This window comes from Mustela erminea, chromosome 3, assembly GCF_009829155.1.
Source record: "Mustela erminea isolate mMusErm1 chromosome 3, mMusErm1.Pri, whole genome shotgun sequence".
Taxonomy (NCBI): Eukaryota; Metazoa; Chordata; class Mammalia; order Carnivora; family Mustelidae; genus Mustela; species Mustela erminea.
The window spans coordinates 127,255,197-127,327,285 of NC_045616.1; positions in this window are offsets into that span (position 1 = coordinate 127,255,197).

A 72,089-nucleotide genomic window follows, 5' to 3' on the forward strand; every position below is an offset into this window, starting at 1 on the left:
TGTTCCATTTCTTTGAAAAAGATGGATGGTACTTTGATAGGAATTGCATTAAATGTGTAGATTGCTCTAGGTAGCATAGACATTTTCACAATATTTATTCTTCCAATCCAGGAGCATGGAACATTTTTCCATTTCTTTGTGTCTTCCTCAATTTCTTTCATGAGTACTTTATAGTTTTCTGAGTATAGATTCTGTGCCTCTTTGGTTAGGTTTATTCCTAGGTATCTTATGGTTTGGGGTGCAATTGTAAATGGGATTGACTCCTTAATTTCTCTTTCTTCTGTCTTGCTGTTGGTGTAGAGAAATGCAACTGATTTTTGTGCATTGATTTTATATCCTGACACTTTACTGAATTCCTGTACAAGTTCTAGCAGTTTTGGAGTGGAGTCTTTTGGGTTTTCCACATATAGTATCATATCATCTGCGAAGAGTGATAATTTGACTTCTTCTTTGCCGATTCGGATGCCTTTAATTTCCTTTTGTTGTCTGATTGCTGAGGCTAGGACCTCTAGTACTATGTTGAATAGCAGTGGTGATAATGAACATCCCTGCCGTGTTCCTGACCTTAGCAGAAAAGCTTTCAGTTTTTCTCCATTGAGAATGATATTTGCGGTGGGTTTTTCATAGATGGCTTTGATGATATTGAGCTATGTGCCCTCTATCCCTACACTTTGAAGAGTTTTGATCAGGAAGGGATGCTGTACTTTGTCAAATGATTTTTCAGCATCTATTGAGAGTATCATATGGTTCTTGTTCTTTCTTTTATTGATGTGTTGTATCACATTGACTGATTTGCGGATGTTGAACCAACCTTGCAGCCCTGGGATAAATCCCACTTGGTCGTGGTGAATAATCCTTTTAATGTACTGTTGAATCCTATTGGCTAGTATTTTGTTGAGTATTTTCGCATCTGTGTTCATCAAGGATATTGGTCTATAGCTCTCTTTTTTGATGGGATCCTTGTCTGGTTTTGGGATCAAGGTGATGCTGGCCTCATAAAATGAGTTTGGAAGTTTTCCTTCCATTTCTATTTTTTGGAACAGTTTCAGGAGAATAGGAATTAGTTCTTCTTTAAATGTTTGGTAGAATTCCCCCGGGAAGCCGTCGGGCCCTGGGCTTTTGTTTGTTTGGAGATTTTTAATGACTGTTTCAATCTCCTTACTGGTTATGGGTCTGTTTGGGCTTTCTATTTCTTCCTGGTTCAGTGGTGGTAGTTTGTATGTTTCTAGGAATGCATCCATTTCTTCCAGATTGTCAAATTTATTGGCATAGAGTTGCTCATAGTATGTTCTTATAATAGTTTGTATTTCTTTGGTGTTAGTTGTGATCTCTCCTCTTTCATTCATGATTTTATTTATTGGGGTCCTTTCTCTTTTCTTTTTGATAAGTCGGGCCAGGGGTTTGTCAATTTTATTAATTCTTTCAAAGAACCAGCTGCTAGTTTCGTTGATTTGTTCTATTGTTTTTTTGGTTTCTATTTCATTGATTTCTGCTCTGATCTTTATGATTTCTCTTCTCCTGCTGGGCTTAGGGTTTCTTTCTTGTTCTTTCTCCAGCTCCTAGGTGTAGGGTTAGGTTGTGTACCTGAGACCTTTCTTGTTTCTTGAGAAAGGCTTGTACCGCTATATATTTTCCTCTCAGGACTGCCTTTGTTGTGTCCCACAGATTTTGAACCGTTGTATTTTCATTATCATTTGTTTCCATGATTTTTTTCAATTCTTCTTTAATTTCCCGGTTGACCCATTCATTCTTTAGAAGGATGCTGTTTAGTCTCCATGTATTTGGGTTCTTTCCAAACTTCCTTTTGTGGTTGAGTTCTAGCTTTAGAGCATTGTGGTCTGAAAATATGCAGGGAATGATCCCAATCTTTTGATACCGGTTGAGTCCTGATTTAGGACCGAGGATGTGATCTATTCTGCAGAATGTTCCATGTGCACTAGAGAAGAATGTGTATTCTGTTGCTTTGGGATGAAATGTTCTGAATATATCTGTGATGTCCATCTGGTCCAGTGTGTCGTTTAAGGCCTTTATTTCCTTGCTGATCTTTTGCTTGGATGATCTGTCCATTTCAGTGAGGGGAGTGTTAAAGTCCCCTACTATTATTGTATTATGGTTTATGTGTTTCTTTGATTTTGTTATTAATTGGTTATATAGTTGGCTGCTCCCACGTTGGGGGCATAGATATTTAAAATTGTTAAATCTTCTTGTTGGACAGACCCTTTGAGTATGATATAGTGTCCTTCCTCATCTCTTATTATAGTCTTTGGCTTAAAATCTAATTGATCTGATATAAGGATTGCCACTCCTGCTTTCTTCTGATGTCCATTAGCATGGTAAATTCTTTTCCACCCCCTCACTTTAAATCTGGAGGTGTCTTCGGGTCTAAAATGAGTTTCTTGGAGGCAACATATAGATGGGTTTTGTTTTTTTAATCCATTCTGATACCCTGTGTCTTTTGACAGGGGCATTTAGCCCATTAACATTCAGGGTAACTATTGAGAGATATGAATTTAGTGCCATTATATTGCCTGTAAGGTGAGTGTTACTGTATATGGTCTCTGTTCCTTTCTGATCTACCACTTGTAGGCTCTCTCTTTGCTTAGAGGATCCCTTTCAATATTTCCTGTAGAGCTGGTTTGGTGTTTGCAAATTCTTTCAGTTTTTGTTTGTCCTGGAAGCTTTTAATCTCTCCTATTTTCAATGATAGCCTGGCTGGATATAGTATTCTTGGCTGCATGTTTTTCTTGTTTAGTGCTCTGAAAATATCATGCCAGCTCTTTCTGGCCTTCCAGGTCTCTGTGGATAAGTCAGCTGCCAATCTAATATTTTTACCATTGTATGTTACAGACTTCTTTTCCCGGGCTGCTTTCAGGATTTTCTCTTTGTCACTGAGACTTGTAAATTTTACTATTAGGTGACGGGGTGTGGGCCTATTCTTATTGATTTTGAGGGGCGTTCTCTGAACCTCCTAAATTTTGATGCTCGTTCCCTTTGCCATATTGGGGAAATTCTCCCCAATAATTCTCTCCAGTATACCTTCTGCTACCCTCTCTCTTTCTTCTTCTTCTGGAATCCCAATTATTCTAATGTTGTTTCGTCTTATGGTGTCACTTATCTCTCGAATTCTCCCCTCGTGGTCCAGTAGCGGTTTGTCCCTCTTTTGCTCAGCTTCTTTATTCTCTATCATTTGGTCTTCTATATCACTAATTCTTTCTTCTGCCTCATTTATCCTAGCAGTGAGAGCCTCCATTTTTGATTGCACCTCATTAATAGCTTTTTTGATTTCAACTTGGTTAGATTTTAGTTCTTTTATTTCTCCAGAAAGGGCTTTTATATCTCTCGAGAGGGTTTCTCTAATATCTTCCATGCCTTTTTCGAGCCCGGCTAGAACCTTAAGAATTGTCATTCTGAACTCTAGATCTGACATATTACCAATGTCTGTATTGATTAGGTCCCTAGCCTTCGGTACTGCCTCTTGTTCTTTTTTTTGTGTTGAATTTTTCCGTCTTGTCATTTTGTCCAGATAAGAGTATATGAAGGAGCAAGTAAAATACTATAAGGGTGGCAACAACCCCAGGAAAATATGCTTTAACCAAATTAGAAGAGATCCCAAATCGTGAGGGGGGAGAAAGGGGATAAAAAGAGGTTCAAAAAGGAAGAAAGAAAAAAAAAAAAGAAAAAAGAAAAAAAAAGAAAAGAAAAGAATTTAAAAAAAAGAAAACAAATAAGAAAAATATAAAAAAGAAAAAATATATATGTTAGATAAACTGGTTAAAAAACGTTAAAAAAGAAAAAGGTAAAAGTTAAAAAAAAAATTTAACCAGAAGGCAAGAAAAAAAACAAAAAATGAAAAATAAAAAAGTTAAATTAACTGCAAGACTAAAAAAAAATCACATGGAAAAAGCCATGACTTCTGTGCTTTGCTTTCTTCTCCTCTGGAATTCTGCTGCTCTCCTTGATATTGAAACCGCACTCCTTGGTAGGTGAACTTGGTCTTGGCTGGATTTCTTGTTGATCTTCTGGGAGAGGGGCCTGTTGTAGTGATTCTCAAGTGTCTTTGCCCCAGGCCGAATTGCACCGCCCTTATCAGGGGCCGGGGTGAGTAATCCGCTCGGGTTTGCTTTCAGGAGCTTTTGTTCCCTGAGCGCTTGCCGTAGAGTTCCGGAGGACGGGAATACAAATGGCAGCCTCCTGGTCTCCAGCCCAGAGGAGCCGAGAGCCCGGGGCCCCACTCGTCCGTGCGCCCTCAGAGAACAGCGCCCAGTTAGTCCCGTCTGCCTGACCTCCAGCCGCGCTCCAAGCTCACCGAGCCTGCGACCGGTTCAAGGTAACCCCGAGCTGCGAGCTTACTGTCGGCTCTGTCTCTGTAGCCGGCTTTCCCGTTCCAATACCTGCAAGCTCTGCTACACTCAGACACCCCCGATCCTTCTGTGACCCTGCGGGACCTGAGGCCACGCTGACCCTGCGTGGGCTTCGCCCCGGTTTAGCCTCTGGAGCAATGTCCCTCAGTGGAACAGACTTTTAAAAGTCCTGATTTTGTGCTCCGTTGCTCCGCCGCTTGCCGGGAGCCAGCCCCTCCCCCGGGGGTCTATCTTCCCGTCGCTTTGGATTCACTTCTCCGTCGGTCCTACCTTTCAGAAAGTGGTTGTTTTTCTGTTTCCAGAATTGCTGTTCTTCTTCTCTTCGATCTGCCGATGGATTTTCAGGTGTTTGCAATCTTTAGATAAGCTATCTAGCTGATCTCCGGCTAGCTGAAGTAGTCTCAGCCTGCTACTTCTCCGCCATCTTGATTCCTCCCCTTCTTCTTTCTTTTTATTGTGTCTATAGGAGAAGGCAGATATTGGTTGACCAAACTGTGGTAATCATTTCACAGTATATGTAAATCAAACGATCACACTATATGCTTTCACCTTGCACAGTGATGTATGTCAATTATTTCTCAATAAACCAAGGGGAAAAAAAGAAAATTCATTGTAATTGTCTCATAAGACTGTTGCTATGTGATAGGTGTCTACTCAAAATATGAAAACACATTCTACCTTTTGATATCTAGCCAAGGTACAGTTATAAGGTTTAGAACATTTGGTAAATAATATGTAATCCTTTGTAAGTTAACTGAATACGTTGACCAAAAAGACATGTATAGTTTTCTGATAATGTGCATTGTTATTTATCTCCTTAAATATATAAATGCCAGTTTAGGACAGTTATAAAGACTGCTCTGATCATATAATTTAGAGGAAGCAGAGAGCCAGGAAAGGATGGATTCTAGCTTTTGGACATCTGTCAGTGCTCCACATAATTCTGTCTTAGTGGTTAGATGAATGACCTTCTGATATTTGTGACAGTTTTTCTGATAGGAAACCAGCATGATTTTTAATCTTATCTGACTAATACAAGGTAGTTCTCCTATTATTCATTTCCTCTTATACCATTTTTCCTAGAATAAAATATTTCTGTGTAAACCATATCCGAACATCAATATGAATGTAGCCTGATCTAAGACTTATCTTTTTTTTTTTTTTAAGTAGAAGAGATTCAGTGGTTGCCTAGGATCATTAGTAAATGTGGCATATTGAATGGCACCAACCAATCAAAAAGGACAGGAATGGATTATGTCAGTGAAAACAACACAAACTGGGAGGTTTAGTGGCCTTTTGACAGGAATGCCAAAGGAAGCTTCTGACCACTTACAATAGAATGTTAATAGCTCATGCCTCTTCAACACTGACAGCTCTGAAGTGAGAGGCCACTAATCTCTGTTTGTAATATCCACAGTTGAAGGAAAAAATAAGTATTTCTTCTTAAGCATGGGATAAGCATTAACTGTCTAAAAATTTCGGGAATGTTCTACATGTCTGAAATTCAGAGAAAAAAGAAGACAGCCATGGACAAGGAATCAGGTTTTTTCACTCCTGAACCAAATTATATGATTAAAATGGAATGTAGTTTTCAAAGCCAATCAATTCACCCAGTCAGTTCTTATTGAGAATAGCTGTATATGTACAAAGATCAATTTACATATAAATTTTGATAAAAATTTAGCACCTATATGTAGACAGGGGTTGGGCTAAGAACAGTCTCTAAATTTTAATTAAAAAAAAAAAAAAGACAAATCATGAAAGAATCTCTGCTAGGGAGCTGATACTTCAAATCTGAAATTGAATCTGTTGATTAGCTCTACATTATTCAGGACTACAAAAAGGAGACATTTTAACAATCCTGGGCTCAATTAGGCATCAACTGCTATCCTGGCAGAAACCTGGCATGCATCTTGTTCTTAGGAAGTTTGGATGGCGTTATTTACAATTTGTTCCTCAGGGAATGTCCTGAAAAAAAGAAGTCTGCTTGCCATCATAACTTATATACTAACCTCATAATTCTCTACCTGACAGCTCAATTGTACATCCTTCATTTAATCAGATGGCAATACACTAGCACTCAAAAGGCAGCTACTCATCTCTCAATTTTCAAGAATCAAGAAATAGAGTGTATATTTATGAAATTATAATACCTAAGCGTCAACTTTTCTTTCAAGTACTTTAACCCAAAGGTGAGCATTGAAGAAGTCAGAGTCAACAGCATAATTACATTAAAAATTGATTTAAACTTGAAATCTTCCAAACATCTGTTCAATATACGGTTCAATCCAACTGAAATTATTACATTATTCTTTATGTTATTAACCATTATTTTTTTTTTCTTGGAATCTATCCTCTTGCTGCAACAAATCTAATGATCCAACTTGCCTTTTGAGGCATATAAAATGTCTTTCTTTAGGGTTAAGTTGAGGTTTTTAAAAAAGTTGAGGTTTTTTAAAAAAAAGAGGTTTTTAAATCTCACATAAATGCAAAATAATAAGAAAATAAACTGCCAGTTGTGTTTGACAATGGATATCTTAGAAATTGACTAAGAATGCATTTCCTGTATTACATTTTTAAGTCGGAGTCATCTACAGGGTTAAATTTTAGAAACTAGTTAAATTCTTTTTATTTGTGCAGATTTTACTTATTGTTCCTTTTTCCTTCCTTTTAGTCTTACTTTAGTTCATTAGATGCAGTAATATCTCCCTTGTCTGTGACAATTTCCATTAATATCTCAAAGGCAGCTATTAAGCCTCATTACAAGAAAAGATTATAGAAGGATACTGCACACAATAACCGTGAAGATAAAGACAATAGTCACATTTTCATTTGTTTCTTTGTTCTTAAGATGCAAATCAAATGTGAAGCTCTTTTTAGCCTGCTTTTCTCAGTTTATACTTTCAGAAATTTTGGAATAGGAAAAACCTCCACAGCTAAATAAATTCTAGTATTTGGATTATTCCTTTCTCAAAATGCAACAAAGACATGTACCTGCTGCCAGAAATTTGCCACACTTATTACTCTCAAAATCTCATTGTCAGGGAATTCAGAAAAAAAACTACTAGAGTTTCATCATTTACATAAGTTATTCGCAGGAATTAACTGTGGGCTATAATGAAGCTGATTAGTGGTTGTTGCAGAGACACCGTATAAAGTATTCATTATTACCAACAATAGTCCATCATTCCATCAAAATACATAAAACATCAATTCTTAGACAATTATCCAAACATATCCATGGAAAATCATGTCTGAGGAAAATTCAGTCAAGCCCCAAGAAATAGAATGTTTATGGATTTTTAATCTAAATTGATTCCTTTAAAATAAATGTATTGTGGCTCATATAAGACATTTGAAACCCAGGTTTTGTGACAATTTTTCTTTTCTATTTGAAAAATATTGAAATATTGGTAATAATTATAAAATATCAACACCAAGTGAAATAATTTCTACTTACATAACTAAAGAGTTGGCAGAATGAGGAGTATATATAGGCCAGGGACTTAACTCTGATTGTCCAATGACAAAGTGGATTTATCCTTCTGTATTTCTTAATTATCTGAAATATCTTAATTTCCTTTGAATTTCATTCTAGACCATACACTCAGTAATGATAAGGATATAATCAATCACTATGTATCTCTCACCCCTCAATAAATAAATGTTGGATTCTACTATTAAAATTAATAAATGATGAAAAGAGAATTTCAAGTTAAATATTATGCTTCAAAGTCAACATTAATGATAAGAAATTCTGCAGTAGGTGGAATTTTTACCTGTGGAATTAAATGTTTATGAGCATCTCAGCTCAGAATTGACAAAGGGGAGTAAGACTAACCTGAAGCACCTCAACCTCTATTTCTACCTTTTGTCTTACCAGAGTATGTGGCTCTCCTGCATCCTATGGTCCACTTTGGCTTCTGTCTCCACTTCAGTTTCCTTCCATTTCCTCCTCCCTTTGGGGTGCATTCTCCTAATTTCCAGCAATGCTCACAAAGTCCCCATCCCTCTTTGCTATCGTATTAAGAATATAATTTCACCTAAGAGTTAGCATTTGTTGCTTTTTTTCTAACCACACATTCACACCTCCACTATTTGCTGCCCAGACTGTTTTCATCATTTGTCCAAAAGGGCTCACTTGTAGGTCAGTATTGGCATTCTCAATCCAAATTCAAGAGCATTAGTTCCATATGTTCCTGCTTCACCCACTAGGGCACACAATTAGGTTTCCCTCTCCTTGCCAGACACAAATGCACTCTTCTAATTCTACTTTTCAACTTCTTTGACTGCTCCTCTTGTCTTTATGCAGAAAGTTTGCTTGCAGTTATGCTCTACTTTTAAACTTTTTTCTCCAAGAATTCAATCCAGGCTCCTCACTGATTTCAAAATCCCCAGATATACTTTCCAACCGCTGATCAGATATTTCTATTTGACTATGTCCCATCACAGCATTATTCATAGAGCCCTTTCTTGCATAAGATGTTACTAGATATTTCAAGTTTATGAATATATATATGTATAATGTATAGCTAGAGAAATATATATTATATTGTTATATACTTTATGTACAAATATATACAGAGAAAAAGAGAAAGACATCTCTTGGTCTATGGTCAAGGAAAACCTAGCATTCTCTTAGGTCGGGATGAACAGAGGTCTTACATAAACAAAACCAATAAAACTTACTTCATCCACATTTTCTAAAATTCACTGACTCATAGAATGAGTCCTTGTTTTTGTTTTTTGAACATCTTCTCATATCTTGTGGATCACAGTATTCCGTGCAGCACAGTTCATTTACATGTTAGTCCTTCAAAATCTGTTCTCTATTCACTCATAGTTCTTTACCCAATTGTAAATCATCTTCTGCTGGGAATGTTTTCCAAGAAATAGTTATGAAAGTCATATTTGCAATAATGGATACATTCCTTCAAATATTTTAAGTGATATTTGTAGGTATCTTCTTCCATCCAAATTCTTTAAATTTCCATTGACTTGGTTTCCCAAAAGGACTTATCTTTATTAGAAATATTCGATCCTGGGGCACCTGGGTGGTGTAGTCAGTTAAACTTCGGACTTCTGGTTTTGGCTTGGGTGGTGATCTCAGGTTTATGAAATTGAGCCCTTTATCAGGCTCTGTACCCAGCACGCAGTTTGCTTAAGATTCCCTCTTCTTCTGCCCCTCCCCTCAAACACACAGTGCCCTCTTTCTGTCTCTCTCAAATAAATAAATAAATCTAAAAAAAAAAAAAAGAATAATCAATCCTGATCCTAAGAAAAGAACTGAATACCTTCATCTTCAAATATTTTTCTCACAATGAAAAAATTCTAAATATAGAATATACTTAATTTTGAAGTATGTGACAATTGGGTAGATAAAACACTAATGAATGAAATCAAGTTTATCTAAGATTTCTCATTCTGTTGTCTTTTTTTCTTTCTTATTATTTCTTTTCCTACCACTGTCACCCAGTTGTCTAAAAGCCACAAAAATACTGCCTTTTTCACTGATTGCCTTCTAGTAGTGGACACTAGGAAAAAAGAAGTAATGAGCATGAACATATGTAAGCACATAGTTAGCATTTTTGAGTGAAAAATAATAAAACTCTTACGAAACATCTGGAACTAAGACATCTTTTGCATAAAACCAAGATCACTTGGCACAATAAGTCTGATCTCAGCATCCTCAAAAAGGGCAAATTCTCAAGAGAGCAGGCCAACATGGATTACTTCAGAAATAGGGAGTCAGATGAATGGCTGAAGGATTAGTGCTTTCTGTAATATGATAAGAGCGTGACAGTGTCAGAACTCTGTTTAATATGGCATGATCTCTCCCCAGAAGAAAGCAAAGAAAGATTGTATTCCATCAAGGGGAATTACAAAGCTGTAAATTACATTGTGACACAGCCGTGGTATTAAATACCAAGTTCTTAATTGGGAGTCTTAATTTTATTTTGTTATTAAGATACACCTCTACAATACTCAGAGGTATTTTTTGGTGAAAACATATCTATTAAATCATAAAGTCAAGAAAGAAAGACCCAGGTACCACAAATACGTTATATGATTTGCCAGTGAACAAAAATTGTCAGTAAGATAAACGTATTTTTTATTTATAGTATACCTGTTTCTAATATATCATGTTAAACCTAAAAATAATAGTAAACTAAAATGTTTCCAACTCGAAAGATTTTTTTTCCAGGGGTGCCTGGGTGGCTCAGTTGGTTAAGCAGCCTTCGGCTCAGGTTGTGTTCCCAGTGTCCTGGAATCAAGCCCTGCATCAGGCTCCCTGTTCAGCAGATGCCCTGCTTCTCCTTCTCCCTCTGTTGCTCCTTCTGCTTGTGCTCTCACTCTCTGTCAAATAAATAAATAAATAAAATCATTTTTTAAATTATTTTTCCCAGAAACGTTAAATAAATCATTAAGAAAATATGATCCAGTGATTGTCTATTATAAGAACACGTGACTACTTATATGTATATTCTCAGCCTCTTGACTGTTAAAATATTCTTAGGTTTTTTACATTTATTTAAATGGAGGAATCAATTGTCTTGAAATCATGGAATCAATCCCACTACTTGGTCACCAAAATAATTTCATTTCTTTGACCTTATGGTGCAAAAGTGACTTCATACCATTGACCTACATCCTTGTGACTCCCAAGCAGGGGGCTACAAAAAGACAAGTGGGAAACTGGATAAAAATCACATGACATAATCAAGGCATCTTCCAACAGAGCAAAGAATAAAGGCTTTGAACTGGACAGTCACATCCAAACCCAGGTTTGGCCACTAACCAGTTTTGAAAACCATTAGACAAGATTTCATATTTCATTCTTATTACTGAAATACATTCCAATATTGTCAAAAACTTATACATGGGGCACTTGGGTGGTTCACTTGGTTAAGCATCTGCCTTTGTCTTGGATCATGAGCGCAGGGTTTAGGGGTCAAAACCCACATTGGGCTCCCCGCTCAGCATGGAATCTGCTTCTCCTCCCCCCTCTGCTCCTCCCGTCTCCCCTGCTCATGATCACTCTAAATAAATAAATAAATAAATAAATAAATAAATAAATAAAAACTTTTAAAAAAATTTTATACATTAACTCTAACAGTGTGAAATTATTAAAAGAAACAGATTTTGCTTCTATTGTTTTTATTGTAAGATATCATAAATACAGAAAATAACTTAAACATATATGAGTGTTAAAATCTAACTTGAAAGTGAAAACCTATTTTATCACCATCCAATATAGACATAGACAATTTTGATTTTTCTAAAAACCTTAGTGTCCCTCACTTAATAGTATGCTGATAAACGTTTAACTAGTTCTCCATAGAAAAAAAAGACCCAAAAGCTCTGATATGTAGCATTTTCTGATTTCCATGGTGTAAATACTTTCATAATGAGAAATTTCAAGTTACCAATGGTTAGCGAATTCCTGAAAATTTAACAATCAGCTCTTGCTGGCTGAGAGGAGCCCCTTCAGCTCTCAAAAGCGGTGCTCCTAGTGATCCTGGGAAGATACTGTCACTTTGCCTGGTTTTGAACAAAACGTGAATAGTAGCATAGAATTTATTCATTTGTGCTTTGCTTCTTTACACAGTACGTTTGTGGAATTCATCTGTGTTGTGCATAGCTACAGATCCTTCGTTTCCACATTTAGCACATGCTGCATAGCATTCCTTCCTAGGAACGAACCACAAATTATGTTGTCCATTCTACTGTAGTTGACATTTCAGTTTTCTAGGTTGTGTCTGTAATGAACAATGGTACCATGAATAGTCTAGTGCTGGTACTAATTGCCAAGTTTCTATAAGATATAGAGCAAGGAATGAAATTATTAAATATTACCAAACTATTGGTTCAAAGAAGTTTACTTATGTACACTCCCACCAACAGTACAAGAATTGCTGTTGCACTATATCATCACCAATACTTGGTACACACAGATATTTAGTTTTTGGCAAAAGGAAGAATTTGTAATGGTATCTCACTGCGGTTTAAATTTCAATGTCTGGGGTGCCTGGGTGGCTCAGTTGGTTAAACAGCTGCCTTCAGCTCAGATCAAGATTCCAAGGTCCCGGGATTTCAATTTCCATGAAGATTGTCATTGAAGTTGATGTCTTCAAAGTTAACTGCTAACAGCCTACTGTTGACTAGATGCCTTACTGATAGCATAGTTGATTAACACATATTTCGTATGTCATATGTTTTATATACAATATTCTTAAAGTAAGCTAGGGAAAAGAAAATGTTATTAAGAAAATTATAAGAGAGAATACATTTACAATACAGTACTGTACTTATTGAAAAATATCCACATATAAGAGGTCTCACACAGTTCAAACCCACGTTGTTCAAGGGTCAACTGAACTACTACGTCATGGATTCAGTTTTATTTAGACTTATATCACTTATTTAGCTCTTTTATTCTTAGAATCATAGCTTGATTTGGATTCAAATTTCTCATGCCTGAAGTATATCCTTGAGAATTTCCTTCAGCTAGGTACATTTGTGTCTGATTTTTATTTCAACCTCATTCTTAAAAGATGATTTTGCTTATTGTGGGATTTGAGATTGATGTTTATTTTTAATTTGAGGTGCAGTGATGTTTACCTAACTCTTCTTTCTTTGAAGTTAATTTGTCTTCTCTGACTGCTTTCAACATGTCTGTCTTTCACAGTCTTCATTATGCCTCTTCATAACTAGTGTGGATTGATTTCTGTACTTCTTGCTTTGGATTTGTTGGATGTTTTAGTTTACACAGTATAAGATATCCTGAGTTATTATCTCTCCAGATTTAACTCTACCATCTCTTTAGTCTTTGGAATTCTGATTAAATAAGTGTTAGACTATCTCACTCTAGTCTCATCTGTTAACCTTGTTTATATTTGCCACCTGTACTTTTCTGTGCCGCATTCTAATGACTTCCTACTAACCCAGGACATGCTAGCTATACCTAAACACATCATCATTATGTTTTTTTCAATCAATTATCTCATTCTTACAAGTTTCTAAGCTGCTTTCCAAATGTTTTCCAAACTTCTCAATGATGATTTTAGTTTCCTGTTCCCTGGATGTATTTTTTAATTTATTTTTAAAATTTTTTAACAAAGTAAACATAGCTATTGTATAATCTGTGTAACTGTGTCTAATAATTCCCATACCTGAAGGTTGTGCAGCTTTGTTTATGGTGTTCTTGTTTCTACTGGATCTGAGTTTAGAATTTTCTTTGTTTCATTTTATTTTGTTTAGTGTTTGTTTATTTTTACTTTACTTTTTTTGTTGTTTATTTTTACTTTGTTTATTTTTACTTTATTTTTACTTTACTTTTATTTTACTACTTTACAAAACTATTTGGATCAAGGATAAAGTTTCTTTACTACAGAGGAAATTTGAGTTTGCTTACTATGGCCCTTAGAAACTCTGCTAGTCAGAGATCACTTTAAAAACTGTATGACTTGTAATATTTTTATACCATCAAGTGATAGAATTTTTTGCTGCACATCCTCAAAAAGACTGGCTAATCATTACAACACCGTGTGGTTTTTTCCTCCCTGCTATGCTCAGAATTAAAGCAAATTCCCTTGCATAATTTTGGGCCAGGGAGTAGAGAATTTTACCATCATTTCATGCTTTCACAAAGAAAGCCTTTGGAATCCTGCTTTAAGCAGATTCTTCCATTCTATTCCTCACCTTGAGTCAACCCAAGTATTTGCTTTTTGTCTTCCTTTCCCATAAGACCTTGGGAACTGAATCCTTATTCCCCCCACTCTCCAGAATACCCTGGAGACAGATGGAAATTCAGTATTTCTCTTACCTCTGGAATTCCCTCTTCCAAGTAGATTTTGGCTTTATCCTGTCTTATTGTTGTGTTTATTATTTAACACTCTTAAGAATACTTTCCAAATACACTATTGCCAGCAGCTTTAATGTTTTTTTGTGGAAGAGTGTTTTTCCAAATATCCATGTAGTTTAAAACACAAACTTAAAAACTAACCTTGGAGAAGAAAAGGATTTTCTGGGCATCTAGGTAGCTCAATTGGTTAAGCATCTGACTCCTGATTTAGGTTCAGGTCATGATCTCAGGGGGGTGAGATCGAGCTCTCTGTTGAGCCCTATGTCTGGCTCTGTGCTGGGTGTAGAGCCTACTTAAGATTCTCTCTCTCTCTTTCTTTCTCTCACTCTCTTAAAAAAAAAAAAAAAAAGAAAAAGAGAAAAAAGAAAAGGATTTAATAAGCCTGGACTGAAACTCAAATATCATAAATTAAAAGCCTGGTAAGTTTGACATACAAATTTTAGAACTGTGTACAACAAATAATTAAAAAGAGAAATTAATTATCTCCTCTTCCACTCTTTGATGGCTTATTATGTAGAAGTTTTCAACTTACATGAAGTTAAATACACAGACACACATATATGAGAGCACATGCAAGTTAATAAAGGCCTTATAGATAAAAAATATTTAGAGTTTTACAAAAGAAGGAAGGATGGAAGGAAGGGAGGAAAGAAGGGAAAAGGAAGGAAGGGAAAGGGTGAACAAATAACATATAAAATAAATGCTTAGCTTTGTTCATTATTAAAGAAGTGAGAAAAAAAGTTAAATAACATATATATCAGCAAAAAAAAAACACAAGAAATGGGGAAATAGATACTCTCAACTTTATTTCAGAGGTACAAATTGATAAAAAGTTTTAATAATGAAATTTGAAAATAACCATTAAGTTGCTAAATGCATTTGAATGTTTACCTAGCTCCTTATATTTTAGGAATTTTTCTTGCAGTTACCGGCACCCATGCTGAAAGATATATGAATCAAAATATTTTTGTAGTGTTGTTTAATAGAAAAAAAAAGGAAAGAACTTAAATGAGTACATGAGAAAAATAAGTATATTTTGGCTTTGTGGATACATAGAATAGGGTGAAAACATTACTAGAAATGAATAATCTCTTAATGTTCAAATATGGAAAGCCCTCAAGGTAGTGCAAAAAAAAATGTTTTAAAAAAAGATAAGATACCAAATGTGCAAAATAGTTTCATTTTAAAAAATATGAAAAGATTCATAAGAAACAGTTAATGGTAGATATATCTATAATTGAGATCAGGCATCTGCGAGAAGAAAATCCTTATTCATTTTAAACTTGTCTGTGCTGTGTGATTTTTTTTTTTAAACCAGGACCATGTATTACATTTGTAATTAAAATCCATTTAAAAAAAAACATAAATGTATGCAACAGTTTATGCACATGAATGATCACTATAGTTGTAAAGTAAAACACTGGCAGCCTAGTCTAAGTAATTATGATATTTAACCTATTGTAATATCATGCTATCTGCTTTATCATTAGTAATCTTGTTTTCAAGTAATATATGATAACATGGATGAAATGTGAAAAATTGTTACACACACACACACATATGCAGTGTGGTCTAAATATTACCAAAATAAGAGAGAAAATGCATATATATTTACCACTATTGAAAAAAATGTTTTGCAATGTTAACAATCTACCTGAATGGGAGCATTTGTTCATTTTGATTTCCTTAAACTTTTTTTTCTTTATTTTCAATGTTTTGCATAATGAAACATTTACTATTTCAATAATCTGTAGAAAACAAAACTACAGTAAATGTGAGGGACACATGGAGATTTAGAGACACAATAAAGGATGTGATAAAAAGTTGCCTTTTTTCTCCTAGGAAATATCGTGTTTTCTACTTTAACCTTTAAAAAAACTATATAAATAATAGTAGAACATAAGTAAAGTTCTGCAATAGGAGAGCCACATATGTAGAGCTCCAACTATGAAGATTTGTCTTGATTGAAAGGACTGACTAAGAACAGTAATGTTTATCTGCTAGGAATTATGGTTCACTTGCTCCTGTTATGGCAAAAGCATCCCAAGACTATCCAGTATTCCTAATGAACACACAGAGCAGGTGGTGCATATCTCTTTAAAAAAGAACAACATGTTCAAGTGTATGTGTAACTGTTTTCATCACTGCCAGAGAGAGGGAGTGGTGGATTTGAAAACTACTAATTTAGTACATTTGGGAGTTTCCCCCCCACATAAGTGTTATGAACTTTTCTATTTCCTATCAGTTATTAAGGAGGCATCTGGGTGGCTCAGTGGGTTAAGCCTCTGCTTTCAGCTCAGGCCATGGTCTCAGGATCCTGGGATTGAGCCCCGCGTTGGGCTCTCTGCTCAGGGGGGAGCCTGTTTCCCCACTCCCTCTGCCTGCCTCTCTGCCTACTTGTGATATCTCTCTCTGTGCCAAATAAATAAATAAGATCTTTAAAAAAAAAAAAAAAAGAAGGAGAAGAAGAAGAAGAAGAACAACAACAACAACAACAACAACAACAACAAAGGAGGGGGAGTCTGGGTGACTCAGTCAGTTAAGCTCTGACTCTTGGTTTTGGCCCAGGTCATGATGTCATGGGTCCTGAGATGGAGCCCCTCATGGAGCTCCTGACTCAGCAGGGAGTCTGCCTGAGGTTCTCTACCTCCGCTCTTCCCCTCCAGCTCCCCCAGCCAGTGCGTGCACACCCATACACACGCACTCTCTCTCTCAAATAAGTTAAGCAAATCTTTTTAAAAAATATAGAAGGAAAAGGAAAGAGAAAAAAAAATACAAAAAAATATTTTTGTTTCTGAAATTTGCATAGTAATCACAATTAGGGAAATAGCTAAAGGGTTCTAGAGTGCCGAAAATTAGCTTCACATGATATATTCTTTATGTTTGGAAACATCATGATTCTGGTTTCCTAGTTTGTACTTTTGTAATGTGTTCTCTAACTGAAAAAAAATAGCCATATCCTGACCTGATATGTTTCAATTCTCTCTCTCCCTGTCTTTGGTGACAGAAATCTCCTAAACGAAAATAAACTTCTTCATTCATTGTTTTCTTTACAATTTGTATTAAGTGGCAACATTAGATCTGTTAACCATTATTCAACAAGTTATCCAAGTATCTTTTTTAAATCCATGAGTATCTATAAGCATGTGTAATTTTTCAAGGGTTTAAGAAATAATGTTTTTTCTTTATATTTCTAATTATACCTTGTTATTTTTTTATGAATTTTTATGTAAAATATTACTAATCATAGCTTTCTTTTTTTTTTAAGATTTTATTTATTTATTTGACAGACAGAGATCACAAGTAGGCAGAGAGGCAGGCGGGGTAGAGTGGGGGAAGCAGGCTCCCCACTGAGCAGAGAGCCCGATATGGGGCTCAATCCCCAGGACCCTGGGATCATGACCTGAGCTGAAGGCAGAGGCTTAACCCATTGAGCCACCCAGGCACCCCACTGATCATAGTTTTCTTGATAGTGCAATTGCTTGCACACAGATAAACCCTTTAAAGCTTAATGTTTATATTTATTCTCTGCTTCAGAGAAGCTTTAAGAGAAAAAACACATTCCCACCTGAGAGGAAAAAGTCTGTCTTTAGTATGAAGAGAGCTCAAGGAGTATTTGAGGAAAGGGGGTCCTTTAGACAAGCAAAACTGAAAGCTTCCTGACTTCGGTTAAGATTTCAGAGATTGATTTCATTGCTTCTTGAGAAGGGAGTTCCCTTACTGTCTGCAAAGCCTGCATCCAAAATTCACATTCCACAGATAGAAAAATGAAGCTTTTATAAGCTTCTTAATAATATGGCATAACTGATATTTATTATGTATTCTTTATTCCATTCATTATAATAGGTCCATAGATTTTGAACAGACAATCTCTAGAGTTGAAATTACTATTCAATCCACCTTTTTGCATTATCTGCTTTCTTCTACTCTCAAATATTTGGAATAATCTAATATTTTACACATTCATTTCTCATCCAATTCATTATTTTATTTATCAATACAATTCCCATTGCTTCAAATACTCAAAAGTTTGAGTGATAAATGAATTTATGAATAAATAAAAGTTTGTAAGATGAACAAATTAATAAAAGAAGGAATGGAGATGTTGAGATAATAGAAGACAGACTATTACCTTCCATCAGAGGCTTTACCATTTAAAAAAAAATTACTTTAGTATTTGAGAAGAAAATACATATTTTTTCCTTTTAAAAAAGAATTTTATTTAAATTCCAGGTGTACTAATATTAGTTTCAGGTGTAGGATTTAGCAATTCAACACTTCCATACAACACTCAGTACTCATCACAATTACATGCTTATACATGAAGAGAGAAAAAATATTAGTTATTGATTATCTTTTTCTCTAAGAGTGAAATTTTGCAAATTTGCATTTTTGCAAATGATCTCTGTCTCTTTTGGGGGGATAAATGGATTTTAGGAGAATTTTTAAACTAACAGGTGCATAAAAAACGAATGCTAAACAACTGTTTAACCCGAAACCCATTTTTCTATCGACATATATATAATAACCCCCGCAAAAATATTACTTTTAGGTAAGGAAAATTTATGAAAGACAAATATTTAAAAGTGTAAAATGCCATATCCTTCCAAAATAATGACACCTTTACCTTAGGAAAATGTAGAAAATTTTGGTCATGTCTATTTCCCTCTTGATTTGGTCATCAAAAGAGTTTGTTAAGAATATTTATCAAAAACTGATGCTGAAAATAATGACATAAAATATAGTAAATCGTAGATATGTTTGTGTTAATTTGTAATATATTATAATCAAAGATAAGATTAATATATGATATAAGTAGAGTATTCTTAGAAGAGAAGGAATTGTAACAAGTTAAAATAATTCAAAGAAGTTTACAAAGAAAACATCTAAAATTATAATTATTGAATTGTTAAAGGTCTTCTTATTTTTCCCTAGAAAGCAAATGCAGTTAACATCGAAGTTTGGAATTCTTAGAATTTCAAAACATTTGTATTTACAGTAATTTTCGTGAACTAAGTTGAAAAAAGAAAGTTATGCTTTTAAGTTGAACTGATGCCAGAGCAGCTTAATCATTATTTTTGAAAAGAGCTTCCTTATCAAATAATTTTAAATTTTCACAAGTTTGGGGAGGTGGCTTTTTTAATATTGTGCTATTTGTTAACATTTTTCTTTTTGCCATTCCATACAACTTTCCCATTTAAAGAAAAGTTAAGAAAGATGATAGTGTCCAGCAGCAAGATCTGGTGTTTTTATGTCTTTGCAAAGAAACCGTAGCAGGACCAAGATGGTCGAATGGTCATTCTGCACATAGTACCTATTTTCTCAGGTATCTAAAACATATTCACAGCTTGTAATGTTAAACTTCCAGTATCATGATAAACTAGAATGTTTCACATATGTGTAACCAATACTTAAGAGGATATTGGGGAACAAAAGAAACCAGTACCTTATCAGGCAGGAAGACAATTCAACACCCTTAGGAGTGAACAACGATCAAGTTCTAGAAGGCTCATTACGTAAAAAATATTATTCTCATATATCCTTATCAGTAGTTTACTTTTAAGGGAAAAACAGAGACAATCTGTAGTTTCACTGAGAGTATTTTGGCTTTATAGAAGGCATTTCCTATAGGTGATTCTGTTCTTACCTACACCTTGGAGAAAGAAGGTGTTTTCTCAGATGAGTGAAAGATTGTACTGATTAATTTGTGCCTTATATGATAGCAGCAAAGCCAACTGGATCTCACGTTAGAATCTCAATACAGGTAAGTCTTTGTTAATGTGACTTGCACCTACTTTGTTTAACCTTGGGAGAAAAAACGACAAAATGAGCCCTAAAGCAGCAAAAACCTCCTAGAAATCTCTAAGTTCTGGTAAAACCCAAAGGTACTTGGCTCTGTAGAAGGAAAAATACACCCTCAAATGAATAGACTATGTTGTTTAAGCTTAGGCAGTCATTTCTCTAGCATCAAGAAAAAGAAAGAAAACAATTGCCATTAAAAATGATCATTTAATAATGGGAAAGGCAGGAAAAAGCAAGAAAGCATTTCTTTTGCACTAAGGATTTTACTGCATTTACAGTTTTAATAGGAAACTAAATTAGTTTTTGCACCTCTCCAATAAAACATAATTTTTATCAATTTGACAATACCATGAATTAACATTTGGTCATAATTACGCTGGTTTAATACTATGCAGCCATAATGTTAAGCTGACTTAATCACACCCAGTGTCTCAGCTCCTCAGAGTGTTGTACTAAGCACTAAAACAAGCTGAAGATGGGTTTTTACCCCCAAGATGAAATTAATGAAACAAAAACATACTCTTAGAGTAGAATGTAGACAATCCATTTTAATGTCCTCTTTTCTTCTAAGTCACTCCCAAGCCATAAATGGGGCCAGTATCTAAGTCAAGATAAGTAACTGTTACTGAATACCAGGTCATATTAAGTTTTACACAGCAGTTTTGGGGCGCCTGGATGGCTCAGTGGGTTAAACCTCTGCCTTCAACTCAGGTCGTGATTCCAGAGTCTTGGGATCAAGCCCTGCATCAGGCTCTTTGCTCAGCAGGGAGCCTGATTTCTCCCCCTCTCTCTCTGCCTGCCTCTCTGCCTACTTGTGATCTCTCTCTCTCTCTCTCTCTCTGTTAAGTAAATAAGTGGAATCTTAAAATATATATATATATATATATATATATATATATATATATATATATATATACACACAGCAGTTTCAAGATATTTTAAGAAAGTGATGTAATACATGAAAGATAAAAATTTATCTGGATTTTATAACAAATAAGAACTTGAATGTATAGACCATTCTGATAGCAAGTGAGCCAACCTATGATTTTCATCAAAAATTACAGTTGATTCAAGTTAATTTTTCTCTGGTTCAACAATTATTTGTATTTTATTACCTCTACTTGTCTAGACTTAACTAGAAATGCCAAATGCAAAAGCCACCACAGCAATTCATATGCCAAACACAGCTGTTGCCTCATGAAGAACTTCTGGTAATCATGTGGCTTTGAAAGAGTTTTATTTTTGTTTTTGTTTTTGTTTTAAGTTCTTAAGTCAAAGGATGAAAAGGAAGTTCCCTGATACTGGAAACTGTTTTTAAGCCACATAGCTGAAGGAACTGAGAATCAGCTGGCCTTGTGTCCACGGTCTCACTCATCAGCATGCTGTCCACCTTATTCAACTCCTGCAAATTAATTGGATAATTTTGCCTAAATGTTAAAGTAAAGGTATTCCTTCATCATGCAATTAACTATGAATTATTCTACAAATAAATAATAAATGATATTCTTGCTAATTTTGTATTTGTGACAAGAGGTGAAAATTCTAGGCTTAATACCTCAAATATTTGAGGTTTTGAAATTGAGCAGCAAGAATTCCTTATAATTTCTTTCCTTCTCATCAGAGTGCCTTCTTTAGGTTCATTAAATCCAGAGAAACTAGTTCTGGATTTATGGTCTTCTTTGTAATGCTTAAATTGTGTTCTCATTGGCAGAATTATTTTTCTTTTTGCTTATATGCTTAAATATCAGGGTAATTTGTTCTGACCATTAATAACGGGAAAATCATGTATTTTTTCCCCTGGCATTTCTCAACCCCATAAGTACATGCATCTATTATTCTAACTGCACAGCAGCTTTTGTGTTTATGTTTTGCATCACAGATGACATACATAACAATACATGGTAACATGAAACTATGGGTCATAAGCTAAAATTTTCCTTTGTGAACACAGAATAGGACCGATGCACAACTGGCTGCTTTGCATGAGGAGAATTCCCACAGTGGGAGAAGAAGTGTTCCCTGGACCCTGCAGATGGTGAAGTTAACATTTGGTAAGGTTCTACTCATTAAAATATGAGACCTCCATATAACAGGATGTTTGTTTTGTTTGACAAAGTTAAAGGACTTGAGGATAAGCAAACACTAGAAATGATTTGATCAAAATACCAAATAATTTTTTTAAATTCTGAAATTCCACATGATTCCTCTCCTCTTTCAGCTAAAATGGAAAGATTTTTTTCTGCCTATGAAAGTATTGAAGGATTTATAATATGTATTAATAATTGAATTAATACCATGCAACTCATGGTTTAGTGGATTTTAAATGTAGTGAATTGGTAGTAGTATATTGTGTATCTTAGAATAATTTATTTTATCAACCAGTTCAAAATCTGAAGAATGCTTTTCAATTGAAATTTGGGGGGAATTTTTACCATTAACTCAAATTTATTCAAAAGGATTAATATTTCTATTTGAAAAAATATTCATTATTTATCAAATACTTGAAACAAAGCTTTCAGGAATATCAATAACATATAGAAAGGCATACAGATGACTAATTACTGCTTGCTACCCATAGATCTGTATGTATCTTAAATAAGCGTTCTTAAATTTAACCTCTAAAATGTTAACAAGAAGAATCTTATCCCATCTGGAAGCCAAGATTTTTTTTTTTAATTCACAACATAGCTATACTGAAAGAAAATGAAGCCCTTTAATAGGCTAATGTTAGTTTTAAACTCATATTTTCATACACTGGTGTATTCTTCCCCAATGCATTTGTTGCCATGGCAATGGAAACTTCAGTTTTCTTAATCCAATTCCATACTTATCTTCCGTGGTGTATGTGTGTTTCTTTTGATGTCTCCAGTACAACAAATAATAAAACTCTGTGCAACTTTAGAAAATACAATGTTCCTAAAGATTTTTGTGAGACTAAATCACCCTAGTTGATATAGACTCCCTAAAATCTATGGACTTTCTCTACAAATCACAGTGGTTTTATTAAATCTAAAATTACATACAAACACACTAATTATATATCACAAGTGCATATGCATAAAACCACACCAAAAACATATCTTCAAAAACTGCTTCTGGCATAGGGAAAAAACATGATGTTGGAATTCAGACAGAATTCAGTTCAAATCCCAGATTTGTCCAACACTTGTCTTCAATTTTGGATTTTACTTAAACTATCTCGGTCTCAATCTCATCGTTTCTAAAATGGAAACAATAATATTTATATCTTGAGTTTACTAAAAGAATTAAATAATAAAATAAATGTAAGCATTAAACTCTGTGCCTTCACATAGTAGGAGCTCGACAAAAGATAACCGTTATTATTTTACATGCATAGAGTGTGTTCTAAGCAACACGTAGCAATTATATTCAAAGAGTATCACATCTTCAGCAATTAGTATGCCAGCACTTATTGGGAAAATACATTTGATATTAACACGCGAAACATATTTGCAAGTTAGTAATTTTACTGTTTTATATTCATGCTGTTAAAAAAAAAAATCCCGGACTTCAATTTTTTATTAAACTGCAGTTACCAGATTTATCAGTCAGTTTATCAAATTGAAAATAAAGAAAGAAAAAGAGAGTAAAAAAAATCAGCCAATACCTTGAAGGGAAAAACCTCAAGGGTTGGTGTAATTAATTATGTTATATTAAAAGTACTATTGCTTTGCCATGACTTTTATGTTTTCTGACCCCATGTTTTTTAGAATCTACCTTTGCATATAAAGATGGAATCCTCAAGGCCATTATATGTAATGCCAGCAATTCATGACCAAATGTATGTTTAGGAGACCACAACTTTTCCCCAGAACTTTATTTTATAGTAGTAAAGTTGTCTTCATCATCCACATAATCTGTACTCTACTAACTTTGGTAGTGATTGTAAACCTAAGAAAAAAAGTAAAAACCACTAGGTTAAGATAAAGTGACAGCAATGATAGGGTGTTACATGAAATAATTTCACCACATTTGCATCATGCAGTGTCGTTACATTTGTGTTCTTCATATAAGTTGGAAAATGTTAATTGAAAAAAAAATAAGGCACAGCCTGCATTAATGTACCCAAATATTTCTTATAGTTTTGTAATTTCTTAGAATGTCACTTTAGAACAGGTAAATACAGTATCTAATTACTAACTGCTAAGCTTTATGTTTATAAAACATGATACTTATGTTTTCCACTTGAACAGGCAAAGTGACCATCTATATGTAAAATCATGGTGCCTGAGTTAGAACAGAGTCACTAGTTCTATAGAAAATCAACAAAAATCAAATAAATATATGAAAAAATTGGGATCCTCCAAATAATACTATGATTATATGGAACTCCCTTTCTTATTCTCTTGAATATTGATAAAAAACATATACTTCTCTAAAAAAAATCAAGTTTCCTTTTGAGCACAGAAAGACACTTTCCGTTACTCAAGGTCATTCTTAAAGTCTCAATAAAACACTGACATGGGCTGAAAATTTTCTTTCATTCTGTGGTCACACAACTTGCAAGATTTCCCCAAAGATGAGTATTTCAAATCTGCTCTCTTATGAAGTGACTGGGAAAAGACAGGGGAAGAAACGAATACTAATAAACAACATTCAAAAGACAGAAATTCATCTTATAAGATGTCAATAGACTTCGAGAATTATTTAATAGTTTTACATTTTGAATCTACCACAAGGAAATGATTTTCTCTACTTCACTGTAACCCAGGCCTCAATCAGGCATGTTTTGGCCAACAGGTCCATTCCATGATGATAAATTTCAGCGTGTTACCACTACTTCATTTAATAGTTAACAAACGAGCTCCTCTAGGAGGAATTTCATAAATGTCTCTTTTCCATATCATGCACAATATTTTCTTTCTTAAGAACAACTGACTGCTTTGTAATAATCTGTTTTGACAGTAGTTACTTAAAAATATTGTGTTAAATATTTTTAGTCATGAAAGAGTATGGACATATGGGTACAGTTGTGTGGGTCTTGTCTAATTATATGCATTATATGATTTACCATTGTTGGGGACCATCTTCCATTCATTTAATAATGCTTTTGCAAATTGGCAGATAGCATTTGGGCTAAAATACACACAGGATATTTGCAATGAAAAAGGAAAAAAAAAAAAACTCCTCTGCCTTTTCTCTCGTGTAGAGCAATTTGTCAAGTAATTAGCCAACCTAATTAAATTTTTGTAGCACTAATCAAACGAATATGCTAAAATTTTCTTTGCACAGCCAGTTTGCTGTCTGCTTGCATTTAACTTGATGGTTTGAAAGGGGCCCTACTCAGTCTGCCACTCCACTTAATAACCTAATTTGCATTTTATATTGGTAAATCAAATTAAGCACCAGTGGCTTTTAGTATGATTGACTGTGGTCAGGCCTGTTCAGATGGGACTTTTTCACAGAAAATTAGGCACATTTTAATATGACTGAGGCTGTGCTTTCTGTGTTCAGCAAACTGCATTCACTCAGCTAATTAAAAGTGCTTCCCCCCACTCCCCCCTATATGATAGATTTACCCAGCTGGTGTGTCCATTTTCTTTTGTACAATTTCTTGATGGAAGTTTTTATTCCTAAATATAATAAGATTGTCTAAGCAACACTTCAAATCAATTTGCATGAAACCTATAAACAATACTTTGTTAGGAAACAATTACTTTGAGAGGCGGATACATCTGTGTGTAAATACAGGTCCACGTGAGGGCTTGTAGGTTTTAGTTTACCTACTGAGCAGTCTCAACTTAGACAATTTTCAGTGTTGGTGTATTATTAGTAACCAATGTGGATGTGTCATTCGTCACGCCATATTAACAAAGACTTTCTTCTTTTTTCTTGTTGCTGCTTTAAGAAAATAATTCACATTTTCAGGGAGAGAAAAGGTATAAATACAAACTTCAAAACCTTCTTCTTAATAAAAGCAAAACTGATTCCTTAGTTGTAGTTAACAATACATTTTATCCTTAAATGGGTATTATTTCCAGTCCACGAATGGGAAAAATGAGACAGAGAGATTAAATGACTTGTCCATGAATACAGGCAGATCTGAGATTTAATTCTAGCTTTCTTGACTTTCAGTCTGTGCTCTTTCCAATATTCCACAGTCCTTCTGCATGTATTTTAATACCAATTGCTTTGTTTTCTAAGTGACATTTACAACACCCCGTTAGAAAAGTGACAAATTCCTTTGGAGTAAAATAATTCTTTACATCTATTTCTCACTATACATTTTTATTTGCACTAGTAGAATTGTCAAAAAGCTAGTTTTAAGATCTCTTTAGTAAACTTCACTTGATCTTGCTTTTAACAACAGCAACAACGAAACTTCATTACATGCTAAGTATGTATTTGTCATAAGAGAACACTTAGAAACTTGAGAAAACCAATGGTCTAAACACCATTAACCCAAATTTTCAACAAGTGAGTAAAAATCTTCCTTCACACACTTGTGGAACAACAATCTCCAGTTTGAGACTTCTTTCTGGTCCTCTAGGCAGCCATCGGAAGTTTTGGAAAGGGATGGAAAAATGTTCCTTAACACATTAAGTGTTAAGATTAGAGAACAAAATTATGCCTGGAAATCTAAGAAAAATGTGCTACATTGTCTTACCTAACCTTGGACTCTGACTTTTCCTTACAAGTTTGAAATAAGTACACTAATACCGTGGCTCCAACTATCTTAAAACTGATCATTAAGATAATTCTTTAATTAAAGAGACAATTAAGATTATGAAAGAGATGAAGTCAAATATGGCAATCACTAGAGACAGGCTTGGGTTTTCTATTTTAATTAAGGTAATGGGGTACATGTTCTGAAACCTCAGTTTAGTCCATTTTTTTAAAACATCATAATTCTGAAAGAAAACTCAAATTATCTGGTGGCAGTGCTTAGCCCAAGGAAGGCCAAATTCAAACTGCTCAGTGGCTCACATCTCCAGAGCTGTCACTTTGAAAATTTGTATCTAATTGCTCTATGCCCTTTGCCTCACCGCCAAAGCTGCTGTTACTGATTTTCTGGAGCAATATATTTGAGGACCCACTCTGTTTTCCCCCTCTGTGAACTACAGAGTTCTAACTGCTTTTTTTCCTTCATATGAATGCTGTATTTATTCCTTTTAGCATCTTATTTTTATGGATTACCAGTCCAACATCTGTTTAAAATGTTCAGACCAAAATTGCATATAACTCTCTACTTCCAAGCATGAAAAAATCATTGACATCATAATATTTTTTGTCAGAAACACATTAAGAGGTTATATCATTATTATATTATAACAATCGAATGTCATTTTTTTCTCTAACTGGGACTGCACAATTTTGTGTTCTACTGCCAAAAACTTATGGATATGTACAAACATACTGAAGATTAACCAACTTAGAGTAAGCAACCATCCACGTTTAAGGACTATTACACAGACTATTATACTTTCTCTAGATTGTTGACATGACATTGCATTTTTCATGTAAAAAAATCACTCAATAGTCATATAAGTTTACTAATTCCTTTCATTTCTTCATCAAAGATTCCCATATATGTATAGTTATAGTTTTTATATCTTAGAATTATTGGAGTTTAAGCGAGATGAGATAAAATAATTAAGGTAGATAATATCTACAATAAACAAAAGGTAACTTTTTTTATGCCTCTGATTTAGGGTGTGGGCAATGGGAAGATTAGTTTGAGAAGTATCCAATAGTCGAAGGAAAGTAACCATTCGACTAGATAATACTCTGATAAGAGAACATCATCTCAAAGGTTAACAAGAAAAACAAAGTCCATCATACATTTTACAGAGAGGAAAGTAAAATGCTTTTACTTTTACCATTAATTTCCGTTTTACAAATTCCCAGAGTCATTTTTGTTCCTTTGTGTTCTAAACTATTAAAACTACTTAGTATCTTGGTATTCACTTACCATAAATCAGGCACTGTGTTCGATGTTTTGGCATGAATTACTTAAAGCTTACTTTCTACAGTTGTCATGTTTCACAGTATCCAAAGGCAGGGAATCCTGGGAAATTTTAGTTCTCCAATATTACAATACACCAAAGTTTAATTGAAAGAGCCCATGAAATTCTAAGATTTTTCCTCAGTTTTAATTTTGAAATAATATATTCATAGGGAGTAGCAAAGATAGTACAAGAGATCCTGTGTAACCTTCACACAGTTTTCCTGATTTCACCTTGATGTCTGAATCTTATATAACTATAGTACAATATCAAACCAGGAAATTGACATTGGAACAGTAAGTATGCATAGTTCTACGCCATTTCAGAGCATGCATAGATTCCTGTAACCACCACCATGATCAAAATACAGAACGTGTCATCACAGTGAAGATCTCCCTCAGGCTACCCCTTTGCAGTCACATAGCCAGGGTAATGTTGACTTCATAAAATAAATTTGCAAGTGTATTCTCAACTTTCATATTCTGGGGGCAAAATGTGTAGAACTGATGTTGATTCTTCTTTTTTTTTAATTTTTTATTTTTTATAAACATATTTTTATCCCCAGGGGTACAGGTCTGTGAATCCCCAGGTTTACACACTTCACAGCATATGTTTGCTAGTTTTCTCCAGTGAAACCATCTAGGTAGGCCTCGGGATTTCTTTTTCATGAGTACATAAATGATGAATTTAATTCCATTAATAGTTACAGGTTTATTCAAATATGAATCATATTGTGTCAGTTGTGATAGTTTGTGCATAGTTTGAGGAATTGGCCCATTTCATCTAACTTGTGAAATTTATCTGTGCAGTAATTCACAGTATCTTCTTATTATCTTTCTGATATCAGTGCAGTAGTGATGACTCTTGTTTCTCCTAATATTGGTGATTGTTGTCTTTTCGCTTTCCTTCATTTGTAGCGCTAGATGTGTTAGTTAGAGTTCTCCAAACAAACAGAACCAACAGGATGTGTAAATATAGAGAGTGTTTTGTTTGTTTGTGTAAGGAATTGATTTACACAATTGTGGGAGCTGGCAAGACCAGCTAGCAGGTTGGTGGCAAGTGTTGATGTTGCAGTCTTGACTCTGAAGGCAGAATTCCTTCTTCCCTGTGGAATCCCAGTTTTGTTGTTGTTGTTGTTGTTTTCTTAAGACCTTCAACTGATTGAACAAGGACCAACCACATTATGGAGAGAAACTGCTTTATTCAAAGTCTACTGATGTAAATGTTAATCGTTTCTGAAAAATACCTTCAGACCAACATCTAGATTTTTACTAAAAACAGGTAGTAGGACTTAGCCCAGTTGACATATAAAATTATCTCCCACACTAAATGTTGATCCATTTCATTGATCTTTTTAAGGAATCCATTGTATTTCAACAGTTTGATTTTCATTTGTTCAATTTTCACTTGGTTTCAATTCTTTGATATATGCTTGTATCTTTACTAATTGATTCCTTCTTGCTTTGAACATATTTTTGCTCTTATTTTTCTACTTTCCTGAGATGGGAGTTTAGGTATTTGTTTGTGACTTTTCTCTTTTCTAATCTAAGCATTTCCTGCTATAGATTTCCCTTACAACTGCTTTAACTGTGTCCAAAAAATGGATATATATTGTATTTTCATTGTCATTAAGTTCAATATAAAATACATTGTATAATTCCCTTTTGATCTCCTCTTTGACTCACAGATGATTTAGAAGTACATTATTTATTTTTCAAGTATTTGGAGATTTTCTTTTTATGCTTCTTTTTTAAATTTCTATTTTTATCCCACTGTGATTAGAGAACAAGTTTGTATAATTTCAATCCTTTTAAATTTGTTGAGGTTTGTTTTATGAATCAGCACATAGTCTATGTTGGTATATTTTCCATGGGTCTTTGAAGAGAGTGCATTCTGCTTTTTTGGGTGGAATGTTCTGTAAATGGTGATTAGATTCCATCAATAGATGACGTGACTGAGTTCTTCTCTGCCTTGCAGATTTTCTGTCTGGTTGTACTACCAATTACTGAAAGAGGAATGCTGAAGTCCCTAACAATGATTGTGAACTGGTCAGTTTCTTCTTTCCATTCCATCAGGTTTTGCTTCATATATTTTGCAGCTCTGCTGTTTGGTTCATACACATTTGGAAGGCTGCTGTTTTCTTGTTGGATTTACCCTTTAACATTACGTAAGGTTTGTCTCTGGCTCTGGTAATTTTCTTTGCTTTGAAGTTCACTTTACCTGATATTAGTGAGCTGGTCCTGGTTTCTTTGATTAATGTTTACATTGTATTATCTTTTTTCCATGCTTTTACTTTCAATCTACCTATGCCATTATAGTTGAAGTGAGTTTCTTGTAGATAGCATGGAGTTGGATAATCTTTCCTTAGCTACTCCATCATTGTCTGTCTTTAAATTTACACTGAATGAAATTATTAATATGTTAGGGCTTAAGTCTGCTATTTTATTTTTTGTTTTCTGTCTTTTCCTCTTTTAAACATTTCTGTGTTTTTCTTTTTGTTTGTTTTGTTTTTTTGCCTTCCTATGGGATACTTGAAAAATCTGTTAGTATTTGATTTTGACTTATAATCATGTTTTTTTGTCTTTGTATAGCTTTGTTAGTGGCTGAGATACACACATACACAGTATGTATATACCCTACCTACATTGAGAACCAGGTCTGACAACATTACAATTTTACTTCGACTATCTATTTTCAAAGTTCAAGAAGAGAAGGAAAGTCAACAAGATTTATGCATATTTTCACTTTTATTTGCTCTTTCTTCCTTCCTAATATTCCAAAATTCCTCCTTGAATCATTTCCTTTCTAATTAGTGAAGCTTCTTTATCCATTCTTTTAAGTTAAATTTAATTTGTTGGCTGGAGGTTTGTTTCATCTGAGATTATTTGATTTACCTTAACTCTTAAAGAAGATTTTCCTTGCATATAGAAGTCTGGGTTGACAGTTCTTTTCTTTCTGTTCATCAAAAATATTGTATCACTTCCTTTAGACGTCCTGGTTTCTGATGAGAAATCTTCTGTCATTCAAATTATTTTCCCCCTATAGCTAAGGGGTTGCTTTTCTCTCACCGCTTTCAAGACATTTTTTATTTCACTAGTTTTCAGAAGTTGAATTATAACCTGTCTCAGCATGGATTATTTTCTATCCTGTTTGGTGTTTGCTTAGTTTCTTGGATCTATAGATTTTTGTTTATTCAAGTTTATTGGTTCTATCTTCTGTTCTTTCCATTCTGTGAATTAGCTCATGCATGGAACTTTTTACTGTGGTGATTATATTTCTTGGCTCTAAATTTTCCATTTAGTTTTTATATTTCCTATTTCTCTGTTGAAACTTTCTATTTTTTCATTCATTTCAAGTGTACTCCCAAATGTTTATTGGAATATTTTTATGATGGCTAATTTTAAATCTTTGTCAGATAAATTCATTCTTTTTCACCTGAGTGTAGACATATGTTGTTCTCTTTTTTTCCTTTAGAGTAATTTGCTATTGAAATCTGACATTTGGGGTATGTTATGAAATTTCAAATCTTATTCAAATATTTTGCTTCAGTAGGTATCCTCTGACAATACTCTGATGGAGAAAGTGAGGAGTGCCAGTGGGTTATTGCTAAGTGGGTATGAAAGTCCAGGTTTGTTGCTCAGCCTCCATTGATGTTGGGGTGGAGCCTGCTAATTGTTACTGGATAGGAAAAAGAATTCTGGCTCCCCGTGTGGCCTCCACGGACACCATGGAAGTATGACCTCATAACCTCCAGGTGCTGGTTAAAGTTCTCCACTAGGCCTCATCTAATACAAGCAGTGAGGCAGGAGTAAGGTTCATTTTTACCTTTGGCTCCCGGTCTAGGAACCCTATGTGGTCTCTGTTGGTACCTCATCCTATGTTCTTTTGGAAAGAAAGGGAAAGATCTGAACTAAAGAATTCTTCATATTTGCAGATGATAATTGCCAACAAAAAAATAAAATCAATTAATTAATTAATTAAAAATGTTATCCTTTTGCTCTGTTGTTTATTCCCAGACCCTTCCACTCATTCTTTTAAGGTCCATTGCTCTTAACAGAGCTTTACAAATGTGAGCTACATGACTAATTGTGGAATAGAAAAATGACATAGCTTGTAAGGAAATTGTAGGTAATAGCCAGCATATGGAGAAAATACTTAGAAAGGCAGAGAGTCTTCCTTGATACTCTGCCACCCTCCCCTATCAGGAGTAAACAATTCCAGTAGTGGAATCATTTTTGTTAGCTATAATCCATCATTGGCAGTGCAGTCAATGTGCATTATAGAAATAAAATATCTTTTGCTTTTTTAAAACTTGGAACATTTATGTGAATACTTCAAAGTTATAAAATTATGAGTTAGTTACATCAAGAGCTTACTATCTAACTAAAAAATAAGTAGACTTTATATATATTTTTAAAATATTTTATTTATTTATTTGACAGAGAGAGAGCATGTGCACAGGCAGGGGGAGTAACAGGCAGAGAGAGAAGGCAAAGCAGGTTCCCGGCTGGATAGGGAGCCTAGACTTTATTTAAAGTAGTACAATATAACAGGAGACTGTGAGTCAACAAGAGGCGGAGACGAACAAAGAAACAAACAAAGATAAGGTGGATAAGGCGGAAGTCAATCAAAGGAAACACAGAGCTGGGAAATATAAACATCATTATGTGATTTGGTACAGTGAGAGTATCAGAGAAAAGGTAAATATCTCTGATTCCATGAGGAATGAAATATAAAGGCCTTGTTTATGACATTTTATTTGCACAACAGAAACACTATCACTTTTGGTCTACATGAGATTCTTCTCCTGTTTTTGATTTTTTTTCTTCTTCATTAACAAAGCTCGTTCCCATTCTATACACATTCTATTTTTATTTGCTATATGTATTTGGTAATTCCTGTATTATTGAATAATGTAATGCTGTTTTGTATATGTATATATTTTCATTTCATATGTGGTGAGAAGCTATAAATGTTCTATTTCTTTGGATTTTTCACCCAAAGTTTGAGGATCTATTCGTTTTACTGTACATCTTGTTCATTGATTGTAACTCCATCATAATACCATATTCTCTGTATCTGCCTTCTTTTCATTTATCCATTTCCATAGTGTTAGACAACTAGTTTGCTTTTGTATTCTTGCCACCACACATAAACACACACACACACATACACACACACACACACACACACACACACACACACAAAGACAACAATAGGCTATGCAAAAATTTCTCTGTTAAATACCCAGTAGTAGAATCTTTGGATAATAAATTATATGCATACTCAATTTCATCAAAACATGCAAGATCTGTCTCATGAAAAGTTATACCAGTTTACATTGTCATAGGCAATGACTTAAGGAATTGTCTTCTTACATCCTGACCAATATAGGTACTTCCTAGATTTCAATAATTAGATGCATGTAAATATCTAATTGCTATGTTAGTTTACAACTACCTGAGTATTTATAAGATTAATCATCTTTTTATATATTTGTGAGGCATTTGAATTTCTTCCCTCTTCTTTGACAATTTTTATACTTAGTTTATGTTTGTTTTTCTTATTGACTTGCATGCGTCATATTTTAGATATTAAATTTTTGTCATTCTTAGAATAACTGCTACAGTTCTAGAACAACATCAACCTGTACCCATATTCTCAAAAGCTGCCCTCTTTTGAATGAAAGGCCTTACTGATGTGTTCAATCCCTCGTTTTTCTTCATGGCATGTCTTTTGTGTGTTTTTTTGAAGATTTTATTTATTTATTTATTTGTTTATTTATTTGACAGAGAGAGAGCACATGCAGGAATAGCAGCAGAGGGAGAGGAGGAAAGAGGCTCATGACCTGAGATCATGACCTGAACCAAAGGCAGACTCTTAACCATCTGACCACCCAGGCATCCCTATGGTATGTCTTTTCATTTAAAGAATCCTTTGCTACAAATTTCTAAGTCTTTCTCATTTTACTTTTTACATTTATGCTTTTAATTTACCTAAGTATGCTTTTTTATATGTTCAACAAATTTATCTTTCCTGCATAATGAGCTAGCTATCTCCAATTCATTGTATTTGATGTTTTAAATAAATATTTTAATGGAAAAGTAAAATACACAAATAGGCAATTGTGGAATATTTTAAAAACAAAGAGAAAACTAACATATAAGAGTGATATTTGTAAATAAAGAGGGAAATGTAGTTTATGATTCTTTTTTAGATTATTAGGTAGGTAATTTTTTTTTCTAAAGAACAAATTCTTGTCCCTTTTTTACTTACACTGTGACAGAAAAAAAATCATTGTATCTTATTTTGAAATGAAGAAAAAGTTTAGAAAACCAAAATTAGTTTTAAATGATAAAAATGACAAAAATATAAATGACAAAATATAAGGTGAACTTCAAATTTGGATGATTCAAGCAAAAGTTTTTTGTTGTTGTTGTTGTTGTTTTTAAGTTCTATCTGCATATTTTGCATGCAAGAGATGAATTTGGGATTTTATTTACTGAGATGATTACTTTGATTCTTTATTTTATTTTACTTATGTGGATCCAGACTCCAGGGAAGAGATTTTTATATATCTATTTGAGTAAATTCTCTAATACTTAAATTCATTAACTAAAGCTTAACATTCTACTTTGAGCTCAACTCCCTAAGCATATTTTAACCTTGCTAATGGAGTTATTTACCTACATAGAACAAGCCTCAAAGTTAGAAAGTTCATAAGAATCAGAAGCTTTAAATAATATAATCTAACTATATACATTATTAGAGAGGAAACTAGGATAATTCCATATGTAATCAGGTTTTTAAAAACATTTTATCTGAAAATATACAATAATGAGAAAAAGAGTATTTTGCTTCAGTTATCTGAATAATTGGCTCTATTTTCCTCCTCACTTTGCTAATTTACACTTGGCCTAACACAACAGAATAAATTTATGATAATAGAATTTTGAGCAAGAAAGCAGGATTCAAGATATTTGAAGGAGTGTCATTAATTGAAATACTGTAGTCCCCAAAGAGCTAAATCTTTTCAGAGACTGTGTGGCCTTTTTCTTTCATGGCATAAATACAAAAAAATTATTTTACTGCTTTGGGTAGGAGAAAATTCTTCCTCAACTTCAAAGTAAGCTCAGTCTAATGCTTCATAGAGTCAACTGGAGTGTTGTCAATTAATTAATTAAATGTGTTTCCATCATGGGACATAGTGGAGAAATCATAATGTAAAAATTTCCCTGGGCACAAATAACTCACTTGTCTGAGTTTGGAGTTTACTTGGTGATTAATAATAATTAGACTGTACTGTGTGGTCCTAGCTTACAACTATGTTTTGTTGTTGTTTCACATTAACAGTTTCATAGTGAAAAAAAATGAATAATTTCATTTTACCAGCTAGTGCTGTGGAACTATAATAATAATATTTGCTAGATGACTAATAAATGAAAGCACAGTACTAATGGGAGAGGAAAAGAAAAGAAAAGGTCTCATTGCCCTCCACAGAATTTACAATCTAATGGTGGGTCCATACGGAAATAGTGAGAGGGAATGAGCAAAGGTGATGGAAAAGATAATTGCTAAAATTGTGTGTGGAATTAGCCAACGTGGGAGCTGTAAATTTGTGTTACATTTGTGTAACATTTGTGTTGCAGTGTAACTATCAAAAAAGCCACAGCTGGTTGTGGTTTTCACCTCACACCAGTCAGAATGGCTAAAATAAACAAGTCAGGAAATGACAGATGCTGGCGAGGATGCGGAGAAAGGGGAACCCTCCTACACTGTTGGTGGGAATGCAAGCTGGTGCAGCCACTCTGGAAAACAGCATGGAGGTTCCTCAAAATGTTGAAAATAGAACTGCCCTATGACCCAGCAATTGCGCTATTGGATATTTACCCTAAAGATACAAACGTAGTGATCCAAAGGGGCATGTGCACCCGAATGTTTATAGCAGCAATGTCCACAATAGCCAAACTATGGAAAGAACCTAGATGTCCATCAACAGATGAATGGATCAAGAAGATATGGTATATATACACAATGGAATACTATGCAGCCATTAAAAGAAATGAAATCTTGCCATTTGCGACAACATGGATGGAACTAGAGCGTATCATGCTTAGCGAAATTAAGTCAAGCGGAGAAAGACAACTATCATATGATCTACCTGATATGAGGAAGTGGTGATGCAACATGGGGGCTTAAGTGGGTAGGAGAAGAATAAATGAAACAAGATGGGATTGGGAGGGAGACAAACCATAAGTGACTCTTAATCTCACAAAACAAACTGAGGGTTGCTGGGGGGAGGGGGTTTGGGAGAAGGGGGTGGGATTATGGACATTGGGGAGGGTATGTGCTTTGGTGAGTGCTGTGAAGTGTGTAAACCTGGTGATTCACAGACCTGTACCCCGGGGATAAAAGTATATGTTTATAAAAAATAAAAAATTAAAAAAATAATAAGTTATGTGAAGAAAAAAAAAAAAAAAACCACAGCTGGGTGGTGGATGTCAGATGGTGTGACCTTAGTTAGTCAATAAGGGTGCGAAAGTCCACTAAATAGGCCATTTTTAAATTTTGTTGCATCAGCAAAGTCCATGGTTAAATAAGTGCCCCTGCTTCTTAAATAAAAAAAAAAAAAAAAAAAAAGACCAAACAACAACGACAACAAAAGGATTTAGTGTATAATTATCTGTGCCTTGGGCAAATGTTCTACCCAGTTCTAGTATTTCCAGCAGGAGGAAAACTCAACAGAGCTCAAAAATATAAGGCCTTAAGGAATGTCTACTACACAAGAAGTTTTTGGTTTTTTTATTTTTTTAACTGACTCCTAGAAAAGAGGGTTGAGTTGAATCTTGGTCATTTAGTCCCTTTGACATTGTGAGCCTCTGACATGAACTGTGATTTCACTTGCAATCTCTCTAGACTTCAAATCCTGTCTTTCCTTACCAATGGAGAATATATTCTCATACTGAGCAATCTCTTCGAGTTACAAGTAAGTATTCCTCAGAATTGATAATTTCCACACTGGGAACTACCAAAATGCAGTCTACCCTAGTGATTCTAAATGAAAATAGGCTGCATTCCCATCCCTTGTCTTTGGAAACTGTTGTTAAAATAAGATTGATTGCATTGAAGTGACCTTGTCAAATTCATATCTGTGTCATAGGGAGGGAAAAAAATAAATCCAATAACTGTAGATTAAGGTACTTGTAAGTGGAAAATTTCTAAGAAAACTTGATCATAATGCTATACATTATACATGAGTCTAGCTATACTCACGATGTCTTTTTGATGTAATTTTTAATGATATCCACAAATGTTTATGACAGGGCTCTCTGACATTCCAAAACTACAGTATTTCTGCTGGTCTTTGCATTCCAGAACATTTCTTCTACTACATAGTAGGACATATTTACTATTTTCTAAAGCCATGTAAAACTAAAGACTCTCTGCTCACAATTGACTTCTTCTATTAATCCCCAGTAACAAACCACCTTCTTCAAGGTAAATCCTGAAAGCAAAATATGCAAACTGGCAGCCCACAGTTCACATGTGGTAATGCTGGCCAGCAAGCCCGGATGGCAACAATCTCTGGAGCTGAGTCACAGTTAATCCATTTATATATAACACCTGCTCACTGGGTTTCTACCTTCCCCCCCATTTTGAATTAAATTTTGTCTCCTCTCCCCCCCCCAAAAAAAAGATATGTTCAAGTCTTAACTGCCACTACCTGTGAACATGACCTTATTTGCAAATAAAATATATGCATATGTAACCAGGTTAAGATGAGCTCATACTAGATTAATATAGACCCTAATTCCAATGACTTGTGTCCTTATAAAAACAGAGAGATCTGAAGATGTAGAAACATGCAGAACAAAGAAGGCCGTATAACAATGGAGACAGAGATTGGAGTGATACAGCTATAAACCAAGGAACAGCAAGTGTTACTGGTCACCATCAGAAGTTAAGAAAAGGCAGAGTTCATTCTTCCTTAGAGCTTTCAGAGGAGGAATATGATCTGGGGTGGGAAGAGGAGGAGCAACCATCTTCAATCCAAACCAGGAATGGACCTGAATGAAGGCTGGATTGCAATTTCTGCAAGGCTCAGTTGACATCTGATTTTTCCTTGGACTTAGCATTCCTTCGAGGACCTAACTCTTGGTAAGACCTGAGTACTGTCTTCTCAGCACTGAATGTCTATGAAAAACTCCTGTGGTTTCAGAGACGTAAAGATTATTTTTATTAAGTTTCTGACCCTATGAAGTTTCAAAATTTAACCAACTTCTTGAGAAATGTATCAGTTGTATACTTAAGACCTTTTATATACCTCCATCCCTTTTAAAATTTATTTCATCTGCACAAGAGTGTCTACAGCTGTTTTCTCCCTCCAGCTGGCTTCTTTGTCCCTCAAAGTGTTCCTTTTGTCTAAATAAAGCCTGGATTCTCGCTCTTCTATGCTCCAGAGAAGCTAGTAGCCTACCCCTACTTGTCTTTCCCCCCAAAAGTTAGGATCTTTTATCTGGACTGGTTTCTCATACCTCATACTTTTCTTTGTTCTCCTAGAAATTTTGTTTGGGTCCATTATTTCTGCTCTGAATTCATTTCTATGCCAACCTATTTGAGCCATTGTTTTGTTGTTTCTTATAAGAGATATGGGTCATTTATGAGTATTTCCCCAAGCCACAGCTTACATATAGAAAATTTATCTACTACCAAAAAAAGGTACAACCATTAAAATAAACTTGTAATGGGGGAAGGACAATATTCACACATCTGTTTTTTAGCATAGATACCAGAGTTCAAAGACAGATAATTTTGAATTTAAAGATCACTCAAAATATTGAATTTATTACTTATTTTAACCTGACTTTCAGAAAGAATTTATATTTGTCTGGTAAAGAATCATTAGTGTATTTTTCCCTGTTTCTGTCTGTCCTGTCTATATAGATTTGACTTTTAGAAATATACAGAGAAAACTTGGGAGACTGTACTTGGATTAAGGCAAATTCAATCTCTGTATCTTTTCATATGCATGTATGAGTCTATTACATGCATAGTAACGACATGCATAGTGATGACATGCATAATAATGACTAAGTCTCAGGGACTTAGTGGTACCATTACTAAGTCTCAGCGACTGCACTAGGAAAGATGAAAGTGGTACCATCCCTGTCTTCTAGGTGCTCCCTATGTATTTGGAAGAAAAATGTTTTCAAAGACAGATGATTTGGGAAATAAGAAGGAAAAGCACCAGATAGACTATAGAGATGGCACAGGAAGGCTCCAGAATGGGGACTTAGATGAGAAGATTGCTTAAACCAAGCCTAATGCATAGTGGTTCTCCAGAGAAGGAGAACCAGTAGGATACATGACTGAAGGTAGATGATGGATGGATGGGTACGTAGGTAGACAGATAGATATATAGGTAGATAGATACATAGATAATATTATAATAAATAAATTTATTATAAGGAATTGACTCGGGTGATTATGGAAGTTGAGAAGTCTCAAGATCTATAGTCAACAAGCTGGAGACCCAGGAAAGCAGAAGGTATATTAGCTCTAGTCTGAGTCCAAAGGTCTGAGAAGACAGAGAGCTGATGGTGTAAGTTCCAGTCCAATGCAGGAGAAGACCTCTGTTCCAGCTTGAAGACAGCAAACAGAAAACTGACAGCCAGGCAGAGAAAGAGCATATCCTTCCTTAATCAGCCTTTTTGTCCATTAGAACTTTTGTCAATCTGACCTTTAGTGAATTGGAAGAGACCCCCCTTCCCAGAAGAGGGTAGGCAGTTTGCTTTACTCAGCCTACTAATTCAAATGTTAATCTCATCCAGAAACACCCTCACAGACACACCCAGAATAATTTTTAACCAAATATGTGATACCACATGGCCCAGTCCAGTTGACACATAAAATTAGCCAATACTTCAAGTTTCTCCCAAGATCTCATTTCCTGCAATGCTTTTACAAACTACTTGGAGATTAAATCAATATAAACTGATATTAAGACAATTTAAAATGTTCTTGATTTTTCCATGTTAATCATTTCTGTAACAATAGAAATTTCACAACAAACCTTTATTCATTCTATAGTCACATTATACATATTAGAAGTAAGAAAAATTCAAGAAAAATAAGTACTCATTATATAGAAAGTTGTTTTACTCCTCCTTTAAAGGAAAAATGTGTTATCTAGTGAAAAACAACCATAGGTATATTTTACCTGTATGTTAACTATTATTTTTACTCATCTACTACAAGCTCATAGAAATTGACTGTTTTGATAAACACTTGGTAATTAAGTCAAATATTATTAAAAATTTAGTATAGCAATTGATAAACATTAATTTACATGTGTTAATATCCTTTATGATAATTAGAAATATATACAAAATGCCATTAAAATTATTCATTTTTGTCCTAAATTATATGTTTGCTCCACAGAAATTTTATTTTCTCTGACCAAAAAAAAAAATTTTACGAACCATCAGTTGTAATCTGTACTGTCATCATGAGACACTTCCATGAGTAGGATATTAATAGGAGTTCTACAGAGGAGCAGTCACCAAGTCAAATAGTAATGTGCATGTACTAGTTGTCTGATTTTTTTGAAAGCTTTATTAATAATGAAAAAGCAATAACAGTCTATGAGTTAAAATATACGGAAATAACATGACGATGTAGCAGATAATAACCCAGAAACACTAAGTAATTCAACCCTCATAATAAATGGTCTCTCATCATTTAAGACATGTTTCTATGCACCTGTTAAGAATGTCAAAATGTTAAGTGTGTAAGTTGTAAAGATATATTTGTCAGTTGGGTACTTAGAGTGTTTCTTACCAATATATTACAATTGCAGAAAAACTAAATTGAAAAATTACTCATCTGCTTGGCGACGTCCAAGTGCAAGAATGTTATATTTTCATTTACACATTGACTATAGCCATTATATCATAAAGGAAATGATTCATGGAAAGGAAAATGATGACCACACCTTAAATCAAGAACAAAATTCTTCAATGACGCCAAGCCAAGGCCTCTTACTGTTCTCTTCTCTCCCTACCACCACATTTTTTTTAAGCCCATATATTTTTTTCATCTGTTGAGAGGTCCTCCTACTAGTATTTGAACCTACTAGAGAGCCATAAGTGGATTTTTAGTAGTGCTAATTTCTGCCTCTGGTTTTCCCTTCAGGTTCAGTGCAACCATTTCAGTTGAAATCACCCCTTCCTGGATTCCAGATGTATCTAATAGAAGTACCCATGTAAACCAGCTTATCCTGTATCCCGGCAGAAAGTTCATCCCTATTCTCATGGTGGAGCAGTCACTTTACCAAAGAAAGCATCTCACCAAAAAAGAGACCACTCCTGGATACCTCCTCCGTATGAGAAAAAAGCAGGTAATCTAAGTTATGTCCTACCTCAAATCTAGGTCTAGCTCTACAGATCAGATGAACACGTCACTGTGTACTATTGAATACAACAGGAGATCCAACAGGGAAAATTCATCAAGTATAAAACAGTGCTTTTCCTTAATGAATTACATTCTACTTAGGAACATAAAATTATAAGCTTTTAAAAATGTAAGAGGATTTGAATAGTGATTATGCTTAATAAAAGATGGGGTATATAATAAGAAATGACAAACAATTAAATGAATTCTATAAAAACAATCACAGCAAAGCAGCTTCCTGTTAGGGCAGTCAGAGAAAGAATAACTAACTACAAATGCTTGATAAGGGAGGGAATTTTTTTTTTTAACGATTTATTTATTTACTTTAGAGAGAGTAAGAGTGCAGCAGGGAGTTGGGGTAGGCAGGGCAAAGGGAGAGGGAGAGAGAATCCCAAGTAAGCTCTGTCCTGAGCACAGAGTCTGAGGTGGGGCTCAATCTCATGACCCCAAGATCACTACCTGAGCCGAAGCCAAGAATGAAAAGCTAAACTGACTGCGCCACGCAGGGGCCCCGAGGAGGTGACTCGTGAAAAATTAAGTAAAAGGGCAATTTGGTAGTAATAGAGTGGGCTGTATAAATATGCCCAGAGAAGAGTTCAGTTATAGGAGCAGATGTTCTGGAATGTTAGAAAACAGAAATGAGTGTTTAAAAGCCAGGACAAGAATGGAATTAATATTACTGAAGATTTATCAGCACTGGAGAGGTATGATTTTTAGAAGCTTTTTGTCTCCCGGTGATTGCCTTACATGCATGGAGAATTTGTGAATGAAGAAGATGGACCAGAGCAGTGATCTGCAAACTCAGGCCCGTGGCTAAATCCAACCCGCAGCTGGTTTTGTAAATAAAATTTATTGGAACCCAACCACACTCATCCCTTCATGTATTGTTTTTGAGTGCTTTTGCCGCAGGTAGAATAGAATACCTGTGACAGAGACACTGTGGCCTACAAGGCCTGAAATACTTCCTTTTCCATCAGAGAAAGTTTTCCAAGCCCTGAGCTAAAGAGAAGAAAACCGATCTGGATGTAGACTGTTGACTAGATGGACGGATGAATGAATGACCATAAAAAATGGATGCTATGATGATATAATATGATACAGTGTAAAAGCAGAGTTTCTGAGGGAAACTGTGAATCTGAGTCCAATTAAATTGAAGTTTATATGGGACGCCTGGGTGGCTCAGTTGGTTAAGCAGCTGCCTTTGGCTCAGGTCATGTTCCCAGCGTCCTGGGATCGAGTCCCACATTGGGCTCCTTGCTCGGCAGGGAACCTGCTTCTCCCTCTGCCTCTGCCTGCCATTCTGTCTGCCTGTGCTCGCTCTCTTTCCCTCTCTCTGACAAATAAATAAAATCTTTAAAAAATAAAAAAAGTAAATTGAAGTTTATAGATAAGAAAGTAACACTAGCAAAATCAGATCTTATATTTATTAAGCATTGCCCAGTGCAAGTCTAGGTCCTTGTGAAAATATATATAATAAATGGAATATAGTTCTTTCCTTGGAGAAACTTCATTTCTCATAAGAAACACATCTTGGTTTAATTAAAAAGAATGGCTTATAACAAAATATAATAAAATTCTAAATATTTGGTACAAACACTAAGTGCTTTGGAACTTCTGAAAAAAAAATATGTAGCTAAGGCTTTGGTCACCAAAGGAAAACAAAAATAGGAAGCTGGGAAAACAAAGTGCTTAAAAATACTTCAGGCTCTGCTCCAATGTGAGTATCATGTGCTGTGTTACCTAAAATGCTTGCTTGGACCAATTAGAATCATGTAAATTGCTTTTAAGCAAAGTAACCAAGTCTAAATAACTTATGAAAACTGCTCCAGGTGGAATATTTTGTTTCTTAAGTTCATATCATCAACATTTCTTAGTCTTTTATGTGTTTTCCTGGCAGGTCCACAGGGGAACATGGCTTCTAGATACAGTAGTTTGCAAGCCCAGATTGTTTAGTACTATGTTTAATGCTTATTTTATTAAGTCCAGTTTCTTCCTGTTCTGGTTTTTGTGTGATCATTATGAGTAATGGGTAAAATTGTGAACGTGATTCAGAATTTCCCATAACTTTTCAACTCTATTCTATTTCCCTAAAATGAGTTTTGCCTTACCTCCTCCGTCTTGTGGTTGGTCGCTAAAGGGGCATTAAAATGCATTTTTAAAAAATTATAATGGAGTTTACAGAACTCCATAAAAATTACCTCATAAGTGATTACATAATTAAGCTGAGCTCTAAGGTTGTGCTCTAAATTGCTTTGCTTGACCATGCACTACCTTGCTAAAATCTTTATTCTAAAATGGATTTTCCTAAGGAAGACTGACACATTGCTTGTGTTTTTGTGTTCATTTGCTTGTACATTACAGCAACATTGGCAAAACTGCTGAATATATTGTTATGGGGAGTAAGAACTCGATGCTAAGTTTTTATTAACAAGCCTTTTTTATTATTATTATTTATTACTCATATAAATAAGTTCTATATGGGGGCTTCACCTGACATCACATACCATCGATTTAAGAATCATAAGTAATAGATAGTGATCTTCCATTGATTATTTTATAATCACTTATAATGCAATGTTCATTATAAAGAATTTGGAAAATTGTTTAATTTGTCAAGAAAAATAGTAGAATAGCATCACACATAACACTTGCAGTTATAGATAAACACTGTTGACATCTTTAAAAATTCCATTATGCTATTTTCTTATTAAAATATATAAATTTACTGTGATATCCAGAAATATATATAACAAATATATTTTATAAAATTTGAATTATACTGTGTATCTTATACTGTCTTCGATTTTTCACTTAACTTTTGACATTTTTGATGACATCATTATTAGTGACTGAATAAAGCTTTTTAGTTTCAATATAGCATAATTTAGGATATTCCAATTTTCCCCAACTATACATAATATTGCAAGCAACACTTTGCAGAAGAAAATTCTGAATATTCCTTGTCACCAAATCAAATATGTTTACCCATGGTTTTTTAAATCAGGCTTTATTAAGCAGTTCATAGTATAAAATGTACCCCCTTTAAAGTGTACAATTCAATAATTATTAGTGCATTCATGGAGTTGTGCAATCATCACCACTACTATTTCAGAAGATTTTCATCGCTCTCCCCCAAAGCACTCTGTACCTATTAGCCATTACTCCTCAATACCTCCTCACTCCAGAACCTGGTAATCTATTGCTGTTTGTATGGATTTGACCAAATCAATAAGGCTCTGGTGTAGTAACAGGGAATTAGAGCCAAAAGAACTACAAATCTCAGACCCTATTTAAAAAGAGTCTTTAGAGAAACCAGAGTTAAGAGAAGAGCAGAAACAATGACACAGAGGAGATTTTCACCTCTGAAACAAAGGCTATACCAAAAGTAAATACAGTGTAACTCCTAGCCAGATAAACATAAAATCTCACAGGAAAGTTTTATCTGCTCCAGTTCCTTTTGCCCAATACATCATGTCTGCTTTTGAACAAAACAACAACAAGATTAGAAGTCATGCTAAAAAGGCAAGAAATACAGTCAGGAAATACAAAAGAAGTATCAGAACCCAATTTTGGAATGATCAGACCTGGAATTTAAGAACAATTATGATTAATATGCCAAGGGCTCTAACGGAAAGGTGGACAACAACATGCAAAAATACGTGGACAATGTAAGCAGAGCTGGTAAGAATCAAAGAAAAAAAAAAGAATCAAAAAGAAATAATACAAATCAAAAGCAGGGCACCTGGGTGTCTCAGTCAGTTAAGCGTCTGCCTTCACTTCAGATCCATGATCTGATAGGATCAAGCACCACATTGGACTCTGTGCTTAGCGTGGAATCTGCTTCTCCGTGCCTCTCCCCCTAAGCTTGTGCTCACACTCTCTCTCTTTCACTCCCAAATAAATAAATAAATAAATTAAGAGAGGCAGAAATTAGGAAAACTATGTCATAAGGTACCTATATTGCCTGTGAAGAAGTATAGTGTTATTTGAAAACAGACTTATATTAGTTGTGAATGTATATGGTAAACTCTAGGGTAACCACTGGAAAAAATCTTAAAAAGAAGTATAATTTATATATTAATAGAAGAGAGAATGTGGAATCATATAAAATGTTCAGTTAAAGCCAAAGAAGATGGGAGGAAAAAAATGAAGGATTAAAAAGAAAAATGAGTAAAAAACAATTACATATGGTAGATATTAATCCAACTATATCAATCATTATTTAAAATACACATTATCTAATATACTAATTAAAATATGGACATTTCCACATTGGATTAAAAAAAAAAAGACCCAACTATCTGTTGTCCATAAGAAATCCACTTTAAGGGGCACCTGGGTGGCTCAGTGGGTTAAAGCCTCTGCCTTCGGCTCAGGTCATGGTCTCAGGGTCCTGAGATTGAGCCTCACATGGGGCTCTCTGCTCAGCAGGGAGCCTGCTTCCCCTGACTCTCACTCTGCCTGCCTCTCTTCCTACATGTGATCTCTCTCTGTTAAATAAATAAAAATCTTAAAAAAAGTAAAAAGAAAAAGAAAGAAAGAAATCCACTTTAAGCACAAACACACAGAAATATTAAAAGTAAGGTGACAGAGAAAGATGTATCAACATGAATCAAAGCTGGAGTAGCTATTATATTTTAGGCAAAATAGACTTCAGAAAAGTTTAAATAATGGATAAAGAGGTCAATTCTCCAAGAAGACATAACAATCCTTAATATATATGCACAAGAGACCATCAAAATACATGAGGCAAAACAAATAAAACTGAAAAGAGAAACAGACAAATCCACTAGCATAGTTGGAGACTTCAACACCACTCAATCAGTAATTGGCAGATCCAACAGACAGAAAATCAGTAAGGACATAATTGAACTTAAGAGTACCATCAATCAACTGTATATAATTGGCATCTATAAACTACTCCATCCAATAATAGCAGAGTGCACAATCTTCTTTCTCAAGCTCATATGGAATATTTAGCAAGATTAACTACATTCTGGGCTATAAGACACACCTTAACAAATTTAGAAGAGTAGAAATCATCCATGTATACTCTCAAACCACAATGGAATTAAAATAGAATTCAATAACATAAAGATAGCTGGAAGATCCCAAAATATTTTAAGGTTAAACAATAGATTTCTAAATAATACAGGGATAAGAGGAGCCTGAACAAAATTTTTAAAATATTTTTAACTCAGGGTATCTGGGTGGCTAAGTCGGTTAAGACTTTATTTCCTGATTTCAGCTTAAATGATGATCTTGGGGTCGTGGAATCCAGCCTCCCATTAGACTCTATGCTCAGTGGGGAATCTGCTTCTCTCCTTTCCCCTCTCCCTCTGCCCCTGTCTCCACTCACATGCATGCTGGCACTCTTTCTCTCTCCCTTTCTAAAAAACAAAACAAAACAAAACAAAACAAAAAACAAAAAAACACTAATTTAAAAAAATAAATAAAAATAAAAATATTTTAACTAAAATTAAAATAAAATATAATTTATCAAAATTTGTGGGATAAAGAAAAATTTATAAAATTAAGTATGTTGTATTAGAAAGGATGAGACTCTTAGCTTCCAACTTCATAAAGTAGAAAAAGAAGAACAAATTAAAAACAAAGTAAGCAAAAGAAAAGAAATTAAAAATTAGAAAAGAATCAGTGAAATTGAAGACAGGAAATCAATTATAGAAAAACAATGAAACCAAACACTAGTCCTTTGAAAAAGTCAAAATTGACAAAATTCTAGTGAGGCTAACAAAGAAAAAAAAAAGAGCACACATAAATTACAAATATCAGAAATTGAAAAGTGGTCATTACTACTGATTCTATGGACTTTAAAAGGGTAATAAAGGAATATTATCAAAAAAAAAAAAAAAAAAAAACCCTATGCCCACAAATCTGATAACCTAGAAGACATGGACCAATTCCTTGAAAGACATAATCTACCAAAATCCACAGAAATAGATAATATGAGTAAGACTGTTTCTATTAAGGAAATTGAGTCAATAATTAATAATCTCAAACAGAAAGTACCAGGCCCAGATGAGCTTACTGGTAAATTCTACCAAATATTTATGGAATAATGATACTAATTTCCTACTTTCTGGGACAGGAAAGTGGGGGGATTACTCACTAACTCATTCTATGATACCAAAATTACCCTAATAACAAAACAAACTGAAGATATTAAAAATAGAGAAAAACCACAGACCAATATATCTTCAAATATGAATGCAAAAATCCTCAACAAAATATTAGCAAATTGGATTCAACAGTGTGTTACAATAATTACACACCATGAACAAATGGGACATATTCCAACTATGCAAGACTGATACAACATTTAACATGATCCTGGGGGCACCTGGGTGGCTCAGTGGGTTAAAGCCTCTGCCTTCGGCTCAGGTCACGATCCCAGGGTCCTAGGATCGAGCCCCGCATCAGGCTTTCTGCTCAGCAGGGAGCCTGCTTCCTCCTCTCTGTCTGCCTGCTTCTCTGCCTACTTGTGATTTCCATCTATCAAATAAATAAATAAAATCTTTTTTAAAAATTAAAAAAAAAGTAATCCTAACACTCTAAGGAAGAAAAATCATACAATCATTTCAAAAGACATATAGGAAGCATTTAATATAATCCAACACTCATTCAAAATTAAAAAAAAAAACACTCAGAAAACCAAAAATAGAGGGGAACTGCTTCAATTTAATATAGAATATCTACAGAAACCTATAGTCAACATCATACTTAAGGGTGAGAAACTAGATACTTTCCCCTAACATTGTGAACAAGGCAAGGATGTCCCCTCTCACTACTTTAGTTCAACATCAAACTGGAAGTCCTAGCTAAAGTAACATGACAAGATAAAGAAATAAAAGAATACAGACTGGAAAGGAAAAAATAAAACTGAATTCAGATCCCATGACCCTCTTTGTAAAAAATCCCAAAGAACTGACAAAAACTTCCTGTAACCAGTCAACGATTATAGTAAGTTTGTAGGATACAAGTTTATTTCCATATTTAGGAAAGTATACTCACTTAAATATTAAATTCTGCTACATTCCAGGATATATGTTGAAGATAAAGACGTGGCTAGGACACTCTTTGGTGTCCCTGTTTTTCAAGTCAACTGTAATAGTTACCAAACTGTAGGCAGCAAGGAGATCTTCTAAATAGCTGGTTTAAAGAACAAATGGCCAGACCCAATGACTAGCAACCTGGACTATGTTGTGTCACGTTAATCGGCTTCAGTTTTTATAAGTACGCCTATATGACTGTGACACATGGCATACTAAGACTCTACTTCTAGAAACACTGGTCCCAGGAAAGGACAGTAAAAGACATGGCCTCAGAGTTGTGTACATCCACACTTTATTCTAGCTAAGTGGCTTCCCACAATGCAACTGGAAGAGACTAAAATGTAAACAGTGGTCCTGAAGATGAGTAACTATGTAGTCCTGCACAGCTTTGCAGACATGCCGCGGCTGATAGAGGGACACTGATAGCAGGACAGGGAAGTCTTCACAGAGGACAGCAAAGGAATTATTTACCCAAGGAAAGAGGAGGAAGTTTATTCCCAAAATAAGTACCACTTGCAAAGACCCAGAGGAGGAAGCAGATGAACTTATAAAGAGCCAGTAATTCAATGTGGCTATGAAACATTATGTGGACCATGAAAAAAAAACATGAAAATGAAATCTAGAGTTGGTCAGGACACAACTTGTGTATGATATGTTAAGGAGTTGGAGCTTAGAGTGCAAAGGGGATCACCAAATGATTTTTAGCAAAAAGATGGGAGTGTAAGATTTCAGCTTTAAAGAACTTGCCATTTGAAAAACAGATTAGCAAGATATAAACTTGGAGACTTCTGCAACTATAAACCATGATGGGTTTCTTAAGCCTTTCTCAATTTTTGTACATGATGGGTTTCTTAAGCCTTTCTCAATTTTTGTAGGAAGAAAACAGTTCCTCATTTAGATGCCACTTAAAATTTCTTCCTATCAGAAATTCATTATTTTACTCTGTTGTACTTTCAATGACCCCTGAAGGAGAGAAGCTAGCAATATTTTTGTCACTTAAAACTTTCTGGGGGAAAAAAAAAAGGACTTTCTGAGATTTGGATATTGATTCCTCTCTCTCTCTTATGTGTATTATAATCATGTGTATTGTCATTAGGATGAAAGAATATTTGTTATTAGCCAGCAATAAATGAGGTGCTATATTTGACTACAAATATGACTACAAAATTTTTAAAATATCATCATCATCATTTCCTCAGGGTCCCATATACCTAGAACACCTCAATGGAGATACAGAACCCCAGAAGATATGAATTCTTCTCTTCAGGATTAAATCATGATTACAAGTTTAGGGAAAACTCTATATAAAGATAGATAATTCGTAGTTATATGTGCTAATATCAAATGGGTGGTCCCAGCAGTAGGTAATCTTGGGAAGTTCTCTAGCCCATCCAAGGGCTAGAGAAGAGAATGGTTGCTTGGAAGAAATTGTGTCTTCACCTGAGTCTTAAAAGGAAGACAAAAGAACAAGAGAGGAAGAGGGTTTCTATTTGGGGTGACAGCAAGGAGAGACAGTCTGAAAGGAAAGACTAGTAACATCTTTAAAATTGTTTCAACTCAAAACTGCTGATGATGTGGCTTATGCTGTTTTCCTTCTCATCTCCATTATCCTCTCCCCCAAAAGATATATTGTAAAGAACAGTTTTTGTGAATTCCACTGATCATTTTAGCATGATATAACTGAGCTAGAGAAGAATCAGAAATACAGCATAATTCAAGGTTTATTCTTTCTGTGTTGTCTTTGATATTCATTTTTGTTTCCAAAAGCCTAGAGCCCAACACCTAGTAGATATTTAATACAATGCCCACTGAATAAATGAATGAAACCAAGAATTATTTACAAGAAGTCCTCTAACAAAAGTTACTATAAGTTTAAATCTAAACTTTAATTCTATGAGCCAAATATCTATAAATAAGAACACATTGTTTTAAAAGATACCTTAAATGCCAGTGCCTAAGAAAGAATTGAACAACTGTTTCATTATTCTAAGAGAGATCCCAAATTATTTTGCTACAGACTTTAAGATTGGTTAAATGTCTTTAAAAAACTGATAATTAAGAAAAAAGTTGACAGCAAAAATAAAAGTAGGAGAAAATGTATCACAGGAGTCTCTCGATGAACAAATAGCATCACGCAACTAAGTAATTACTGAAACCTTATTTGAAGGGCTGAACTTGTTCTTTGGCAGGCCAAATTCTCTCACATAGACCCAGTTCCCTTTGATGAAATCAGCCTCTCCCTCCCTCCCACTTGGCTGAAAGAGGGAGCTTCATTGTAACCAGAATCCCAATTTGCACACACTGGAATGTACTGAAGTAATTCAGGTCTTTCATCTTATTTAACTACTGAGCTTGGGTTTATATAAATTCATAATTGTGATTCCACACTTCATGAAAAACATAAACAAAATTAGGAACCCTGGACAGCAAAGATAATAAATGTTCATATGGTGCCCTACAGATAAATCATATAGATACAGGATTTCAAACATCAGCCAGTGTGTGGTTCCAAGTCTTTTGAAGAGAAATTGTTTCTTTGTGACAAGCTGATGTTAACATTTTAATGAATGGGAAGGAGTCGAATAAAAAACTATTATTCTGTATTAATTTTTTTAAATTAAGCTACCCTACTCTTGTGCTTAAACCATATTTCCCATTAATAAATATACTTTAAGCAGTATATGTAACTTTCAAAATGTTGATATTTATATCACTCACTAAAGCATATTCTGAAAATGTCACTTTCTCTAAAGTGCAGATTGCTGTAAGTTTTATGTTAACTGAAATACTTAAATACCACTTCACGGTCATAAAGTTGATTCTCATAGTAGAAAGTCCTTTTGTTAACTTTTACTTAAAATTTTTAGGACCTCAAATCCCATAGAGTACTCTGGTTCATGCGCTGAGTATCCCAGTGGCAAAAAGTAACTCTTGCTTGATGTATCTTTATTATTTCTCTGCCACTGTTATGGCTACTCAAAGGTTAGTCAGAGCTGATGGCACCAAAAGGTCATTTTTGTTATTCTAAAGAGAGAAGTTTTGACATTTGATATATTATGAAGAGAACAGAGACACTAACTGATGTACTGTAATGCTAATCACCCACATCTTTTATTTCTTTAAAAGAAAGAAGAGAGAAAACCCTTTGGTTTTTATCCAAAAATACTTTTTAAAGCATTCAGAATATAAAAGAAATGAGTTGCTTTCCCTTTGGCCCACTTAACACAATTTATAATTTGAGTAAATATAAGTTAGTGATATAAGTTAAAGCATTAACTCAATTTAAAAACTCATTTGCATTACTCCTTAATTTTTGCTTATTTATGCTTCTCATGTTTCTATTTTTATGAGTGTCATATCATAGCTTGAGGAAAGAATTTATGAAAATTATAGGCTTATTACCAGAAGAAAGGGAAGGCCGTCCTTATGTTGTTCTTTCCCAGCCATCTTCTCCATTTTAAGAAAAGGGACTGTGCAGAAATTTGAGCTTAGGTCTGAGAGTGGCCAATTTAGTGGCCATAAGAATGTTCTTTACAAACAACAAACCAATAAATCAATAAGGTGAATTCTGTAATCTTACAGTCGTTGTGATTCTTAAATACATATCTGAGAAAAAAAATCCTGCTTTTATTTCAGTGAAGAACTATTTGTATTCCTATAATCTCTAAAGATCAAACTTAAGGAAGAAATCTTAATCTGGACTCTCTGGATACACTAGATCTTTTAGGAAATCAATGAAGACTAGAAAAATCCAATTCGTGTGAGTAAGTCCATAGATTTTGTTAGGTTTTCGACAGGAACTATGACAAGTGAAGAAATATGAGTAGCTGATCTATAATATGGAGGCCAGAAATTCCCTGACAGTACAATGTGCTCCCAATGAATCCTTTTCTCCTTCATTCACAAAGGGGCACATCTTCAGTAATCATAATAACAATAGAATTAATAGCATGGTTGTTTTGGACAGACACTTTACTAAGTGTTTAAATATTGCTTCCTAAATTATCTTCAAATATTTTGCATATTACCTTTAATTCTTCCAACAACCCTGGCAGTTAAGTATTATGATTACCATATTTTACATGAGGAAGTTAGAGGTATGTCCTTGACATTAAATACTTGAGCAGGATGTTTAGAACCTACTTTTCAAACATTTTTAGCAGGTCAACCTTTTTCTCTAAATGAAAATTAACATAGAACCACCAAGAGTACATACATAAAATGATAATGTATTTGTATGCATTTTCTGAAGTTTTAATATACAATATTTACTCCAAAGGCAATCAGTGAGAATAGGAAGGTTATTTTCAATGCAAAAAATTATAAGCAAGAATTGTAAATGAAAGCTAGGATCTTTATCAGCCATAACACACAAATTTTTTCTGTGTTTTATTTTGGGTTGCATCACACAAAAACAATTTTGCATTATGTAGAACAATTGCAAATGATGACAATTCTTTAATGGCTCATCCATTTTGTGATGCTCTTCTATTTAACTCATCTAGAAGACCAAAAGAGAAGTAATAGAAAATTGTTTCAAGGTTAAATCACTAACATTATCCAACATCTGCTCTCTATCCTCCATTGTTAAATGTTCAAGTTGAAATTGGTTGGTGAGCAATTCCTCATCCGTTTTAAATCATCTTTCTTTGACAAATAATTTTCAAATATATCTTTTATCCACCCTGCGTGCAACAGTGTCAGTTTCCAAAATTAGCTAAATCACTCTATCAGAGGTTTAAATCAATAAATATATTTTGCTTGCATTTCCAATCAAATCAGAACTTTAAAGTTCTATTTTGATTGCTAAAACCTTATCTTCAGTTTTCCTTATGTACAATGACACTGATATACTGCCAAGTGGAACTTTTTTGGCTTACCCCAAACATTAGCAAGATAGGCATGATGAGAAAGCTATGTTATATCTGAGCTCATTTTGGTTAACAAAGTGCGTTTATTTGAAAGCGGTATATCTTATCTCTTTGGGGATATTTGTGCTAACACCCTACCACGGAGCAGTCAATATATTTCCACTTTCTAAAAAATGTATCTACTACAAATAGGTCTGAAAAATCTGCACTTGAAAGATTAGAATTTAATAAAGTATTAATTTGTATGAAATTTATCTATCACTTTAATGAAAGGTGTTGCATCTTAAGAACAACTCTGTTTATCTGTACACCAAACAACAAGATGAAACCTGAACACATTTTTCTGCAGGAAGTTTTAGGAAACCCACGATTTCTATACCTTTTGCCAGTCTTCTCAATCACTACAGTCATCATTAGATCCTTGCTGACTTATTTAATGATGTGATGAGAACGTTAAATATTTTTTATCTTATGTCTTGCTTTTATGTTTTCAACTAAAAGTCCTTCCCTATAATTGCCTATGAAACATATTGTACAAAAATTATGGGAAATCTCTAACACCCCTCTTCTTTCCTAGTTATATTAAGATTTCAAATGGTATTAGACTTCTCTTTAATAATATCTTAGATGTGCACTTTTGGATTACCTCTAATAATCAGACATAATCTAATGTCACAAGACAATAGTATCAATTTCATTTTCATCACTGCTCGTCCTCTTCACTTACTTGTTGCAATGTCTATAGTGGAAGGATTAATTAGCATTTTTCCTAACAGTGTGCGACTCTTCTTCACATCTGATGGATTAAGTTGTTCTAACAAAATCCATGAGTGCATATCAATGAAACCTTGTTGTATTCATTATTATAATACTATATTGTTCAATATATGGAAAGATTATTAATAGTATCACTGTTACACTTATTTGTGCTCCAAAGTGAATCATAGGGCAAGTTTGTATAATGTTATTATGCTAGACTCATTTATCCTTTAAAATTTTTTTTAATTTTTAATTTTTATTTTTTTTTTAGTAATTGCTACACCTAACACAGGACTCAAACTCATAATCCTGAGATCAAGAGCCACGTGCTATACCAACTGAGCCAGCCAGGTACCCCTAGACTCATTTATCCTTTAAAAAGTGAGCCCAGATAATGAAGGACTTATGTCTTTAGCTCATTTCATGCATTTTTAGAACATGGCTTCATTGAATGTGTGCTTATCAGTAAGGAAAATAATAGCTGCATATTTAGGTGATATATATAAATATGGTTCTACTAATCCCATTTGGAGCCCGAATAACCTGATTAAATATATTGTTAAATTTATTTTTTAAACTCTCCCTTTTTAATTATTTAATTTCAAGGAATATGATTTCACTTTACTTTGAACCTATGTGAAATTTAGAAATTCAAAAGTTACTATAAAAGCACACAAAATTTAACTCAATCATAAATGCAAAAAACAAACAAGAAACAACGAAAACTAAATTTTGTGCTATCACTATCTGAGCTTATTTAATATCACTTAATATATACAGGATATGGCCTGTTAATATCACTGTATATATACAGGATATTGGCCAATTTGTCATTGTCATCACTGGCAAAATAAATATTTATCGAGCATCTATCATGTGCCAAGACTATATTGGAATAAAAAAGAACAGTGTAGGTCCTCATCGTGGTGATTTTAATTTAAACATCATATCACCTCTGAACTATCTCAACTGACGACTGAAGAGAGATTTTCACTGGCTAAAAGGATATATATACATACATACATATATGTATATATATATGCCAGTGCTTTTGGTATAAAACAAGCTCTGCACACTAGTATTTTCTAAGGATATAATAGAGAGCGAAAAAAGAGGTGTATTTACTTCCAAGTTAATATTTTCCTTTTTCTCAGTGCAGGTAATTAGAGATTTTTCTTAAACATGAGAGTAATTTCCTCCTCCACATCAAAATGCTGTTGAGAGAAAAGGAGTCATATTAGTTTGAGTGATAAGACAAGAAAGATAATAGAGATGATTAAATGATGACATTTGCAGAGACTTGACTGCACTGTTATGCTGCGTGATTTAACCTATACTTAACCCAGTGATCAGGTAAATACACAAATTTGAACTCATCCAAAAACAAAAGTGCTCTAACTAACATATTAAGTTTTGTTGACCTAAAAGAACAACAGGTTTTATCCAGTGTTGTTCATTATAGTTTTGTTCTGAAGGGGAGAGGTGGCCAGACCTGTCAGGGGAGGACTGGTTTGGTCTCTTTGTGTGGTATTTATAGCCTGGTCTGGTTAATGTCAATCTTCACTTTATTGGTATTCTCTTAAATCCTGAAATTTTACCCAGACTTTTCCTTATAAGCCAAGTCTTCTCATAGAAAACTCTATGTGTATTTTCAGCAGTATAAAAGATGCCTGCCTTTTCTTCACAATTTTTTTTCTTATTTGCCCCCTTATTGTGAAGCTTGGTGTAAATTTCTCCCAGATCTCAAGTTCAATTTGAGTATTTGCTGTTTATATACACGTGTGCTTTTTTTTCCCCACTCAGTAGTAACAAAAATAAACAAAAATCCTTTTTCAGAGACACAAAGACGAAGTCTTTTCTGATAGCCATTGTTGGTAATGGAAGTGTAAGACACAATCAATCAACTCCTAGGGAGCCGAGAGCTTATAAGCAATAGCTTCTATAGTAGAGACAGTTATTCCGTCCTCCACTGGGATGTTAAAAAAAATCAAATAATTCATAACATACAATATGAAAAATAAAATCATATTCTGTTTACCTATGCCTTTGACATTTACCTAAATCTTTGGCAGTTCTTTTTAAAAATAAGTACCCAGCATACTCTTAATCCCAAATGGGTTCCTTAACTACCGTTCCAGTAGCACGTTTTCTCCTTCACTGCTCCTAGAGTGTATCACAATGGGATAATTGCTAAGACAGCATAAACTGTATGAATATACATTAGAAGAAAAAACACAAATAAGCCATCTGACAGGGAAATCTACTATAGACATATATTCTACCTATGTCACTTATTTAATGTTGATAATATATTGGTATCCTTTTCTCAAAAAACATGGGGGAACAGAGATATTTTTAGGACCATAGTAAGCAGAAATTGAAGGTGATTTCTTTCAGTAACACTGCTTCGACCACCAAAAATGAGCCTGCATTAAAGGCAGCACAGTTCTGTGGACAACACTACAAAATGTGTGTTTTTGAAGTTGCTGAGCAACTTCAAAAAGTGAAGACTGAAAAAAAAGTTAATATGAGAATACATCTTACTTAATTCACTATGGTAACAATAGCCAGAAAATGTTTAAAGATATTTCCACTCCAACTCTTAAGCATCCAGAAACTATAATAACATCTTTAAAGACAACGCCAAGAAAGGAAGTATTCATATTCTGGATAAAATATAACAAAGGATTTGTTTTTATAGCATGTCACCTTCCATATTCCTTTGTTTTCCTTTGTCCTAAGTTTTAAAGTCAGTATCTGTTAGTCCTTGTGGCTGAGTTCTGATAGCTATTTGTGTTTCTACTGATAAAACAAATCAAGGTACTATTTTCTAATTTTTAACGGTTAAATTTTTATACTTCATGTTCTTTAATGTTTTAAGTCACAAATTATTATATTTTCTCATGTCAAGGAGTTAATGAAGGGAGTTTCCAGTAGATAGATTTGTAGTCTCCCTGCTTTTTTAGGGGGAGAGGCATATTATTATTTTAAGATTTGTCATTCTTATGCATTCATTAATAAGAAAAATTTTTACCGTAACTGTCTCTAGGACCCTAAAAATATCTTCTCACTGATAAATTTTAATACTGAACCCTGCCTACCTCTTCTTCTGTGACTCAGAAACAAGTGCAAATCCTTTCCCATCCATCTCTGCTAGTTGTTAACACATTTGCTAATTTCCTCTCCTCTGACTGAACCAGTTCTGTGATCTAGTCTTTACTTGGGATCCCCATTCATCTTTTTGCCAAATGCCATGTTTTTATGTTTGTTTTTGTTTTTTTTTTTCCAAATGTGGTTCTAATAGGTATGGTAAAAATACCTAAATTTACATTTAATATATGATTGCTTTATCCTGACTCTATTACATTTACTCTTCTACAAACCAGACAGTAAGTAATCACTGGCTTAAAGATCTTTCTTTTATATTGTAGAGCAACTCTTAAAGTATCTGTTGTCCAATACACATGCCAACTATTGCAAATATAGATTGCTTATAAAATAAGTCTTCATGATCCAAATGTTTATAATAACATTCTTTTTTTTAAGATTTTGTTTACTTATTTGACAGAGATCACAAGTAGGCAGAGAGGCAGGCAGAGAGAGAGGGGAAAGCAGGCTCCCTGCTGAGCAGAGTGCACAATGCAGGACTCAATCCCAGGACCCTAGGATCATGACCTGAGCCGAAGGCAGAGGCTTTAACCCACTGAGCCACCCAGGCACCCCTATAATAACATTCTTAATAATAAACTCTCCTATTGCATTTTAACATAAATTGCTTTATTTTTCAAATCATTTTTCAGAGATTTATAAAGTGAACCATATTCTTAGTTGGAGATTCCAAGTAAGTAAGCCTAAATGTAAAAGAGCCAAAAAGAAAGTTTTGGGAAGAGTAGTGTAGTTATTCCCACATCATGAACCTCACAGGTATTACAGGAGGTCCAAAACTCTAAGCAATGTTTAAATAAGCTGTAATTTTAATGCATATATATCTCAAATTCAGAGGATTGTACTACTTTTCGTGATTGACAAAATTAAAGCTTATTGAAGATATTATACATTCTTACTAGTTTTGGCTTTGTATGTTTTCTCAATTCATATGCACTTGAGAACTCAGAATCAAATGGGATTTTTTTTAAGTATTATTTTAAGAAAAGTCTCCTTTTTTAAAAAACTATGGAAACCACTTATTTAAAGTTCATATTGTTGATAAAGACAATGTACCTGAAAATAGATTTATACTGATGAGTAAACCTATTGCTAATCTCCAAGTTCAAAGACACTGCTGCAGGAAATCAGGCTCTGCTTCGGAATCCAGCTTTTGTGGCAGAGATCAATAGTGTCCGGCAGTGGTTTTCACACTATCCATAGCACGACATTTGGTCTTAGAGGCTCCGGTTACAGAAACTGGTGTACTTGGTGAATGATTTCTCACCTCTGGTCTGAGAGATTCTTCAGATTTCTTTTTCTTTTCTTTTCCTTCTTTCTTTTTTTTCTTTTTTTTTCTTTTTTTAAAGTCAGTCTCCACAGGATTGCAGCTTGTCTGTCTAGGGACAGCCCTGGCAGCTTGGGACGCTTCCTGCCTGTCCACAGCTCTGCTTTCACGTTTGAAGTGGTGTCTTGGTGTGCCAATGAGTAGAGCAGTCTGTAAAAAACAAATTTGTTTGTGAATGATGTTTTTAAAAATCTTTCAAAGCACTTCAAAGAACACTTTGGTTTTCCAAAACCCTTTGAACTAACACCATTTCCGAACAAGACTGTATTTCACATTACTAACATTTTATAAAATTTCAAAAGTGCCCTCCTTAGAAATAAGCTCAAATGTTTGTTGAATTATCATCAAGTCTTACATCTAGTAACATCTAAGTACTTATGGGTTTCACTGAGTGGAGAGTTGAATCAACTCTACCTATAACCCAATACAAAGAAACACATGTAATAGTCGAAAATATGAATTTTGGATATATTGGCTCTTACTGTGTCACTGATTTTGATAACCAAAGAATTTCAAAACATCAAGTGTGGCACTTTTAGATTACATTTAACCTTTAGAAAAACAGTGTGAAAAAACCTGTCATAATTCACTGTATTTTATCATGGTTTGCAAGTCTGCCTTTCTTTAAAGTTCACTTTTCCACATACATTGTTTACATAAAAACTTTTTATAAAATATTTATTTTCTTCTTTTAAAGATTTTTAAGTACTCTCCACACCCAACATGGGTCTGAAACTTACAACCCTGAGATCAAGAGTCCCATGCTCTACCAACAGAGCCAGTCAAATGCCCCTAAAACATTTCTTCATGTGATTGGAAATCTACCATCATTCTTTTGCCCTGAGAACACTTCTCCTGCATGACTTTGCCTGAGGTCTATTTTGTCTCTAGGAAGCAGCTTCTACCTTCAAATCTTTATTACCTCTCTGTATCAGTGATATTGCAAAATTCCCTACACCTGTCTATGTACCTCTAAATCAAGGAGAACCATGAGCCCTGTTTCTGTCAAGTCCCAAAGTTTGAGGGAAGAAATGGTTACAAGTCAGGGTATTAAAAAAAATAATAAGTAAAATTGAGTCTGGAATTTTATTTCAGCTGAAAGTTATTCTTGATGTTTGCCAACCAGTAAATGAACATTTACTTCTTTCTAGTGTTGATAGACACTGAACTTCCTTTCTTTTTGAAAAGTATGACCGACATTTGTGCTCAAAATCCACAATATTTCCTGGAACTTCCTTGTTGCTCCTGGAAACCCATGTCATTCATTCTGTCTCTCACAGGCTGGATGCATTTTAATTTTTAAAAGGTCCTCAAAAATTGATTTATGTTTTCATTATGGAAATATTTCTTGTGGTTTGAGTGGAAAATAGAATAACTGTGATATGAAGGACAAGGGAGTCTAAGAAAGGAGAATAAAAATTAGTTTAATGTAACATCTTTCTTCTCTACAGCCATTTCTTTTATAACGTGCCTTATTTGCATCTATTTCCTGGAAAGCAAGGTTATCATCCCCTACTGCTTTTATTTGGTTCTTAATTGCCACAGCCACCTGAGGTGGGTGAGGGGTAGAGCTCCTAGTGGAAAGAGGAGTAATAAATGGAAAATGTCTTTCAAAAAATAGTTTATCATTGTTATCTAGCTTTGTTTCCTGAAATCCAAATTCTTATTGCTTAAATCTGTTAATATTTGAGGCAGGAGAAAAAACTTCTTTTTGGAATTCAGAAGTAAAAGTCCTGGTATAAATATATTTTTAGTTATGCTCAAAAATGGCTATTTTTAACCATGTTTAAGACTTTCTCTGTGTGATGTTAGCCCCACGACCAGGTGGATCATAAACATATTTCTTGCCACTCCTCCATATGATTATTTGAAGTTTTGACTGAACTGAAAGTAAGAACTGAAGGCTTTGACATCTTGTTGATGGAGTCTTCCACCAAAGGTCTAGACCAAACTCTAAGGATTTAATTAAAGGGTTAATTAAATATGACTGTTTACCTCCATTGCTTTTCAGGAGATGAGGGCTAAGACTGAAAGTTGAATCATATTATGACCATATTTTAGATATGGAAAGTAGCTTCTAGATAATCCACACTCTACATTTTACAAATGAAAAAAAGTAGACATTCCAGATCTAATTAGATTTTCTGATTGAACAGAAATCAGTGATTTTTTTTTCGACTCTACTGAAACACTTCTGTATTCTAGACTTTTAATCATTTTTCTAGATTATTAAAGTAGCCTTTCAGTTGGGTTCTTTTCCCTGATCTCTTCTTTCTATATTTCATTTGACACATGACTTCAGATCAATGGTCCTGAACATTAATTTTATCACGTCACTCTCTTACCCTACCTCTTTCAGTGATATGCCGGTATCAAAGAAACACTTCCTTCCTAGTAGAATGTTCTATTCCAACACTTGTTCACACACTACTTCTTCTGTAATGCCTTCCTTAATGCCTTCCTCACCAGCTCACAGTGACACCTCCTCAGGATTTATTGCTCAACCCAATCGAAAACTAATTATAATTTAGAAATAAATTTTAAAAATGCTGTTATAAACTAAAATGTACTTTATATATTACTGTGATTATCATTTTCCCTGGTATTCTCCATAATGACTTATATGGAAATCTATATATAATAAGTGGTCATTTAAATATATGATACATTAATTAATACATATGATTTGTGATACTATAGTAGATTGTAATGACAACATGATGTCACAGATGATAATGAAGGAAAGGAGGAGGAGAAACCACATAAGCAATTAACAACTACAACACTGACATAACTGGAAAAGTGCTTGGACATCACCCACTTGCTTTTCTGGCACTTCTTCCCATTTTTCTCCGTCACTCAATGGCTTTATTCCCTTCCAGCAGCCCCCAGGAGTGAGCTCTGCAAACTCTGAACTAAACTGTTCATAAGAAATCATGGCTTCACATCTTCACTGCATGTAAGTTCTGTCAAAATCTATCCAATCCTGTTCTACTTCTTGACCTTGAAAGATAACCATTGGTGGTTCTTCCATGCTTATTTATCTAAGGTCTGATGAAAACAATTCTGCAAGAGTTTACTTAACCCAACTACCCAGCATTTTCAGTGTAATTACTGAAACACTATTCCAAAAAAGGACTTCTCATGTTCTTCAATTCTTTCTTTTATCTTCTGAAGCTATTTAATTTGATTTCACCCAAAAGCATTAGCTAAGTAAAACAAAACTGGCAAAGAAAATTGTCAAAGAATTACCTTCTAATGAAACTTTTGACAAGAGAGCTTCACAGAGAAAATATTTTCAAAGTTCAGTTATTGGACATATCTTAAGCTTTAATACAAATAATTCTAAAACACACACACAAACATGATTAAAAGCCTTCAGACTAACTTATTGGGAGTCATAGATCTAAACTATGATGCAGATGAACAAATAAAGAAGGCCATATACACTTCAACTTATTGCCTAAAATGAATATAATAGAAAGTCCTAATGTAAATATAATAGTGGCTACATAAAATAATTCAGAATACCTAAATAGAATTTGTAAAAGGAATGGACAAAATTTATTTACTATAACATATCAATTAGCTAACATGGGAAATTCAATAGAGATTAAAAGAAAAAATTGTTATAAATTTTATAGAAAAGTTAGCAAAGGCAGAAGGAATTTGAAAAATTCTTGTAAATAATCATGAAAAAACACTATACTAATAATGTTTATTAATATCTTAAAAAGACAAAGACTGAAATGATAATACTTAATTTTGGCAAAAGTGAGATGAAATGAATAGTTTCATCCAATTTGGAGACGTGTTAAATGTAGCAAATTTTCTAGGAAACAATTGGGAAATATCAATCGAGACTGATTTATCCAATAACTCAGTTATTTTCACTTATTTTCCCAAGAACATTCCCAAAGATTTAGTCAGGAATTTATGGTTAAGATTATTCACATCTATGTAGAGATATTTATAATGGAAATAACCCAATATTAATGTTCATGAATCAGAGAATAAACAAAATTCATCCACAAAGTGAAAATATTATGCAACAATTAAAATTTATGTTTAAACAAATATTTAATTATATGAGACAATGTCCAAAATAATACTATAAATATAGCATGATTTCAGTCTTATTAAATAAGTAACATATATTGGAAAGAGTACACTATCAACAGAGCTTCTTAATGGTGTTGAAATTGCAAATAATCTCTAATTCTTTACATTTTTCTAGATTTCATTTCCTTACTGAAATTAATCAATATTACTATTTTAGTAGAGGTATAGGAGATAAGCTTAACCCCACAGTGCCATTATTTTAAGTGAGTCCTCTGACCGTATTTCCTTTAACAATTTATACTGGCTGAAGCTTATTATGCCTGGTCTTATTTCAAGTACATTTCTGGAAACAGGAATGCTGCAAGGAATCATCACCTGTTACAAATTAAGGATATACAAATTTTGAACTGTTATTTGTCAAATTTAAATATACTCAAAAATGTATTCAGGATTTGATCTTTCTTGGTAAAGAATCCCCTTTACCAATTTCACTAATATAATTTTATTTTTTAATAAACAATTAGTGTATTTACTCTCTTATTGGTATAGTCAAAATAAAAACTTTAGGAATGATTCCAATTATATAACTTTTATAGCTACAACTATTTAGGTTCAGTTACAACAAATTTATTACTATGATTTTCATTTGGTGAAGTCTTATTTGTTCACCCAAATATCAATATTTTGGAATTCATTTCCCCTGGATAGTTCATTCTGATTCTATTTTTCACTCTTTTCTGAGGATAGTGATGGCTGTAAAATTTCTTATAAAGTAACTGCAGGATATGTCTTGAAGTTGTTTTGCTTTTTTGCTTTTTTGTTTTGTTGTTTTTTCTTAGATTACATGTTTATTTGATTGATTAATTGATAGTACAAAGATTCTCCACTACTCTGTGCCTCCTTGACTTGACAATATCAGGAAGAGGGCAAAATTCTGATGGATTTAATTTGTTTGCCCTTTTTTCTCAAGTGAAGGGAAACCAAAGTCATATGCTTTCTTTACTTGTCTATAACCCTTGATATTGGACAGCAGCTACAAAGTCTAATTCTTTTGACTTTAGTTCCATGGGCAGAATGAGCTGGTAAAATGTTTATATAGGCTGGTAAATATCCCTTATACTGTTTTTGCTTTAATCACAAAGTTCTTTGTGGTCAACTATCATGTTTTCTAGTGGTTCTGGATAGTACCTCATATAAAGTGAACACTTATTAATGATAATGATATTTTAATATACATGAAATTTGAAATGCACATAAAGACAGATAACTCTTTTGTATGACATTACCCTGGGCATTTCCTAACTAGCATGGAAAAATAAAATGATATAGATTCTTTCTAAAGAAACCAAATTATTTGCCTTGTACTCTCCCCTTCTTTGTGCAGTAAAATCAAACCAATGCAACATGTGCTGTGTGAACCACAAGGGTGTAATCCCATGTCATAAGGATTTTTTAATGTTCACTATTTGAACTGGCTTTCAGTATTAAGGCTGTATTCATAAAAAAAAAAAGGTACACTCTTTATGTTGATATTTTGCAGACTTATTCATAAAAAGTAAAACTGTATCCAAAATGAATTACTGTTGCCGGCTGGTTTTCTATTCAACAGCCTTTTTTTAATCATCTTTTCACTGCTTATTGAAGGACTTTGCCTATAAAATTTTAAGAAGTTACATTTGAAATAGGTACATACACTAGAACTAGCCTCTGAAATAAGATTTAATGTAACTATCGATAGCATAACGTGTAGTAATAAAAGTACATTTCTTACTTCAACACAACCATATTGGCATCATTTCATATCCTATGTACGCTTTGTGTAAAATTTACTTACAAAAACCACAGCAGTCAGTTATTTTGCAGATAATTTAAGAATTACATTGTAATTAAAATATGATACAGATTTCCATCAATATTTTTAAGTATCTATAATTAGCGTATAGTTTGATGTTACTGAGAAATCTCTTTTTTTAGAAGATATGTGTATACCAACAGGTAAATTCAAAAGTATAGTATGTTTTGAGCCAGAATATGGAAGTGATCATTAGCTTCCTTATTAATTAGCCCCAATATCAAGTGAATGAGCAAAAAATAGGAGATGACAATATAGGATATTAATAAATTTAAAATGTGACAAAGTAGATACATTTTACCAGATTGAGTTTTTTGAATAAAACTTTTCTCCACATCTATATCATTTTGGTTTTAGGTCATGCACCTAAATGGACTTTTTAGAAAATGTGCCATTAGTATGCTTAATTTGCAATGTAATCCCAAAAGCCAGATGTTTCTTGTTTAACCTACAATTTTAACTTTTATTCACATTCACATACATGATTTTAACTGACAACATACTTAAGTATATTTCTCCTTTACCAAACCATTTTGATGTCAAGTTCTGCCACCTTGATCTATAGAACTATTAACAGATGTGACTTCTCAGGAAATGAAAAGTAACTAAAATTCTTAAAGTCAAAACAATTCCTAAAATGATGGACAAAACTGAAGAATTCACTCTATACAATTTCAGGATGGATCATGAAACTTTAATAATCAAGATAAGGTAGTATTATTGGCAAAAAGATCGATGCATATATTAAATGGCACGTTTTAAGAAACTTGGAAACTGACACATAGGTATATAGTCAACAAATTTATTATTGAAACTTAAGTTTGGGGCACCTGGATGGCTCAGTGGGTTAAGCCTCTGCCTTTGGCTCAGGTCATGATTTCAGGGTCCTGGGATAGAGCCCAGCATCGGGCTCTCTGCCTACTTGTGATCTCTCTGTCAAATAAATAAATAAAATTAAAAAAATAAATAAATAAAGTTTTTTAGGGTAGTTTAAGTGTCCCAGCAAAACCGTGGGGAAGGTACTGAGATTACTCATTTGTCCCCCCACCACACACACACAGGAATAACATCCCTTTACTGTCAACATTCCCCACCAATGGAGTGGTATATTTGTTACGAATGATTAACCTACATGGACACATCAAATTACCCAGTCTGTAGAATAGATTACAGTTCTCTCTTGGTGTTGAGCATTTTACAGGTTTCGACAAACATATAACATGTGGAAAAATGGGGGAAATCCAAATAAGATCTGTATTTTAGTTCATAGAATGTGCCAATGATTATCTCTTAATTTTGATAATTGTTCCATGGTGTATAGGATGTTAACATTAGGGGAAGCTGAGCAAAGGGTATATGACATATATTAAATAGATAAATAACATCAGGATGTTGGGGTTTTTTAAATCTGGGTGAAATATATAAAATAAGATTTTTCTTTAAATTTCCTTTTGAAGGCAGCAATAACCCTTCATGATTCAAATACAATAAAGGAAAATAAGTTGTAAATACTGACAGAAGTTTAAATTTTTCTGAGCAATCTTGTACTTTTCTGGTATACAATATGAAATTGTTCAAATGAATAAGTTATAATAATAGTCATGTTTCTAAAACTATAGGTTTATTTTAATCAAAATAGGGCTCACCAAGACAATTATTTCACTAATCGCATGGATTGTTGGAAAGAACTTTCCCTTTGCAAAGTCACCCAAAATATGAATTTGTTTAAAAATAATTCCATTGCACACCTCAACAGAGACTGCTTTCTGAAATTATTTTTCCAAGCCTTGTAGGTGAAATGTAATTAGCAGTTGAAGCTGTAGACACTTCAGTTATGGAGGAATCTTCAACAGGAAGAGGGGTTAAGAAGTTAAATCGCAGTAACAATGATGCATCAGTGAAAGGCATGTTTCTTTTCATGCGTATGCTCTAAACTAGAAAACCTGTCATTTGAAAGAATAGATATTCTTTGAGTCATGGGTGGCAACGTAAGTCACAAGCTTATCCTGACTTTTTAGCCTGAAGCTGAAGTTTTTGCTTCTCAGGCTGAGGATTCCCCTGCAGTGTTTGGGCGCGCCCCACCCCCCACACTCCCACCTCCACCCTCCCCCTTAAACACACCATGGGGATTATCAGCCAGCAATTACAAACTTTCTTCTGTGTAGGTTCCTGACGTTTATGTCTTGACTGACTTGTAATTTTAATTTTTTCCTACTGCTCTCCTTAATCTCAGGGAAGATGGAATTCACGGTCTTCAAAATTAAAAACCAGAAAAGGCTGGTTTTGAACTAAATTTGAAAAACATCTCTGCTGTTGTTACACACCAGTATCAAGGAGACTGTGAGGAGGAATACACACGCAGACATACACACCAAGATTCTTAGGCTGTGTTTTGTTTTTCCGTAAGTACAGTATCACAACTAATAGAGAAAACCCTAGGCAGCCATTGGAAGACTTGATCAAGGGGAGTGGAGTTAAAGGGAGGAAGTCTGGCTTCCATTCAGTATGTTTGAAACTCTGCATGAGTACTTGGAGACCCAGAGAAAAGGGGACAGAATGTGACCCATCTCATGGCCAAATGACAAGGCTACAGAGCAAGAGTACAAAGTTGGGCACTTGGCTCAATGTTTATTTACCTGCCAAAGTCAGTCTACAGCCTGGGATTTACTCCTGTCTTCTCAGGAAGTGTTTTTTAACTTTATTTTTTCAGTGTTCCAAGATTCATTGTTTATGCACCACACCCAGTGCTCCATGGAGTACATGCTCAACTTAATACCCACTACCAGGCTCACCCAATCCCCCAATCCCTCCCCTCCAAAACCCTGTTTAATTCTCAGAGTCCACAGTCTCTCATGGATTGTCTCCCCCTCTGCTTTCCCCCAACTCCCTACTCCTCTCCTCCCAGTGTCCTCCGTGTTATTCCTTATGCTCTACAAGTAAGTGAAACCATATGCTAATTGACACTTTCTGCTTATTTCACTCAGCATAATCTCCTCCAGTCCCATCCATGTTGATGCAGAAGTTGGGTATTCATCCTTTCTGAAGGAGACATAATACTCCATAGTATATATGGACCCTATCTTCTTTATCCATTCATCTGTTGAAGGGCATCTTGGCTCTTTCCATAGTTTGGCGAATGTGGCCATTGCTGCTATGAACATTGGGATACGGATGGCCCTTCTTTTCACTACATCTGTATCAGGAAGTGTTTTGTGAGCTGATGTGCTGTCTCATTGGGTAAATTTTTTTTTTTTTTAATGTATTTGACAGAGAGAGACAATAAAAGAAGGAACAAAAGCAGAGGGAGTGGGAGGGGAGAAGCAGGCTGCCCACCGAGCAGGGAGCCCGATGTGGGCTTGATCCCAAGATGCTGGGATCCTGACCTGAGCCACTTAGACCTATGCTTAACGACTGAGCCACTCGGGCGCCCCGGGGAAATTTTTTGAGGGACTCTGTGCCTTCTGCCCAGGCCCTCTGCTAAGCATAGTGCTTTGACCTCCCCTTCCAAGTCCTTTGGGTTACCAGTGCCTAGCTAGAGCCTAGGCCCAACCGTGCAGCTCCAATCCATCCCAGAACAGCCTATCCAACCCTACCTTGAAATTCAAACTCCTGGAACCCCCTGAGGTCATACCCTCAGTGACCTCTGCATGATTCCCAACTATTCATTGGATTGTCCATTGCTAACTTTGGCCCATAGTTCTGATCTGGAAGCAAGCTTGTTGGACTGTCTATCTCCACAACACAAGGTGGTAAGCTTCTTGCTGTGTTCCCTCACCTTGCTGTGTAGAGAAGAGTCAACAAATTTTGGTGACCGTCTAGGCAGTGTCCTCTTCAAATAGACAAAAGATCAGAAAATGATAAGTGCCTGAAAATTATGGAGATAATTACAATACATTAATGTAATAGAGAGTAATGAGTTTCTATTTAGATGGTGTGGAGAAACTGCCCTTGAGGGAATGACTTTGAAACTGACAGCTTAAGAAAGGGTCTGCCTGAAAGGTACAGTGCAGGCAGACGGGGAGGCTGGGACAAAGGCCTCCAGGGAGAAGAGGGGGCTTATGGAGACAACCCAAGAAGGTCAGAGTGTCTGGAGTGTAGATGGGACGCTGTTGACGACATGGACAGGAATATGGGACAGGAACTCGAGATCTAAATGCCAGAGAAAGTCACTGGGGTTTTAGCATGGTCATGACATTATCTGATTTTTTTGTTTTTTGTTTTTTGTTTTTTGGAAGGTTCACTCTGGGTTTTAAAACACAGGACACAGGAGTGTAGAAACCAAGTTTAGAAGGTACTACATGGACCCAGGAGAAGCAAGGCATGTGGACTCTATCAAGAGAGGCAAAAGTTTGCCTCTGGGATACTCCTCTTGCTAACGTTGCACAGGTGACCAAGCCCGCTCCTGATGGACACATTCCTTCTTTAGATATTGAAGTCAGGTCTGGCTACGTTCTTTTTAAGACAGCTTTTGGAAATATCTGCCTCTATCCGTCATATTTTGGTGTACCGTTTAACTTTCAGAGAGCAAATTTATTTTCTAATTCTCAGAAGACACCTCTGTTACCACCTGTTACTGCGACATAGACTGTCAGCTCCAAGCACGAATAAACTTGCTAAGAAGTTTTTAAGAGTAATTATTTTAAAATATTTATGGAAGTCCAGGAGTTAGAAATATTGAGAGAAAACCAGCAACAACAACAACAACAAACCACCAAGAACAAAAAGACCTTTCCAGGTTCTTATTTCAATGGGTTGGTATCCTATATACCTATATATCTATATACCTATATCCTAAATACCTTGGCAAACTTTTTTTTTTTTCAAGTCTAAGGTTCTATAAGTGTAACAGTCATTTTATTTTCTTCTTCTGGTTATAACACTTATTTTAAAAAAATAAAGTCACTTGCTATTTTGAATCACCTCTTTTCCCAGCACCCAGCATTTTCTGTCTCTGTCTCTGTCTCTCTCTCTCTCATACACACACACACACACACACACACACATGCAAACACACATGCACACGCACACACACACTTACCTGAATATCTCAACTGAACAGGAGAAATTTCCCTACAAAGTTTTAACAAGTTGTGGTATAGCACTAGTACCAGCTTCTCTGATCATTTTCTAAAGCCTCCCATAAATTAGTATGTTTTGTCATTTCTTTTCTACTCTTCTATGCAAAACTAACTCTTCATTTCCCAAATTTACTGGAAGTTTCTGTTTCCAAATATTGGGGGAGGTGGTGTTAGGCAAATGTGATGTCACTCAAAATATTTATTCTCATATTACTATTTGTTATTTGGGAGTATTAATTTTATACCTAATACTAAAAACTTTCCATGAAGCATTTAAGAAAGATGTTTTGTTCAATTTTTTTTAAGTGATCGTATTTTTTAAAAAATGGTATGTTCAAGAACACTGTACTGCCTCTGACTTATCCCAATTGCTTGTACATCTTCCAAAGAGAAAAGATTATTTTCTGTAGTGAAAGCAAAGGTAAGGTGATTATGACTTAGCTTTTTTGGTTCATTTTTGTTCATTTGCTGCTTTGTCCTCTTGACAAACTGTATGCTGTCAACTGAATTGTATGAAATTAGGATAAAGCTATTCCTCAAAATGTAAATAAGATAACAAGACTCATGTTTGTTTGTTATTCTGTTAGTTTGCCAATGACAGGCAGAAAGTTGGCTTCGTCACAGATTGCTGTCTTCTTTTGTAGAGACATTATGTTTTTTTTTAAGGGGTGTGTGCAATTTTAAGCATAATTATACTATTATGTAAGTCAACTATCTTGGTCATGGCAGGTTAGAAAGTGAAATAATTTCATAACTTGTTTGATAATTACTAAGCCTGAAGACGTATCTTATTTGGGCACTAAATCAAGAGTATTAACCTGTCATGATTAGATTATCCAAATGCAAAAAATATATACAGTTGAGATTGCTTTTTGAAGATAAAGACACACACACACAAAACACACACACACACACACACACACACACATCTCCTGAACTCTAAAGTCTTAAGACGTTTGACTAAAGTTAGGTAAAATGTAAAATGTCAAACAGGCTACATAAGAAGCTACTTAAAATATTCTTCATGATGAGAATGTTTGGATTATGTGAATATGAACACAAATTTCTCAATTATATAAAGTTTTTGATACACAATAATACCTTGACACCAATAATTTACATTTGTTTAGATACTTTCATTTTTTAAAAGATTGTATTTATTTATTTAACAGACAGAGATCACAAGCAGGCAGAGAGAGAGAGGAGAAAGCAGGCTCCCTGCGGAGCAGAGAGGCCGATGTGGGGCTCGATCCCAGGACCCTGAGATCATGACCTGAGCCAAAGGCAGAGGCTTAACCCACTCAGCCACCCAGGTGCCCCTAGATCTTTTAATTTTTAAAAGCACTTTCACATCTATTATATCCCTTTATATGTTAATTGTATGCAACATAAAATTGCCATGGCAGTGATTGTTAAACTGTCAATAATTCAAAGAAACAATTTGTATAGGTGCAGTTCAAATAAGCATTTAAAATTACTTTCTATATGCAACACTGAAATGTTTGCATTAAAACTAATTTCTGAGAAATACACATACACACACAAAAGAAAAAAATATTATAATTTAGGTTCTACTTAGGCAAATGGAAGAACTGAAGAAACGATCAGAATAAATAGAAAAAAAGTATTTAAACTCATAACATTTACCCCTAAATTTGCAATGAACTCACCAGTAAATTGGAATTATGTAAACCAAGAAATTATTGGTTGGCATGTTTTACTTTCTAAATATTGTGGTCAGGCAATATCCCAAACCAATCAAATCACAATTTCATGGGATGAGAGCAACCACAATATAATTTGAAACTAGCCAGGTGATTCTAATGAAGTTTGAACACTGTGATGTGACATAATGAAATGACAGTATTATTTGGGTGTTCATGATTACAGTTACAGAATAATATGTGTGTATTAAAGTTGTGTTCAAGAGATACCCGCTATATTTTAAAATTCTCTACTTTTAAGAAATCTAAAATTTTACTTGTGTGAAAATATAACATATGCAAATCACTGACTGGATTACATTTTGTCATGTAGAATGGAATTCAGTTATACTAGAATACAATGGAAACATAAAGCTTAAAACCCACCAGCCCTAACTATTATAAATTCACAGTAGTCCTGAGTTACAGAGGATTATCTAAGAGAACACATGTCCTTTGAAACAAAGGGGAAATAGGTGGCTACATAAATAATCAAGAATGCCTAAATTTGAAAAATGGAAAACAAAATTCATTTACATATACGTGCTTTAAAATTTTTAATGTCATTTTGCTGTTATTAAGCAGAAACATTGGTCTCTGAAGAGGAAAAACACCTCCTATCCGTTTTCAATTATCCCGAGGTAGAGTTTTAAAACACAATTAAAAATTGATTCTATACTTCTATCTAAAATGAGTACCTCATCTCTGATATTCTTCATCCTTATTTTTGACCTGAGTCACATATTTCAGTC